The sequence below is a fragment of the Durio zibethinus genome, chromosome 11 (genome assembly GCF_047325235.1).
Source record: "Durio zibethinus cultivar Kanyao isolate XHJ-2024 chromosome 11, ASM4732523v1, whole genome shotgun sequence".
Taxonomy (NCBI): domain Eukaryota; kingdom Viridiplantae; phylum Streptophyta; class Magnoliopsida; order Malvales; family Malvaceae; genus Durio; species Durio zibethinus.
The window spans coordinates 8,449,922-8,509,871 of NC_143172.1; the positions used below are offsets into that span (position 1 = coordinate 8,449,922).

Sequence of the window (59,950 nt, forward strand, 5' to 3'; positions counted from 1 at the left end):
TTAGGAAAACATAATATTTTAGAAATTATAAATTTTTTATCATTTAAAGAAACACGAATATTTTTAGCTTTTAAGCTAACAATGGTTTCCTTACCATCAATACCAACTATTATAATAGGATGCTTCATGGGTTGCCATTTGGTTAAGGCAAAGCATTAGGTCGACAACTAAAGATTGTTGCTTTTGTGTCAATCAAAATATCTAAACTATATGGTTTATAGTTTTGAAAATAAAAATAACCTTGTACATAAGTATAATATCGAACCTTTTTGGTAAATAAAATTGTTTCAAGTGCAGATATATGAAAATTATTTATAAAATGAAACATTTTAATTTTTTCAGTTCTAGTGTTTCTAGAAGAAAAAGTGTGTGAATTTAACACAAAATTGATAGAATATTAATAGGATTGGTTATCACTTGTACTTGGCTGAGATTGATTATCTCCTATAAATATAGAAATTTTACCTGTATTATCGTTATGACGCATGCTGTTTGCTCATCATAGGGCTTCTATATGATTTGTACTATGAAATCTTTAAAAAAAAATTTGATAAGGAGTACAAAAAGATTGATTACTAGTTATATTCTCTATATCATCATCTTGTTGATGATCAAAAGCATTAGTAGGGGGTAAAACCAGGTTTGGATTAAAACTAGTTTATGCATGTGGATTTTTGAAGTAAAAATTTTTTCTTAATGAGAAAAATTCTAAACTTGGTACTTTCTATTTTTTAGAAGTATCAGAAATATCTTCTAGATACCATCCTTTTGGGATAGATGAGTCTTTTATTTTGACCAATTTTGGTTTGATTTCTGAATCAAAATTATTTAGTTCAAAATTTTCTATAATATTAGAATCTATCGGTTTGATATAAGTATTTGTAGTATTAGTAAATTCATAAACTGCTGACCAGTTGATTGAAACGTCATGCGAGTTGGACTTAAAATCAGAATTGGTTATTTTGACATGAAGACATAAACATTTTTCAATGTTTTCATCAAAAATAGAAATAAAATAATTTGATTTAACTTTAAATAAAACTACTCCTGCTACTAAATTGGACTGGATTTCACCAATTACAGCATTAACGGGATTTTGAAAATGGTTATCTAAAAAAATAACTATTATTGGAATATCTTTTGTAGATAAAAATAGTGGTTTAATGGTGATCAAAATCATACCTATATGGATGTATTTGACCTTTGGATATTTGAAAAGAAAATGGCTTATTTTCTTTTTAGTAAAAAGAAAAATTTCTACCGATCCTTGTTTAGAATCGTTGGCAATAGTATCACCAGATAGTTTTCCTATGTGGGGCTTATACCAAGGTTGAAATTTTTTAAATCAACTTGTTTTATAAATCTCATCTAGCTTGATGAGTTGTAATTCTTTGATTTTTTCTTTAGAAATAAAATGAGTTTTTCTCATAATATTTTTGAGTTTAACCATACCTTCGACTTTGATAGTTGTTGTACCTATAGAAGATGTGACTAAAACATTATCTTAGTTAGATTCCATATTCAACATAAAAATAAAATCATATTCATCTTCAGAAGAACTATAATCAGTTTCAAAAAAAATTTCATAATAAATTTTTTCGTCGGATAATTTATTTGTAAAAAAAATTTGAAGAAAATTTTCATCAAGTTTTTTGATCATTTTCTTAGCACTTTTTCCTTTGTTGGGGCAACTGTTTGCATAGTGACCTTCTTGATCACAAAGAAAACATTTATAATTTTGTTTAGAAGATTTTTTCTTCTTTTTAAAAACAAATTTACCTTTTTTAGGCTTAAAAGTTGAAGTGGGTTTCCATTTTTTTTGAAGATATTTTTGTTTTTTCTTAAAATGATTTTTCTTTGAAAAAGACTGTTTATTGCAGCCAAATTCAAATTCATTTTCCAAAATCTTTGTACATTGTTTATACGAAAGTTTAGACTTTACCTACTTGGCAGTTTTTTGCTTTAGGCAGTATTTTGTGATCTGAGTCTGAACATAGTGTATTATATATCCAAGAGTATCATAGAATTTGATACTGAGATTTACAGCATGAACTGTTTTGAGTTTTAATTTTAAATAAATAAGATAATTTTGTGAATATAATTCATCCCATAGTGAGGGAAGTTTGAGAAAATATTATTGTAACCAAAACTTTGAATGTTTTTCATCCAATTTTTGATATTCAGAAAGATATTTTTTAGAGAAATCATCAAGGTTCCGAATATCACATAATTTTAAATTTGATAAAATAAATTAAGCTTCTTATGTGGGATCCAAAGATTCTATACTTTCACAAAACTCATTTTTTAAGATTTGGGTTAAATCTTTCAGTAATTGAAAAATACTTCCTATGACTAACAACGTTAATTTTTGCTGTTCTTCGAAGGTTGTAGTTTCTCATTTTTTGAGAAATTGTAGGACATTACATTTTCATGTGCCATAAAAATAGTTAAGGGATCGTTCTTTGTTCCATTGTTTTTTATAATCTGTGACAACAATAGACATAGATTGTGCTAAATCATCTATGGTTTTTTCATAGCCTTTGAGAAAGACTTAGGTTAGATCTAAGTAAGTACCATATTGTGAAACCGTTCATTTGTTTAACGAATCGATGACAGGGGTTTCGATCTTAACCTGACTTGTTTGGTCAGATTTAGAAGTTTGTTTTATCTCATCCTTGTTTAGGTGAGAATATTTTTCTTTCAGATGAGGTAAATGTTAATCCATAATATCTGGGTTTAACAGATCTGAAAATCTTAAAGTATCATCAATATATGGGTTAGATATTTCAAATGCTTTTTTTTCCTCGATCCTCTATTTGAAGAATAAGAATTTGACTTGGTTCTGGATCTGTTTAATCTTCAAAACTATTAGTGTCATCTGATGAAATTAGTTCATCCTCTATTACTAGGTTAGTAGCAAGAATTTTAAAATTATCAGCTACTAAATCATTATTTGCTTCTTCACTACTAACATTGGTTGTATCATAGTTAAGCATATAATGATAATTATATTTAATAAAGATTCTTTTATGTTCTTCATAAATGGTTTTTATTGCTCGAAGATAATCAATCCGTTGTTGCGAATTTTTTATTTTTTTCATTTTATACTTAAAATTTTCAATTATATATTTATAAGAGTCGAAATTAATTTTTTTTGTTTTTTCTTTGCTAAAAAAGATAAAAGTTTTTCATCATTCATCATAACATTATCGTAACAAAGAGGTCCAAAGTCTATAGATGTATCTGGAGGAACTTATCTTTGATTCATCTTTTTTGTAAGTAAATCTACTTTATCTTCTATAGTATTCATTTTTATAAAAAGTTTATAAAAGAAATAAGAAGTTAAATCTATTAAACCATTTACAGTTCTACTTATGTTAATATTACTAAATTCATACTTATGATCTATATGTAAATCATGATTATAAGACTTATCTTTACAAATACATGTATTTTTTTCATAAGTTTTTATGTTTATGGTGCTTAAAATCGATGTACTATTCTGATCTAGTTATCAATGCCAGCCAACAAAAGTAATTCAAGCCAACAAACGTCAGTAAATAACCTCAGATATGCACGTATGAGCTTTTAAACATAGGCTTAAGAAGAAGATGCAAGTAAAAGGAAAAAAAATCTTACAAGATGAGCCACAAGTAGATCTTTATTACTAATCTATAATACAAGCTTAGCAAACCTTTGTACAAGCTTAGAGCTTTGATACCATTTACAAGATGGTGCAAAAAAGATCTATGTATAAAGGTTTATACAAACGAACTTATCTTAATTTATAATTAGAGGATGATAGATAGAAGAGAAAAAGATAGAGATAAAGGTAAGTAAGAGAAAATAAAATTTGAAAAAAATGCCTCCCCTAGCTTTGTTACAATGAGGCTTTAAATAAAAAAATTTTAACCTATGAACAGTAGCTCTGTACAATTTTTGTTACAGTGTACAGTGAAATTTTATCTATAGTACTTGCTACAGTGACTTACTATAGTATTTTCAATAGCATGTCTCTTTTTTTTTTTGCTATAGTGATATTTTATCTGTCTGCTACAGTGACTACTACAGTTGACTGCTATAGTTTGTTCTGTCTGCTAGCGTGGGTGCCAAATGAACTTTGTTGTTTTATGTCGGTAGTTTATCCTGGCTTATTCTTGTTTAGAATATGCACATATATTATCCTTCCATAAGATTGTTTAAATTATGAAATTTTTCGTCCTGTGCATTAAGAGACTGGGGTGATAGAAGAGATCCATAATGTGATTTATTTCATATTTGTCATCCTTCTTGATATTGGTATAGTAATTCTGTGGGATGATCTAGATCTTTCATTTTAGATAACTTTTTCAGTAGCTAGATTATTTTTGGTTCATTTTGAATGTCTAGATCTTCATGTGGTTTAAGAAATCTGAGGATAAAAATATGTCTGTCATCTGTCTAATAAGCTATTTTAGGGTAGTCTGGCTTTGTGGCTAAATGAAGAAAAAATTTTGCTTTTTTCATAAGGTCAATTACTGTTTGAATTTGAATATTTAGCGATGGTTTTGTTTAAATTACCTGAAAAGTTGATATGGTCGGTTGGTGGATCAAGTATAGTGAGGGTTGAAGGAAATATCCATCGGATATTTTATCAAGTTTCCATATTTGATAAGGTTGGTAAAATCTTTCTTTTTGAAATGTACCTAAAAAATTGTATAGAGTAAAATGGATGTAATAAAAATGTTTTGACCATTTTATACACCCGTAAAAATGATGCTTAATAAAAGCAAAAAAATCTTTTAAATGATGAAAAGAAAAGTTTTGTATAGTAATTTGTCCGACTAAACCAAGTTCAATGATTTTTACATTAAATGTTTTGTGATCAAGTCGAAAATTAATTTTTGATATAAATTCACCAAGTGTAGTATTATAAATATAAGTAGAAGTATAATAATCAAAAAAAATTTCTATTAACAGTTTTTCTGTTAATTGTAAAATAGTAAAATTAATTTGCTAGAATAATTCCTTGGTTAGGAATATCATAGCTTTTTCGAAAAAAGGATTCTTTTAAGCTTGTTTAGCTTAGAGGAATTATAACTTTCTTTTTTTAAGTATTCACATAAACTCAAGAAATTGTTTTTCTCTTGAATACTATACTAATTTTTTTCAAAAGCAAAAAAATCAATATTTTACTGTTTTAGCATATTAGTTGATAGAAGGCTTTGGAAAGCTATTTCTTTAAAATTTTGAAATTCTTTAGCCTGGTTGACTAAGAATTCAGCTAATTTAGTCATCCCTTTTTTGAAGTTGGATTTGTTTTCTGAGAGATGGGATTTCCAAACATTGTTTAACAAATTGTAGACTTGTGATTCAAGTCTAGGGTTATAAAAATCTTTGATCTCTGGGTTAGAAAGTTTTGTTTTTTCAAGCAGTTGTTCTATTGATGAAACTATTTGAGAATAACTCATAGGTATCCATTCATTTGGGTCTTAAGCAAACTGAGAGAATTCTGATTGAATTGTCATAAAATGAGGTCTATAAAGTGGTTGTTGGTAGAGATATAATCTTTGATTAAGATTATTGTAAAAACTAAATCCTGGTTTAAGATTTGTGAGGAAAACATAGGGTTTTGAAGAAAAAAAAGAAGAGAATTTTTTACCTATTTTCTTCTTGATGGTTCTTCATTCTCTTGTGTCATGGATAGATTATTTTTCTCAATCCATTAGGTCGGCTCAGATAGTCTGCAAGGAGGTTTTTATCTTCGTTGATGAACTCTACCTGAAAATGATATTGACAAAGAAAATTATACCACCTAATTCTTCTAAGATTTTCAGAGAATTTTCTATTTTTGAAAAAATCTCTTACTACTTGGTTATCTGTTCTGATAACAAAGATCTCAAGGGCTAAATAGATGTAAAATCGTTGTACACCATTTTTTATGGCTAACAGTTCTTTTTTTAAGATAATATAATTTATTTCATTTTGTTTAAATTTATCGAAATTATAGCCACAAATCAATTCATCCTTTTGATGAAGATTTTTTATTTTAAGGACACATCCTCAATGTTCATCACTGGCATCTATCTCTAAAATTAATAAGTCACCTTGTTTAGGTAAATAAACTTTAAAAATAAAGGTTAGCTCTAATTTTATCTGTTTGGCAATATCAGAGTCAGTTGTTATCCAGACAAAATTACTATCTTTTCGTAATTTACGTAAAAGATAATTTTTTTTAAGAAAAATTTTTGAAAAATTATCTACTATAATTAAGTATACCTAACAGCTGTTGTAGCTGTTTAACATTATCTAGTTGTTCTGGAAACTCCTTGATCTTCGAGATAATATGATCATGCAATGTTAGTCCATTTGCAAATAAGTTGAGACCAAGAAATTCTATTTCAGTTTTTTCGAGTTCAACCTTTTTGGAACTCAAAATAATACCATGTAAAATAAATTCTTGAGCAATAATATTCAGGTGTTTCTTGTGCTCATCTAAAATATTAGAAAATACTAAAATATCATCAATATAAACATAACAAAATTGTTTATGTTTGTTGAAAATACTGTCCATCCAACAATGAAATATTTGAGGGGCATTGCATAGACCAAAAGGCATAATAGTCCATTGGTAATGGCTTGTTGATGCACTAAAAATAGTTAAGGGTTTGGAAGTATCATTCAGCATTATTTGCCAAAATCTAGATTTACAATAAAACTTAGAAAAATATTTAGCATTTTTAGCTAAATTTATCAAAACATCTTTTCGAGGAATAAAATAGCCATCAAAAACAAGATTTTGATTTAATTTCTTATAATTGATAACCATTCGAAGTTTACCTCATTTAATCTCAGAATGGTTTCTTACCAAAAATGCTGGATTGGTAGTTGGTTTTATCAGACCTTTGTCGAGCAATTCTAAAATTTGAATTTTGAATTCATCTATATCCTATTTGGTATAGATCATGGGTTTAATGGTGATTAAAATCATACTTATATGAATGTATTTGACCTTTGGATATTTGGAAAGAAAAATGGCTTATTTTCTTTTTAGTAAAAAAATGAATTTCTATCGATCCTTGTTTAGAATCATTGGCAATAGTATCACCAAATAGTTTTCTATGTGACGCTTAAATCAAGGTTGGAATTTTTTAAAATAACTTGTTTTGTAAATCTCATCTAGCTTGATGAGTTGTAATTCTTTGATTTTTTCTTTAGAAATAAAATGAGTTTTTCTCATAATATTTTTAAGTTTAACCATACCTTCGCCTTCGGTAGTTGTTGTACCTATAGAAGATGTGATTGAAACATTATCTTGGTTAGATTCAATATTCGACATAAAAATAAAATCAGATTTATCTTCAGAAGAACTACAATCAATTTCGAAAAAAACTTCATAATAAATTTCTTCGTCAAATAATTCATTTGCAAAAGAAATTTAAAGAAAATTTTCATCAAATTTTTTGATCATTTTCTTGGCACTTTTCCCTTTGTTAGGGCAACTGTTTGCATAGTGACCTTCTTGATCACAAAGAAAACATTTACAATTTTGTTTATAAGATTTTTTCTTCTTTTTAACAACAAATTTACCTTTTTTAGGCTTAAAAGTTGGAGTGAGTTTCCATTTTTTCCAAAGATATTTTCGTTTTTTCTTAAAACGATTTTTCTTTGAAAAAGACTATTTATTGCAGCCAAATTCAAATTCATTTTCGAAAATTTTTGTACATTGTTTATACGAAAGTTTGGACTTTACCTGCTTGGTAGCTTTTTGCTTTAGGCAGTATTCTGTGATCTGAGTCTAAACATAGTGTATTCTACATCCAAGAGTATCATAGAGTTCAATACTGGGATTTGCAATATGAACTGTTTTAAGTTTTAATTTTAAATAAATAAGATAATCTTGTGAACATAATTCATCTTATGGTGAAGGAAGTTTGAAAAAATATTGTTGTAACCAAAACTTTGAATGTTTTTCATCTAATTTTTGATATTCAAAAAGATATTTTTTAGAGAAATTATCAAGGTTCTGAATATCACATAATTTTAACTTTGATAAAATAAATTAAGATTCTTGTGTGGGATCCAGAGATTATGTACTTTCACAAAACTCATTTTTTAATATTTGGGTTAAATCTTTTAGTAATTGAGGAATATTTCATGCTGCTAACAACGTTGATTTCTGCTATTCTCCGAGGGTTATAGTTTTCCATTTTTTAAGAAATTTTAGGACATCACCTTTTCATGTTCCACAAAAGTAATTATGGAATCATTCTTTGTTCCATTGTTCTTTATAACCTGTGACAACAATAGACATGGATTGTGCCCAATCCTCTATGTTTTTTCATAGTCTTTGAAAAGGACTTTGGTTAGATCTAAATAAGTACCACATTGTGAAACCGTTCGTTTGTTTAACGAATCGATGACAGGGGTTTCGATCTTAACTTGACTTGTTTGGCCAAATTCAGAAGTTTGTTTTATCCATCCTTGTTTAGGTGAGAATATTTTTCTTTCAAATGAGGTAAATGTTAATCCATAATATCTGGGTTTAGCAAATCTGAAATCTTAAAATATCATCAATATCTGGATTAGATATTTCAGATGCTTTTTTTCCTCTATCCTCTATTTGAGGAATAGGAATTTGACTTGGTTCTGAATTTATTTGATCTTTAGAAATATCAGTGTTATCTGATGTAATTTCATCTGACGAAACTGGTTCATCCTTTACTACTGTGTTAGTAGTAAGAATTTTAAAATTATCAGCTACTAAATCATTATTTGCTTCTTCACTACTAACACTGATTGTGTCATAGTTAAGCATATAATTATAATTGTACTTAATAAAGATTCCTTTATGTTCTTTATAAAGGGTTTCTATTGCTTGAAGATAATCAATCCGTTGCGAATTTTTTATTTTTTTCATTTTATACTTAAAATTTTCAATTATATATTTATAAAAGTTGAAATCAAGTTTTTTTTGTTTCTCCTTTGATAAAGAAGATGAAGCTTTTTCATCATTCATCATAACATTACCATAATAAAGATGTCCAAAGTCTGTAAATGTATCTGGGGAACATGTCTTTGGTCCATCTTTTCTACAAGCAAATCTACTTTATCTTCTATAATATCCATTTTTATAAAAAGTTTATAAAAAAAAAAAAAAGGTTAAATATATTAAACTATTTACAGTTCTACTTATGCTAATATTACTATATTTGTACTTAAGATCTATATGTAAATCATAATTATAAAACTTATCTTTACAAATACATGTATTTTCTTAATAAGTTTTCATATTTATGATGCTTAAAACCAATGTGTTGTTTTGATCTAGTTATCAACGCCAGCCAACAAAGGCAACTCAAGCCAACAAATATCATATTTCCACCCAAAAAATCAGACAATTTTCCTCCGAATCTTTGTCCTTTTTTGTAAAATTTAAAAAAACCTCTATAGAAGTAAAAAATATATATTTGCGTTATTTAATTTTATGTTGAGGTTGTTATATGTTGGGAGATATTCTTAAATTTTTAATAAACTTTGTAATGTGAATAATATAATTTTAGGGTCAGATTAAAATATGTTTATGTTATAAGCATTGTTTAAAAATAAATTAAATATTATTTAAAATTTTATATTTATTATATTATTTTTACTAAAATCAAAATAAAAACAATACATTAATTACATATTTTCTTTCAAAAATCACTTACATAAATGCAATTAGATACCGGATAATATTTCCCACAATATTAAACCTCCTACCTATTTATTAATTTTCACGAGTCATAGTTTTGGAATATTTAAGATAATATAATGAAGAAAAAAAATTAAATTTTAATGATTGTGTCATACATTTGTAAGTTATTGCCAAATCAACCCAAATATATATATATAGGTTAGAATTTTGAGATACAAATGAGTCAGAAGTGTAAGCTATGATCTTTAAAATGTTTCAGCTTTTTAACCTGTATGAACTTTAGTAGCAACGATACTTTTGACAAAAGTTACCATACTCTATACAGAACAGCCATAGGTGAGAGAAATTTAATCACCTCGGAGGGAGCTGCGCACCCTTGGGTGTATTGGAGGCATATTGTGAGTAATAATCCCTGATCGTGACCGGCATTGTCAAAGCACTTCTGCAACTTCTTTTTCTCCTCGTACAACTTCTTGACAGCTCTCTCACGGTTTTCACTTGTTCTCTCCATTTATTTCAAGATTGTGCTTAGCTCCAACTGCTTTGCCTTAATTTGTTCCGAGATTTCCTTGCTTCTTGGAGAGACATGCATTTGAACTGGAAAATATATTTCCAGATTCCTATAAGCCAACTCTATACATTAGATCATTGTTCTAGTTGACTTTAACAATAATTCACATAACCATACAAATTTTGCATATCAATCCTTGGACATGAAGCACATAAGAAACACACTCTTCAAAGTCTTTCTCATAAATTTGTTTAGACAACCAATTTAAATCCCAACACATTTCTGGCTCCTCACCATTGTTTTTATACATGTATGCATACACATGCAAAAGCGTGTCTGCACACATGCACATATATATAGAGAGAGTATTAAATACCTGTATCCAAGAGATGAAACACCATTTTTTCTTAGAATCCCTCCATCCAGAGACAAAGCACCATGTTTTAAACAAGCAGGAGCATTTTCGATATGTTCCCTTGTTTCATACAAGTGAAGCTTGCTAAAAAGTCTGTAGAATAGAGTTTGCCGCAGACCACAGCCAGAGGCAGTCATGTAATCTATATGAGGATGGTCTAGGTTAACCATATTAACCGCATAACCAATAAAACCAGGAGGGTGGTTTCCATTTGGTAACCTAGGATCTGGTAAGACTAGCTTCCTTTGAGGGTCACTGATGTCAACCTCTCCGATGTAAGGCCTGCATGATTCACCGTTAAACATCATTGACCACAAAGTTTTCAATTTCCAAAGACCCAGTCTTCAATGTCTATAAGAATAGTTGTAACAATCACCATTAACATTTCCAAACCAATAACTATTATGCAATACCGTACATCCTCAAGGCAAACAACATGAAATCTGCCACTTATGGATTTACCAAGTACAGTAGCTTCTGCATGAAGACCAAACTTGGAATCAACTTCTCCATCACGCTCATACTGCTCAAAAGCACATGCAGCTGCATAGGATTTGAGCACAACAGCAAGCATTTGATCTTCACCCAAGTACTCAGCTAAAATCCTGAAATCAACAAAGAGTTAAAAGTTACAGAAAGATTTTACAATATTCCATTTTGCTGCACTTTAAAAACAAGACAAAGACAACCTGCTAAGCTTAATGGTGCAAACTGTTCCAAGTAGGGCTACCACACCTACTACATCTTCCAGGACATGCATCCCTGGTCCTTGAGTGAGACTGCAGAGAATAGCAGCCGCAGAATCATCTCTTCCCTCAATCAGTTTCATCATTTCTTCTTTTGCGGACAAATAGTCCAGATTGTTCAATAAATTAGGTTCCAGAGAAGCTGCAAAAAGTTGATGACAAACAACTTCTTACATTAACTACCTGATCTTTTCATCTTTTCTAACATAAACAGCTTACAAGTAGAAAAGCACAACAAAACAATAAGTTAAAGCTCCAAACTCAAACGTTTTTTTGCATAATCGGTGGCCTAATACCAAAATTTATTATCACTACAAGATCAAAAACATCTGCGGGGCATATGGTACATCATGGAAATTCTCAAGAACTGAAAGTTGTTCTGGTACTGAGATTTTAAATTGATGATTCTCTAACATAACTTTTCTTCTTCTTTTTTTCTATTGGATACCTTGAACCATGAAGAGAATTAAAAAAAACATTTTAAAACATTCTATTATGTTAACCTATACATTTGATTTGATGAGGAAGTTTCACAGAAAAATGCAAATGTAAATTAAAACAGCGTTAACTGAAAGACAAAATGATAGGAAAAAGAAACTAATTTGGTATATCATCCAACAAGCATTACATTGTAGTAAACAATCATTTTCATTATAAAGATGATTGGTTTCAGAAACGAGAACAAAAAAAAAAAAAAACTAAAACTTGCTAGAAAAACAACCTTGCAACCCAGACATACAGCTCTCGCCATTTTTCTTCTGACAATCAAGATTGTTCAGTTGATTTTCACATCTGGCAATGCGCCCACCATATTTGCACAATTCACTTTCTAGTTCCTGCATCAGAAGCAGTCCACTTTAGCAATTAAAGTGCACTTACATCGAGAAAAAATGCATATGTGGGGACAGGATGCCTTACCATTTCGTATGTCACTAGGGACAGTAGATTTCCTACACTGTCATTATTGACAGATGGTGAGTTCTGCAAGAATAAGACCTTTCCATCTGAAGAGGGGGCCTCAATCTCATTGGACTCAACTTTTGGAGCACGCACAATGAAATCAGCAAATTTGATGTGGAACTGGTACTCACAAAGTAGACACACAAGATTTGTCTAACCTTGACATTGCAATATACCTCAGTGTAACGAGAATGACAAGCTTTGAAACAAAGGGGCCCTTCAATTTGGGGAAGGGGAAAAGAAATGATGTAGCAGAAGCCACGCCTGAATGCATAGCATACAGAATCATCTATTTTAAATGATTATGACTTAACTGTTAGCTTATGTTATTTGCCACACCTTTCATCAGCGTGAAATGTTTTATCAATAGCCCCTTTGGAGTCTACAACTTCAAAACCTAAATTTTTCAGTGTAGAACCAGCAATGCAGTGCTCAGGTACCTGAGAACAAAAAATAGTAACAGAATTTGAGGAATATGAGAGATGATGAAAAACAGTAGCAAATAGTTACTGACCCTTGAAGATATTCTTAGCTCCCATTCCTCAGTTTGAAATGTTTGCTTGAAAGTTACTTCATCATTATGTAAAACAGAGAGAGATGCTGCAGGTGCAAGGGATGCAAGAAAAAAAACTAAAAAGACTAAGATTTATAATTCACTGATTTATACTTATGTTCCAATGTTGTGGTTAGTTTTTGAGTATGAATTTAAGAAGCATCTTTGTCAATCCCCAAAGACATGCAGATGCATAATAGTCACCTTCTGCAAAATTTCTACAATGACACCATGCGCATTCTCCTCATATAATGGAAAGCAATTGCAACTTTAGATGTTAGTACAAAGTTTGCCACAAGTATAAATTGTAAAAGAGAGAATAAAATAAACTGCTTCTCCAAAAGAAAAAGAATACAAATAATCAGCTACTTTCATATTAACCTTTTTCTTTTATAAGTATGATCACACACACACACACACACACATAGAGCCGTATAAATAAATAAGAGCCCAAAGTTATGTAGTCAATCCTTAAATTTTAACCATGTGAAAAATACACAGAGATAAAATATACTATCATTATTTGGTGAATATGAGGAAATCACTATCAACAGCAGTCTGGAAAAACTAACAGAAAATACCAATAATAATAGAATCCCTGAAATTAACAACAAATGATTTAGTTGTGAATATAGAAAGGAAATTTATATCAAAATTTTCTCATTTCTTTAAAAGACCACTTCACCAAGAAAGACCAGTTAACTGAAGCCTGAAGGTATATGCCTGATTTTCCATAACCTGCAGTTACTTTCAATAGGCCCCCAAGGTCAATGCATCCATGGTCATCCACCTATATTTTTGGAAAACTGCTATCAGGCCATGCACATTATGTGCTGAACACAATCACCTCAGATCTCAAAAAGTGAAGCATTAAACTTGACTGACAGTTTTCTGCATCATGCTCAGAGTGTCAACTGAAAAATAAGAACAATGACATTCTCTTCCACGTAATACCAAGGCACATAAGTCTAAACCTTTTGACTACAACATCAAACTTAGAAAAACACCAAATTATATATTGCATCATTCAGTTCAGCAACCAAGTTGATAAATTGAACATAAAAGAAGATAACAGTATAGGTCAATTTTGAAGTATTGAAACACAGAATCCTGGAGCATTGCCACCCAACCTTCTTTGCTATTCCCACATTATTCATATTAGAAAATTCATTAAAACTCTTAAACATGCAGCATAAATTAGTGTGACATTTTTTTCTCCATAGAGTGCATACTCAGAGCAGTTTAAAGAACCTAACCTTATAAACTAGTGTGACATTTTTGTCTCCATAGAGTGCAGACTCAGAGCAGTTTAAAGAACCTAACCTTATACTTTGAGCCTATCTGACCTTGGATGCTAAAACCATCCAAGTGGAATTGAATTTTCAAGCCTTCTACAACATGATTGCCATATGCATCAAACATCTGATGGAAATACATTACCATGTTAGCAATGTGAAGATCACATGTCCAATCTACAATTTCAGATTACAATCTTACACCCTATGTGTTACTATTTCAATTCACAATGGCTTTACCAGTTACTTGAATTATTAAGAGCCTCCATGAACTAGATACTCAAGATATCAAATATTACTGTGGGAAAACACTTATTTACAGCTGGTTGTAATCTTATAATCTGTATATTTATGTTTGTATCTCTAGAATTAAGTATTTGCATCCCTAAAATTAGGATAGACAATCCCTTAATTATAGGATTAGTTTTTTAGGAAGATTTAGTTTCCTAGTTTAACCCCTAGTTAGTTGTATATAAATATAAGATTCTTGTATAATTCTCAATAAGCAGTTTTTCAATATACATTCAGTTTTCACACTGATTTATTTCTTAGTTTTTCCACATGGTATCAGAGCTTTAGGCTCTTCTTGGGAAGCAAAATTTTCAACCTTCATTGCTGACTTCTATTTTAGGCCTTCATTGCCGAATCCTGTTTAGGCCTTCATTGCCGAACCCTTTCAAAGAAAGATATCACTACCACCCAATTTGAGGAAATGTCAACTTGAAAAATCACTGGAGTACTACAGATGTCTTAGAAACAAGGAGAGTTCGACAGGGAAGAGATTGAAAAACTGAAAAACTTATTGAAAATTCTTGAAAAGCCTACTGTGGTATGTTCTTTGGGTAAGGCTTCTAGTTCAGGTAAAGCTTCCGGTTCTCATGGATTAAATGTCTTGGCTAAGCCTATTACGAGTTCTTGGGTCATTGACTCAGGAGCCACAAACCATATACACATTCCTCACAAAAGTTTACTACATATAACTTGTGTCCTAGTAATAAGAAAATTGTTGTTGCAGATGGTTCACTTACTACAGTGGCAGGATTAGGAGATGTTCAAGTTAATCCCTCGTTTGTTCTCAAAAATGTTCTTCATGTTCCTGGATTGTCTACTAATCTGATATCTATACAAAAACTTACCAGAAATATGAATTGCAAAGTAACTTTTTATCCCTCTTATTGTGAATTTCAGGACCAGAGTTCGGGGAAGATGATTGGACTTGCTAAGGAGAAAGATGGACTATACTATCTTGAGACATCAAATAACACAAGTAACATCAATAATAGTTTACCTTTGTCATTTCTTTCTGAAAAATCTTCCAATAAAGACAAAATCTGGCTTTATCATTTTCGTCTTGGACATCCCTCTTTTGGAACTTTGAGAAACAAGTTTCCTTCTTTGTTCAAAGGATTAAATGTCGAAGATTTTCATTGTGATATTTGCAAACTTGCAAAGCATGGATGTGTGTCTTTTCCAATCAGTAACAAAAGAAGTTCTACTCCTTTTTACTTGATTCATAGTGACATTTGGGGTCTCTCTACAATTCCTAATATTTCTGGTGCGAGATAGTTTGTTTCATTCATAGATGATTGTACCAGGGTCTCTTGGGTTTTTTTACTTCAATCCAAATTAGATGTGAATAGTGTATTTTTAAGCTTTCAAAATATGATCCAAAATCAATTTGGAGTGAGAATCAAGAGATTTAGGTCTGATAATGCAAGAGACTACTTCAACTAGACTCTCTCCACCTATTTCAAAAAAGAGGGGATTGTCCATGAGTCATCTTATGTTAATACTCTACAACAGAATGGAGTGGCAGAGAGGAAAAATAGCCATTTACCACCCACAACCCGAGCCTTTCTTTTTCAAGCAAATGTACCTAAATCTTACTGGGGTAAGCTGTTCTCACTGCCACACACATTATAAATAGGTTACCTTCAAGAGTTTTGGGATTTAAAACTCCTATGAAACTACTCTCACAATTTTATCCCAAACTCAATACCACAAACAATCTCACACCTAGGATATTTGGTTGTACATCATTTGTTCATGTTCATAGTCATAACAGGGGAAAGTTGGATCCAAAAGCGATTAAGTGTATTTTTGTGGGGTATTCTTCAACTCAAAAAGGATATAAGTGCTATCATCCCCCTACCAAAAAATTCTATGTGTCTGCAGATGTCACTTTTGAAGAAAATAAAATAATTTTTACTCAACATTATCTTCAGGGGGACACTTCATTCATGAAAGATAAGGATAAAGACTTATTTTTGCTTGATTTGCCCCTTTCTTCAATATTTACACCCATTAATTCTTCTGAGTCGAAACCTATTTCTGCTGAGCCCAAGTCAAACACTGAATTTGAGTCTGAACCCATTTCAAATACGGAAGATGTGACAAAGGATAATATTGTTCTTGTTCTATGAAGGAATTACAGGTGTACTCAAAAAAGAAAGTTCCAGATCCTGAACCAGTGCTAGTCCAAGAACCTGATTCTAACTCTGGAAATGAGGTAACTACAGTTTTTGACGCTGTTTCTCAAAATGAGCATGAATCTCCTAAAACTATAATTAGTGATTATGATCTGCCTATTGCCATTAGGAAAAGAACCAGAGAATGTACCAAGCATCCACTATACCCAGTCTCTAATTTTGTGTTATTTGAAAAATTCTCACCATCCCACAAAAATTTTCTTGTGAGCCTAAACACTATTTTTGTTCCAACTACATTATCCGAGGCATTTTCCAGTGAGAAATGGAGGCAAGCCATGAAAATAGAAATGGAGGCCTTAGTGAAAAATCAGACATGGGAACTGGTAGAATTGCCTAAAGGAAAAAATCTAGTAGGGTGTAAATGGGTTTTCACTGTAAAATACAAGGCGGATGGTACTGTTGAAAGGTATAAAGCTAGGTTAGTGGCTAAGGGCTACACTTAAACCTATGGTGTGGATTACCAAGAAACCTTTGCTCCCGTTGCCAAGATGAATACAGTTAGGATTTTTTATCATTGGCTGCAAATTACAATTGGCAGCTTAAACAATTTGATGTAAGGAATGCTTTTCTACATGGTGATTTGGAAGAAGAAATATATATGAAGGTTCCACCGGGATTTGGAGGTCATCTAGAAGCAAACAAAGTATGCAGGCTGAAAAAAGCTTTATATGGCCTTAAACAGTCTCCTAGAGCTTGGTTCAGGAGATTTGCCAAAGTGATGCTAGCAATGGGATATAAACAGAGTCAAGGAGATCACACATTGTTTATCAAGCACTCTGATTCAGGGAGAGTCACAGTTCTATTAGTGTATGTTGATGATATAATTGTAACTGGAGATGATGAAAAAGAGAGAGAATCTCTAAAACAGTGTTTGGCTAGAGAATTTGAGATAAAAGAGCTAGGGAGATTGAAGTACTTCCTAGGAATTGAAGTAGCTCACTCACGGCATGGTATTTTCATCTCACAACAGAAATATGTTATGGATCTTCTGAAGGAAACTGGGAAGCTTGCATGTAAACCTGCAAATACCCCTATAGATCCTAATCATAAAATTGGAGAAGCTAATGAAGATGCTGCTGTAAATAGAGAGATGTACCAAAGATTAGTTGGAAGACTCATTTATCTCTCACATACTATACCTGATATAGCATATGCGGTGAGTGTGGTAAGTCAATTTATGCATAGTCCTAAAGAAGTGCACCTACAGGCTATCTACCGTATATTGCACTATTTGAAGGCCAATCTTGGGAGAGGTATCTTATTCAAAAGAAATTCGGGGTTAGTTTTAGAAGCATATACAGATGCTGATTATGCAGGTTTAGTAACTGATAGAAGATCCACCTCAGGCTACTGCACTTTCTTAGGTGGTAATCTTGTGACTTGGAGGAGTAAAAAACAGAATGTGATGGCAAGATCAAGTGCTGAAGCAGAGTTCAGAGCAATGGCTCAAGGAATTTGTGAACTACTATGGTTAAAGATTATCCTAGAAGACTTGAAGATCAAGTGAGATGGACCAATGAGACTCTACTGTGATAACAAGTCTGCAATAAGCATTGCACACAATCCTATGCAACATGACAAAACAAAACACATTGAAGTAGATCGGCATTTCATAAAGGAGAAACTAGACAGTGGGTTGATTTGTACACCTTATGTATCAACCAAGGGTCAACTTGCAGATGTGTTGACTAAAGGTCTCAGCAGTGCAACATTTCAAGAAATTATTTCCAAGCTGGGAATGGAAAACACCTATTCACCAGCTTGAGGTGAAGTGTGGGAAAACACTTATTTACAGCCAGTTGTAATCTTGTAATCTGTATATTTATATTTGTATCTCTAGAATTAAGTATTTGTATCCCTAAAATTAGGATAAACAATCCCTCAATTATAGGATTAATCTTTTAGGAAGATTTAGTTTCCTAGTTTAACCCCTAGTTTGTTGTATATAAACCTAAGATTTTTGTATAATTCTCAATAAGCAGTTTTTCAATATACATTCAGTTTCTACACTGATTTATTTCTTAGTTTTTCCACAATTACAACTTGCTATCCAATATATAACCTTTACGACAAAAGGTACTCAAAGTTGAGATAGATGAAAGTCAATTTCACATTTTAGAAATATATATTATTATTATTATTATTATTATTATTATTATTATTATTATTATTATTATCTGAAAATTAATGAAATCTAGTGCAAAACATAAAACATTGACAAATGATTTTACAAATGGATAGTATTTTTTGTGACCAGTCTTATTCCACATTGACTCAAGTATGGTATAATTGTGGTTGCTTATGTACGAATATTTGATATTTCTGTACACAGAGTAAGAGAGACATGTTCTTTCAAATGGAATGTTAAAATGAGAAAGAAAATCCTGTAACATTCAACAAAATTTCATACTTCCTAGTATCATTAAAATAAGAAAACTCTATGTTATGTAAAAGATCCCCCTGTTCATTATATCTTTCAGTTCAGTAGATCATAAATTCAATGGAGACATCTACTTGAGCAGTTGAAGCCAGCTCTGTATTAATTACCATATGATGGCAGGCAGATTATAAGTAGTGAAACATTTTGGATGCCTTAAGAAAAGTGAAAGTTTTTGCACTTCAAACTCAAAAATATTGTGGAAAGCAATGATATATTTTGAATTTTAGGTTTGTCCAAACTGTATATTATTTACAAAATTATTTTGAACATTATTATAATTAATTAAAAACAATCCAGGCAAACACAGAGAGACAATAACAGAAAAAGGCATAAGAAAACATGGCAAATGAAAGGAGGGTCTCCCTCTATTATAGAACCAAAAAATTTATCAAAACATGAATTTAATCATTGTTAAGGCAAAGCTAGGGCACTAAAATGATAAGAAAGTAGCACCTCTAGCACAAACTGCTCAATTATAAAACCTGGAAGTAATTGATTTCCAAGAAGTTGTGAACAGGCTTTGAAATGATGTAAAGCTCCAGGGGTAACTGATATGTGCACAAAAAAAATCATTGCATTATAAAACAAATGATTGAATTTATTTCAGTACTAATGCTTTTACATGCAGACTGATTAATATAGAGTAGAATACCTTGACATTCAACAGAAACTGACACTGACTCATCTTGGAAATATATCAGCAAGGTGGCCGCATAATGTGGCAGGATTTAGTCTAACTCATTAGTTTCAATCATGACATCCTGCAGCATTAGGAAAAACCAAGAAAGAGAACAAATGCACAGAAAATTACTTGCACATTTCTAGGCATATAAATGTAATGTCTTTCAAAGGGCAAAAAGATTCATGAAGGAAACATACCTTAATATTAAGGACCAACTTACCAGAAGAAAGAAATGGCTTCATCTTCGCCACATCAACTAGAAAATCTTCATTCATAATAAGCTAGATCTTGAAGTTAATAATGGAGGTAAATGGCATCCAATTGTCATATATGTCATAGCATGCAATAGAGAAGAGTGGAAAACATGAACTGACCCTGTCAAATGACAATTGAGTGAAAGAGGTATAAATTATATTCTGAATATAGTTTCTGCTATGAAAAACTATAACTATTAACTAACAACAATAATGTAGATCCCATTTCAAACTTCTATTATATTTTCAATAGTTATATTCTTAAGTGGTACCACACCACAGTGTAGTTCTAGAAAGAATATTTGTGGATATATAATTAAAGTTGATTTGGTAGAGAGATCTTAAACATCCAATATCCAGAAATCATATCCTCAAGTTCCCTTACTTTAAATTATAAGATGGAAGCTTTTCATCACCCAGAAGCTGCCACTTTCCAACCTTTTTTGAAGGCAGTACCCAAAGTGTTTGATTGTAATTCTGGCAACCAGAATGTTCCTAATTAATGTGGAGCTTCCATTAGATTGCATGGTCAGAAGAAACTTCAAAACAGATAAGATTATATAACTCAAACTAGGAAAAAGATAAAAGAAAAAAAGTCTCTGAATCACTCACAATGTGGAACGAAAACGTCTAAGCACCTGCTTCTTGAAACAAGTGAGGGAGATTGTAACCAAGAGAGAATATATATAAGCCATAAAACCCTTTACAGGATGAAGGTGTAATGCGGAGTGAGAAAATATGTTTATCTTGATGGTTCTTTCTTCCTCTAAATTTGACATCCATTGACATCTCTATATTAATCTTCACAATGTCCTTCTGGTTCAAGTCATTTGAAGCACTAGAAAAACCAAAACAACTTGGACGAAGAACAGCCACAATGTCCTTTGGAGGGGCTTGTCCAGCATGTACTGTGACATCAGTTGGCAATGCCTAAGACAAGAAACCAGTAATATCAAAATCAGGCATATTGAAGATGCTTGTACTAAGAGAACAGGAAGGAGAAAAATAACAAATTGTTTTGCAAAGAAAATGTCGGAAGATGTACGTGTGTATGCATGCATTTCACACATGCAATTTGATTTTGACATTCGTAATCTTTAAGGCTAACCATTCTGTTGTGAAAATGCCAAAAATCATTGGGGCAGCAGATAAAACAAAGTATTAGGTAGCTATCACAGTCAATTATCAACTGACCCCATCAACCTCCAACTCTTGACACTGTTTCACATTCAGCAAGTCAATTCTTGAGGGAGTCTTCCAACATTGTTTCTTAAGATGATACTCCCAATCAGAATCATCAATGGCTATGCACTGCAAATGACTCAGAATTCAGCATGTTACTCACCCAAATGAAGCAGTTGAAAAAAGGTATCTGAGCATATAAGAACTTATAGTAAAAGCTAACCTTTCCAGCATCAATCACATTAACTGGAAGAGATAATGACTTTTGAATATTTAAACTCGCATTACCACTATTTACAGAAAGGATACAGCCATTTTCTACATCTAGTGGCCTTCCACACTAGAGCTGGACATATATCATAAGTAAACAATGAGGTATTAGATCAAAAAACCTACAAGAAATTTAGGAAGAAAAATAGCAACAAGGTTACCTGCGTATAATCCTAGCTTCTCCTATACAAAACACATAAATGAAAGCATTAAACAATCAAAAGAATATTTAAATGTACAAAATTCAATAATGAAGTAGAAGACAATGGTAGATTGGACTTTTTCACTGTTTAATATATTGCTTACCACCAGAGTCTCCCTGAAATCCTTCAATCAAAAAATATTCTATTGTTGCATAAACATTGTTCTTATGACACCCTGCACATGCACCCTTGAGAACTTTGATTCTCTGGCCACTTTTCCATAACCCTCCCTTTCTCGTCAGAATTTGATGAACCCTATAACTGCAACTTGAAAAGAGGCAACAGTGCAAGTAAATGAGATCAGCTATGGAATGGAAAGAAAAATATTAACAAACAAAAACAAGAGCTAACCTGATTTAACATATTCTATTAAACTGTCTAAACCAAACTTATGAGGTTGCAAGAAAACATAAAAAATCAATCAAACATGCATTTTACATCAAACTACTAAAAAGACAATGCATACCGTCAGATGAGATTCGTAGTGCCTTCTTGTTCAAAGGACTGACAACAAGAATTGGCTGATCCTCACCAGACTCGATTTCTTCATCATAACTGTCATGCATTTGAAGAAGCCAATGCTGGTACTCCCTTTCCAGTTGCAAAAATGTTAATTGTTAGCCGGATCTATAAATTTCAACATCAACATCTACAGATTCAAGATTATTGGATTAACAAAGATCATAGACCGAGTGGCATCGAGCAAAACCAAAAACAAAGTTCACCTTTTTCTTTCTCCTGAGGCCTATAGCTGAAGTTCTTTAGAGCAATGGAAAAAGGATTATGGTGCGCCAAATCAGTCTGGAAAAATACACAACAAAATTATATTTTTAATTATACTAGTTTAATCCATCATCTGATAATTACTTTGGCTTCTTTAAGCAATCTTTTGCAATAATTATAATAATGTTGGTTTGACCATATGTTTGCAAGTGTATATAGTAAGTATGAGTGCCCTTTTTGCCTTTGAGCAGAGAATATAGGAACTTCTTGCTGCAACTAGCTCAGTTTTCCTTACTAGTTGAATAAGTACAAAGCCAGCTGACAGGGGGTGAAAAAATTTTTAACACAAACTTTGACCTTGTACAAGAAAAAGTGCCTTGGACAAAAAAGAACAGAAAAAGTTCTCAAGACAACAATGGAATCATACAGTTGATATAACACATTTTCCTTTATTGCTGTAACTGATTCAGAACAGCGCCACCAACTACTGGAATTAGTAATTTCACCACATAACAAACTGCACCATACATACACACACATGTGCACACATAAGAACCACAATTCCCATATAGATAAAGCAGGAAGCGAAGGAAACACATCCAGAAATCAAGATACTGTCTCAAACAACTTAAAAAGCAAGCCACCTGATAACTTCCAATAAAACAGTAGATATTGACATAACAGCAAGCCACGACAAATACAGAAATATGCTAGTGAAGAAAAAAGTAGGAGACTCAAAGTTGTTAACCTTTGATGGCATTGGATTGAACATCAGTCTCTGCAACAAAAAGGTTCTTGCTTGAAAAAGAAACATTGGAAGTATGCATATAAAGCAACTTTCGCATAAATTTAATCCACTCTACCAATGAAGCATTTAACTCTCAAGCAACATCTTTTCAACAACTGGGACTTATCTCCCTTTCTCTGCCTCAAATCCATAAAAGAAAGCAATGCCAATAGTGAAAAAGATACATCATATATTAGTTATTGGAGTTCTGAGTCAAGCAGCACACCACAAAGAAGCACTAATGTATATGAAATTATACAATTAACAGATGCACAACCAAATGGTGAAAGAAAAGGTAAAGGGTAAAATAAAAATAGCACATAGTTTTAGACATGCACAAGGGGAAATAGAAAAAGCTGACTGATGATTTGAAACATAAATTAGTATCTCCTGGGGAATTACCAAATTCTTTAAAATGATGGCACCAAAAGTACCAAATATGATAGACAAAAACCACTTTACATTCACAAGTTTGATATGAAACTAACCCAACGAGCAACTGGAAGTAGACGACCAAGACGACAAATTGAGACACAACAACAATTCTCAAAGTTTTCTCTAACTCCACATCCTTCAGTATCCAACTTCTCCAAAATCCTCTCAATATTCTCTTTCCCCTGTAGAATATGATTTAAAATACTTCCACAGAGCCTAACTACTAAAAGGAATTTCCCCATATAAATACCTGATGAATGGGAAAATAAATACACTTGAGGCGAGCATTTGCTTGTTGAGAAGCCTTCAAACAAGGTAAACATAAAACCTCAGCAACTTAACATCAGGAAAACGTGGCTCTTCCATCAACATCAAGTTTGCTAATTGATTAAAGCAGTAAAATAGCAAGACATGATGACTACCCAAAGCATTGGTTGCAAGTTTCTCCTTTTTAAGGGAAAAGTGAAGCAGTACAGTAAATTCAGGACCAGTGCAAGAAAGCAAGTTGGTGATTGCAGTTTCACCGCCTTGAATTTCAGTTAAATCAACACCATTTACCTAAACAGCAATAACTTCCTTCAATATTCCCAAAATATTTTAACACAAGGTCAGCAATAACTCAACAATTAGGAGAAACTGGAAAATGCGTGTCAAAATTAACATCTAGGAGATTACTGTAAAATGACTAAACCTGGAACTCAACAGGTATAGTAGTCCTGCGAACCTCGGACAACTCATCACGCTGCAGGCCAACAAAGTGAAGTATGAGAGGCAAATTAGAATTTAGTATGATTATAAAGTTGAAATTGAAAAAGTCACCAATAAAAAGAAGTCTACAATAGATGAAAGTGCAATTCAATTAAACACTTAGGAGTTGAAAGCTAGACTCCAACATAAACAATAATGTAAAAACACATAAATACATGTGCACAAAACAGCCAATCTGGCAGATAAGGCTATCTGTAATTGTCAAAAATGCCAAACAAATAAAAGATGATGCCCATTTTTAATTTCAATAAAACCAAGAATTCAGTAAAAGAAACTTATAACTGAATCATTGAGACATCATTGCACCATTCCGACTTCTGAACCAAAAAACTGAATCAGTAGACTGGATTTATTAGCCATGCCATCTGTGTAATTCTATGTTATTCACAAAGTAACAACCAGTTAAAATCCCCATATAAATTCCAAGGGTAATTGTGGAAAACTGGTTCTTAACCAAATTTACTTGGGTGTCATTCATTTACTATTTTGGTTGTTTCCTAAATAAAAGGATTTGTTTCATTGATCAAATTCCTACTTGGTAGTTTTCATTTATTGTTAGAGGACTTTTAGGTTATTTGTTATTATCTCTAGGATATCATGGGATTTGCCAAATTTGATATTTTAGCTATATATATATATATACACACTCTTATACTCTAGAAAGTTTCTTAAGAATTTATAAATAAAATTCTCATGAATTTTTTCATGGTATCAGAGCATTCATCATAAATCATCAAAATCTATAAATATATATATAGATATATATATATATATATTTTATCTTTCTATCTATGCCATGGCCAGCAACACAAGTGTGTCCGAATCCCCGATTTTGTTTATCACTGGTCACAAACTCAATGAACAAAACTTCATCCAATGGTCTCAATCAGCGATGCTATTTGGCTGTGGAAAAAGTAAAGAGGATTATCTCACGAGAATGGTTATTTCACCCAACGAGGATGACCTAAAGTACTACACTTGGAAGTTGGAGAATAGCATGGTAATGTCGTGGTTGATTAATTCTATGACCAATGAGATTGGTGAGAATTTCATGTATTACAAAACTGCCAATGAGATTTGGGATGTTGCGAAAGAAACTTACTCCAATGTAGATAATACGTCTGCAATATTCGAGATCAAAAGCACTTTACATGACCTGCAGCAAGGAGACTCCTCCATCATGGAATATTTTAATTCCTTAACTCATTATTGGAAGCAATTAGATATCTTTGAAGAAATAGCAAGGAAGTGCTCGACGATAGCCAACAATATAGGAAAATAATGGAGAAGGACCAAGTTTATAAGTTTCTATTTGGTCTAAACAAGAGCCTTGATGATGTTTGTGGAAGAATTCTTAGCATCAAGCCATTATACAGCATCCGAGAAGTAGGAAAATGATGATAGAAACATCATGCAATCCACAAGAGATAGAAAATTCAACAGTTGCTGCACGAGGACCAAAATCCTACCAAGGTGGTGAAAATCGACAGAAGAAAGGTAACAAACCTTGGTGTGACCAGTATCAGAAAGCAGGACACACACGGGAAAATTGTTGGCAAATCCATGCGAAACCTGCTAACTACAAACCACATTTTACTCAGAATCGAGTCATGGAAATTCTACCACCACCAAGACAACTCCAACACCCTTGGAATCAAGCCTGTTTAGTAAAGAGCAATTGAAACTCGTTGATTGTAACCCTCCAATCTCATATTGGAATAATGTATGGATATGATACGATATATATGTAGAGATCTAAACCCAAACTTGTGAGGCACCTTTTGTGGGACAAAACCGTGAGACCTTTGGGTCAAAGTGATCAATACCTCACGGTTGGTTGCGAATCACCACAAATGGTATTAGAGTGATCACCAGTTAGCAAAAACCAAGTGTTACATCGTGGGAATCACTAAGTGCTACACAGTGAGGCCGGAAGAGTCATTAAGTGCTACACAATAAGGAGCCACCTCTAAGACCCCAACATCTTGTGTGATCTTGGTCTTGTGATTGAACTTCGCTTGACAGGGACGTCAAGCTTTAAAGGTGGAGAGATTGTAACACCTACAATCCCACATTGGAAGAATGTATGGATATAGTATGATATATATATATAATATATATAGATCTAAACCCAGACCTGTAAGGCACTTTTTGTGGACAAAACCATGAGACTTTCAGGTCAAAGCAGATAATACCTCGCAAGTTGGGTACAGGTCACCACAAGAAAATTGTTTAGAAATCTGTTCAAAACACTTGGTCAGTTGTAAACACAACATCTGTTGCACAAAAAGGTAACTCTCTCTATGCTCTCCTTGTGCAAAATGGAAAATCATGATCTTGGATTGTTGATTCAAGTGCATCAGACCACATGAATGATGATGCATCGGTGTTCCATGAATACGGCCCATTTTTTTAAAACCTCACAGTTCGAATAGCAGATGGGTCACTCTTCTGGGTAGTCAAGATAGGTTCAGTCATTATTTCAAAAGACATTACTGTTCTTCATGTCCCTAATTTAGATTGCAACCTTTTGTCTATTAGTAAAATTTCTAAAGATCTTAAATGTATTACTAAATTTCTTTCTAACAAGACTAAATTTCAAGGCTTAGATTCAAGGAAGAAGATTGGTAATGCTAAGATGTTTGCCGAACTCTATCTCCTTAGAGATGAAGAATCTATGAGACAATCATGGAAGAGTGCTTATTCGGTTTCATCTTCTAGTAAGAATAAAAAAAATACAATCATGTTATGACACTATCATTTAGGACATCCAAATTTCTTGTACCTTAACAAATTATTCCCTGATTTATTCAATAAAGGTTTCGAGTCTTATCAATGTGAAATTTGTCAGTTTTCCAAACACACTCGCAATTCATATCCAAGTCAACCATACAAATCAATCATCGTTTTTCTATGATCCACAGTGATGTTTGGGGATCATCGAGAGTTAACAATATTACAAGCTTTAGGTGGTTTGTTACCTTCATTAATAATCACACCAGAGTTGCATAGCTATTCCTCATGAAAGACAAGTCAGAGGTTAGTTCAATATTTCAAAATTTCAACAAGATGGTGCAAATTCAATTTCAAGCAAAAATTCAGGTGTTCAGAACAGATAATGGGTGAGAATACTATCACTCAGTTCTTGGATCTTTCTTGTTATATCAAGAAATTATTTATCAAAGCTCATTAACTAAAACTCCTTAACAAAACGGAGTTGCTGAGTGGAAGAATAGACACCTGATGGTAGTTGCAAGATTTTGCAAGATCTATTATGCTAGCCTTTCATGTCCCAAAACATTTCTAGGGAGAGACAATCCTGATAGCAACCTTTCTTATCAATATGATACCTTCTCGAGTACTAAAATTCTAAACCTCCTACCAAACACTTCTCAAAACCTACCCTCATGTCTAAATCATTACCTCCATACCAGTCAAAGTGTTCGGATGCGCTACCTTTGTTCATATACACCAACAACAACACAATAAACTAGACCCTAGATCACTCAGGTGTATATTTCTTGGTTACTCACCTAACTAAAAAAGCTACAAATATTACTCACCAACTACAAAAAGTTTTACACTTCTATGAATGTCACCTTCTTTGAGAATTAGCCATTCTATCCCATAGCCGATATTCAAGGGGAGAGTTCTAAGGAATATCAACTTTGGGAGATTGAGCCATCATCTGATCCTTAATCTACTTGTCTTCCAATTCAAATTTCCATTCAAATAATTCTTCTTTTTCTTCTTCTAAGTCAACTATTCATCCTAAGTCTCCAAAATCTCTTAAAACCGTGCAAGAGACAAAAGCCAAGGAAAGGATTGTATATTCAAGGAGACTGTAATCCCAAAAAAAGATAAGGACCTGTATATCTCCGAAACAAAATCAAGATTCTAAACCAAATCTAAGGACTTTTGAAATTCAAACAGGTAACACAATTACTGAACCTATCTCTGATGATTTTCCTAGTGATCTTGATTAGCCCACTGCTCTAAGAAAAGGTGTAAGATCATGCACTCAACAGCCTATTAGTAACTTTGTTTCCTATGAAGGGTTTTTTCATACTTACCGAGTACTGGTTACATTATTAATTGATGTTTATATACTGAATACCATCCAAGAAACACTCGAACAACCAAAGTGGTAGGCTGCGGTAATGAAAGAAATGCAAGCACTAGAAAAGAATGGCACATAGAAAATTACTAATCTTCATGGAAGAAAGAGTTCAGTGGGATGTAAGTGGATTTTTACTATCAAACACAAAAAAAGACAAAAGTGCGAATAGATTCAAAGCTCGCCTCATGGCTAAGGTGTTCAATCAATCTTACCAAATTGATTATAAGGAGATGTTTGCTCCTATAGCAAAACTGAATTCTGTCCGTGTGTTACTACCACTTGCTGCAAACCTAAATTGGCCTCTTCACCAACTCGATGTCAAAAAGACATAAATGCTCGAGTTTAAACCAATTGATACTCCGATGGACCCAAATGTCAATATGTGAATCGGAGATGGAAGTCTTTTTGCAGACCAAAACAAATACTAGAGACTTATGAGAGAATTAATTTATTTGATGCACACTAGACCTAACATTGGCTTATTTGTAAGTATGGTGAGCAAATTTATGAACAAATCATACAAAGACACATATGGAGGAAGTATATCGGATCCTTCAATACTTGAAAAAAAATTCGAGCAAAAGGTTGCACTTCAGAAAAGCACTAAATAGAGATGCGGAGATTTTCTCAAATGCAAATTGGGCTGGTTCTATGATAGACCGAAGGTCAACTAAAGGGTATTGTACATATGTTTGGGGCAACTTGGTTACTTGGAGGAGCAAGAAACAAGCAGTGGTAGCTCGAAGTAATGCTAAAGCTGAATTTAGAGCTATGTCTCACGAGATTTGTGAAGGAATTTGTCTTGAGAGAATGCTACAAGAAATGAAGAAGTCAGCTGAGAAATTTCATGATAATAAAGCAACTATTAACATTGCCAAGAACCCTGTTCATCATGATCAAACAAAACATGTAGAGATTGAGCGCTACTTCATCAAAAAAAAGATTGAAGAAGGCGTAGTCAAACTGGTCTACACTCCAACAGAACATTAGACAGCCGACATCCTCACTAAGGCTCTTCATCATGGCAATTTCAAGAATTTGAAGTCCAAGTTGGGTATGATTGATATCTACTACCCAACTTGAAGGGGAGTGTAGAAAACCGATTCCTAACTAAATTTGATTAGGTGTCATTCATTTAGTTTTTTGGTTGTTAGGATTTAGTTCATTGATCAAATCCCTACTTGGTATTTTTCATTTTTTATTAGAGGATTTTTAGGTGATTTGTTATTATCTCTAAGATATCATGGGATTTGCCAAATTTGATATTTTAGCTATATATACACTCTTGTACTCTAGAAAGTTTCTTAAGAATTCATAAATAAAATTTTCATAAATTTCTTCATTAATACTAAGATGCCATAATCATTATTAAGAGGGTATGATAACATTGAAATCTGAACTGCTGAATATATAGAGTTACAGTGTTTGACCAGTTACACAGGTTCAAGCAAGTTAATGCCACACATACAGTGAAATGGACAACAGTCCTAAATAACCATGGTGACTGGAATATCACAATAAGCACCAAATTTTTTATCCCAGCAAATGAAGAAATAGAAGATCATGAAAGAAAAAAAGAAAAAAAAAAAGAAGAAAACAAATTCACAACAGAGTACCATCATTACGCCCACAACCTGTAATATAATAAATGGGGAACATGGCAACAAGCATGCAGGATCTAGCCTCAAAAACTCCCCAGGGGTGCAGCAGAGTAAACCTTTGTAAAGCTCCCCAGGGGTGATTTCGCAATTTCATCGTCTGAAGGATCCTTAATGCTGCCATCAGTTTAAAGTAAAAAGATTTTGATAACATAATGCAACAAACTTATGAGAAATTTTCTATAGAAAATAAATCTAAAGCAAATTAGAAAAGGAAGTGAAAAGAATCAACTCGTTGGGAAGATTGACGCTAAGAGAACTTGCTTACCCTCCAAGTACATTCAGAACCAGAATTGCTGAGTTAAGCCTGTCGTGCAAGATGTAACATATAAACTTCCTTGGATTCTTTGGTCGTTGAAGAAACTATAGCACAGCTATACGAGAACAGGAAAAAATTAACCACAAAAATCCATTACATCAAGAGGACATAATTCAATCAGTAGAAAACAGAGGAAGGAGCATGAGCAATTTGTCAAAGAGGTCATACCTCCCTAGATGCATGGATGCAATAGGTCCTCCATATCCAAACATGCCAAAAAAGGGCTGCATTGTTACAAAAAAGAGTTTCTAACTAGCAAATCCAGTGATGATATAAAGATAAACGAAAGATTTCTGTCTTTCAGAGTACATAACAGGTTGATATAAATATCGAAAAGCTTCAAATCACCATATAATCCTTTTCACAAAGTCACCTCTATAGATAAATTTCCCAAGCAAACACCATTAATGATTCACTTACTGTTATGGAGCAAAAGCTACAACAACATATAACTGATTTTGATCAACACATAGATGGTAAAACCCAAGATAAAAAAGAAATCCAACCCACAATTAGTAAAATGGGTAAATGATGCCTCATCAAAGATTGAACAAAGGGGAGGGGGGGGGGGGCAACTAACTTTGCATTAGACATCTCTTATTTTTTTCAGGCATCATACAAGTTGTCAGTTGAAAATTTTACTAATTAAAAGCACAAAGATAAAAGGAAAACTCCAATTATGTGCATTTCAGACAGAGATACTAATGTGTATGACCAAAAAGATATAAACAAAAGAGTTTCACATAATTTTTTACCGCTAAGTATGGAGGTTTGCAGCCTATTGCACGTACTTTAGATAACCTGTTTAGAGAGGCACCCATCTTTCCCCTGAATAAATGAGCAGAACAAACTTAAATTCGTTAGCAAGACTCCAAAGAAAAACGATAATTAAGAAACAGAACCAGTAATTGAAATTTATGAGATGGGCATGTTAGAATCAACTTTCTTCCTAAATTTACATGACAATCACTGCTAAGAAATTATGCAACCATGCCACTACACTCTCAACATTATAAGAAGTCCATCTTTATAAAATGATAAAAATAAGATATGATTAAAAAATGGGACGAAAATTATGGAATCAGGTGCAAACTATTAATTTAGAGTTAAAATTGAGGATAGTTTTCTTTGAGTTCAGCAATTCCCTTTTCTTCTTTCTTTTCTCTCTTTAGACAATAGGAGATTATCTTAATCATCCCTAGAATATAAATATTAAAATTTTAGAAATTCCTTTTAGAAGTGTACAGCACATGTTTCTTTACAAAAAAGATCCCACTCATGCTTAAACTTTGAGCAAGTTGTACTGACATTTAAATTACGAATAAGTAAATTGCAGGCTGAGGCTTCCCGCATTCAAGTATTCTTCTTTTTTTCATGAGGTCGAGGAACAAAACATCTAAAAGCTGCTCACAAACTCTAGCATATGAATACGTTACTTATTATAGGATAACTTCTGTCTTAGCCAACTACAGAAGAAAAGTAACCCAACCCAATAAGTTAAAACAAAAAACATAATTATAAATAAGCAAAAAGAATTTATATAACATACCACTTCACAATAGAGTTTTCATCACTGTTGTCCATTTCAGGCCCAGTGTCAAAAACTGAGATTCTATCCTCAAGAACATTCACACTACAAAAAAAAAAAAAGATGGCCATCTAAAGTATGATGTAAACATTATTTGATGAGGAGTGAGGACATATATTTATAAAGGAAGATTGAATTTGTTACATGCAGAAAAGCAACACATGTATGCACGCACATTCCAAAAACACATAAAAAGGCCGCAGCAAAATGCCTTTATAAGATAATTGTGATGGTAGAGTGTAAGAGATTTCAGAGAAACACACACAGGTCACTAGAAAGATCCAACATAATATAAAAAAGAAAAAAAAATTAATATTTGAACAAGACAGATTTCGAACAAGTTCTTAGCCACAAAATATGTCAACATAATTGTTGGATATAGAAAAAATTTGTTAGTCATAACAACTTTTATAGTGAGAATAAATCATACTTCTAAAGCAGGTGTCATTCCTCATGATCAATAATCTCAGTCAGTCACATGTGCAATCAAATAACGCATTTTCATTACACCTCCAATTCACTATTTGAATGTAATTTCTATTCCATAATAGAACAAAGTCCAGCCAAAAACAAAATAAAGCCACACAATAAAAGTATGTAGCAGAATAATAGCATAATGACATAAATTATCAATTTTACAAGTAGATTCAAACCTTATCAATCTCCTATTTTTGTCTCCGTTTGACCATACTGCTTGCAAGGAATTGTCCTGTTAAACAAGTAGAAGAGCATAAGGGCCTAAAGAAAACAACAATTTAAGGGTAAAACAAAATTCACAATCTCTGTAGTTTGATCAAACTTACAATCAAATCAGCAAGAGCAGTTTCAAAAGTGTATTCTTCTGGTAACTCCCTTAACAAATCTGTATCTGGTGTCAAATCCCACATATTCTGCAAACCAACAAAACTCATCCAAAAAAAATTATATTTATGGTCTCTCTGAGTTTTACAAGGAAACAGGACAGGTTAATTTGCAACTAATAATCATTAATCAATAAATAAAACAAACCAATGCACACTAGAGAATAGGACACAATACCTCAAAAGTATTGGAAATTTCTCCAGAACCATCCTGATTATTAAAAAAAAAAAAAACAAATAAGTAAGGAAAAACACATGTTTTTGTTCTGTCATGTTGACATTTTTCTACAGCAAACCAAACAGGTAATAAAGACATATACAACTTTGCGACTAAATTTACTTACATGAAGGCGTAGAAAGTGACACTAATGAGGTTGAAAATGCCGCAAGTTGATTCGGCTCCTGGTTTTCCTGTCGTTTGCATCCTCAAGATATAACTTTTCACTCTTCCAATTTATCATTCTTTTCCGTCTAAACTACTCTGATTGGCGTCTAAGGACGTTATACTCGTCCTTGATCAAGCCTATGAAACATTGAAACGTGATTTCTGGCTCATTGTCTTTCATAGTTAGCCCATTGGGTAACAAGACTTTGAAACGGTAAGTTTTGTAGGAATCATGATCTTCGTTGTCAAACACAAACGGTGTCTTCAAGCCTCTAGATTCCATGGCTTTCAAGCTAGTTCACGTTTGTTCAGGAGAGAATTGATGTGAAAGGAAAATGAGAGAAACTTGTTTAAATTCTCGTACTGGGTACGCATTGAGAATAGTGGACTGTAACTGTATAGCCAGCTATGAACTGTCCCTTCTCGTTTCCCTGTTTGACACGTAAACACGAAAGGAAAACGAACGGACTTGGATGGATGGGCAACTGGACCATTACAGGAAATATTTTAATTTTGTTGTGGGTCGAACGTACAAATCAGCTAAGAGATATGAGCAGTCCGCATGGACCGTCTTTTTACCCATGGCCATCAAAAGGAGTGATTGGGCTTCGTCTGAGACTTGAAAAGTTACTAGCTTCATCAAGTCTCTTTGCTCGGTACCACGACAGCCCACAAGCTCACACCATTTTGGGTTGAAGCTTGAGCCTTTGTTTTTGGGCTTGCCTGATCAAAACTTTGTTTTGCTTTTTCTTTTTTTTTTTTAACAAAAACAATAATATATTTTTAATAATTTCTAAAGTTCTGATTTGTGGATTTAGTCTGAATTTGATGCCAAATAAGGTATAATTCATGAACACTTGCTAACTAATTTCAATGGACTAGATTTCTTAAAGTAAAATAAAGAAAATATTTCATTTTATATATAAAAAATAGTAATATTTACATTGAACATGTAATACTAATGGAGGAAGATAAAAAAATAAAATAATATTTGTTACACCAAACGTTAATGAAATGTGAAGAAATGTTTTAGTCTCATGATTGGGGTTAGTAGTTGGGATTTCTTATCGAAAGTTGGTTGACCACATTTCTTGATTTTCATTAGTCTTTTGCTTCTCTCTCAAACTCAAGTCCGTGGGTTAGATAAAACATGTTGCTTTCAATCCACACTTAAAACTGATAACATTTCATCAACTGCTAAAGTGATAAACGTTTCCAAATCGATGTCTATGTTTCATCTCAAAAGTCATCGTGAAAATCTTTCTCCATAAATAAAAAGGTGTGAAAAGGGGTCAAGCCAATCATAGAATGAGAAACGTAAAAAATTACACTTACCCTTGTACAATTCTCATAAAACCCTTTTCTTTTTTTTTTTCTTTTTTTTTCTTTTTTTTTACTATATAGTGGAAATTTTCGGGGTGAGTCCTTTTTATGAAATAGGAATTTTCATGATATCTTTGGCATTATAGTTAAATCAAAGTTTATAGAACTAGATCTTATCATATTTTTCTACCATCATAGGCTATTTACCAAAGGCCAACACCTCTATTGGTAAAATATTAAAATTTTAATTTTAATAATTAAGATTCAATCACTAATAATCATAAACAAAAAAAAAATCTAAAATTGAATAAAAACATTGATTTTGATTTGTGTTCAAATCAATTAAAAAATTTATTGGTAAGGCCTTAACAATATAAGTGGACTGAATACTAGTAAAACATTTCTTGATCGACTTCAAGATCAAGATTGAATACAATAATGCAAGAGTTTAAGGTATACATTGATACCCTTAAAATTAGAGTGGATACGATTTATCAATTGAATTATATTATTTATTTTCAAAATAATAAGAAATATCTTATATTAATAATTCAATAATTCAAAATATACTTGAAAATTAGAATTGAATAAAAGCAATTATCTATTAAAACAATAATATCCTAAACTTAAAATAAATATAATATTTATATTCAATTCAAATCGCATTAATTTTACGAGTCTAAACGACTAATCAAATCCGTAAACATTTGTATAATCAAGAGGTAATAAGTGGTCCATATTTTTTTGCTTGGTACTTGTAAAAGTTGACATAAGGGCAGGAGAAGAGATGATAGGACCCCATTGTAGATAATTAATAAAACGCAGGGATAACATAAATTTGAAAGGAGCTTGCCACCCAACTCAATTTTCCTTTAAGGGGAGGGTACACAACTAAGACCGGACTCCTTCCAAATTGCAAACCCTTTTGGCTTCGATAAGTAAGTAGTATTTTATTTTCCTTTTAATGCAAGCAATTGGACCATCTAACAGAGTTAAGCACTTTGATTTTTCCCCAACTATACTTATTTAGAGGGTAGGATCCCACAAGCCAGGGTGATAAGTGACAACAAGAATTCACAGCTCATCAAGCAATAAAGTTCTTATTTACGTGATTGTGGTGGATCCACATTTTCCCTTTTGTTTAGGGTTCCTTGTGCTAGACATTGACATTTACCAGTACTTGTAATTTTGCATTTACTTAACACCCCAACTCCCTAAAACAAAGAAGCATTAAAAGCAAAAAAATGCAAAATTTTACCCTTTTTTTTATACAAAGAAAGCTAAGGTTATAAATAAAATTTAAATCATAATTGAGTAAACATCATCTTTTGAAGATTATAAACAAATTAATTGAATTAAGTATAAGATTCAAAATTTGCCACTTTTATTTTATATATATATATATATATTTCACCATGTTATTTTAACATTATGACATGCGAATTAACAATTGAAACAATAAATGATCAATAAAAGTTAAAAAAATAGCAATAAATTTTTTGTTTGTTCTTATGAATTTAACCGTAGCAATTATATGTACATGACAAGTATACTATATTAAGATTTTTTTGTTTTTCCATTTTGTGGTTTGTTTACATTAATACAGACGTAGTACCAGAACACCGGGAGGCCTTAAAAATTAGAGTCTGATTTGCTTGTACTTTGGAGGTTGCAATTCCATCCAACTCAAAAGTTTACCCGAGGATAAAATATTAAAGCACCACCGCTGCTTCATGATTGGGGTAGGTGACCCGGGGTTCCACTTCCTGCTCCAGGGAAATGAGGTCGTCCAATGGTCTGGCGACCGTGAAAGCTGCATAAAATTATTATTATTGTTATTAATTAAGAAACAATGTCAACCTAACTAAAACATCTATATTGAAAAAGGAGATTATTTTGTTCATTCTAATTCATAATTTTAAGTATCATATCAATTGTAATTTTTAAATATCAATTTTAATATTATATTAATTAATTCAAGGATTAATCGATAAAAATATATATTTTAAATAACATATGAAGGTAAAAAAAAGCAAATGTGTAAAATTCTAAAAGGTATAATTCATCTTATCATTTTTATTATTTTATTTTAATACTTTTAAAAGTTTTATTATTAATGAAATAAATCAAAATTAACTTCAAGAGACGTGAGTTTAGTAATATTGAAATTGATTTCAATATTAAAGATTTTAAATTTGAATTTGAAATCAAATTTAAAAAAAATCAAAATTAACCTTTTTAAATTTGATAATTCTAATAGCTACTTAATAATTAATGCAAAAACAATTTATATTATTGGAACTTTTTCTTTTTCCATTTAAATCTTTTTGTTATTAATTAATAACAACAAAACCACATAAAATAAAGGGAAGATTCTAAGACTTTCCAAAAAAAAAAAAAAACCAAATCTTACTTTGAGGGGTGCAAAAGAAAAAGTTCATAAATAGAGAATTAATCCTTTGTTTCGTATACATCAAAATTTACAGTTTCAAGACTCAAGAATAAAAAAGAAAAGAGAAAAAGGCCATTGATTAAGGGACCAATCCCTCATGGACTTCATGTGATCTTGGCTTCATGCTCACAAATTTGCAATTAAAAAAAAAAAGTCACAAGCTGCTTTTTTTTAAAAAAAAATTTATGTAAAATTTATGATTTTTTTTTTGTTAAAAATGATTAAATAAAAATTAATTTTTGAAATTAAATAAAAAGTATTATTAAAAATTCATAGATTAAAAATTTTATTACATAGATAAATGTACAAAATTTAAAAAATTCTAATAAATTTTGATATATTTTTATATAAATATTTTTATTAAAAATTTTGATAAAATTTTTACTGTTAAATAAATAATAATCAAATTTGAATTATATAAACTTATACTAATTAGATATCATATGCTTAATAATATTTTTTAAGTTAACAATAATAAAATTTGAATTAAAATGATATATTATTTGAAAGTTCAAGATATAAATTATATATTTTATTTTAAAAATATTATGTATTTTTTAAAAATTTAAATATCAAAAGTGTAATTAATTTTAATATTAATATATGCAGACAAAAAGAAAGAACTGTACATATGTTCAAAGTAACTTTTGAAAGTACAAGATTAAATATAATTTATTAGATAAAATTTTTGTTTTTTTATTATAATGATTTTATATAAATTTTAATAAAAAATTTAAATTGATTGAGTTCAATAATTATATCAATAATATATAAGGCTTGTAATGTAATTACGTGGCAAGAGTTATGATGACGTGGCAGAATATGATTGCGCCCAACCTCAACTGTAACAGTAATATGTTCTACGAGGAGGTAGACGGCCCGTGAATTTGATAAATCCAATCGGCCGATCGCGCGGGTTGCTTCATTTACTTCTTTCTCTCTCAAAAATACTCTCTGCTCTCCTCTTTCCACATCACCTATTTTCTCATTTTTCGGTTCTCTTCTCTCTTTTCCACAGCTCTGTCATCGGGAAAGAAAAGCTGATACATGGAAAATGATAGAGAGAAAACATGACAAGAATTCAAGCCAACTGATAACATCTCAGCAAGCTGTTCTTGTCTCAGGTTTGATCTTTTTTTTTTTTTTTGGAAATAAATCTTCATTTCTTGTTGTTTTCCCGTTTCTGGGTAATCTTCACTTTTCATTCTGGGAACCATGTTCCTCTGCTATGCATTCTCTGTTTTCATTGACATGAAACTGGAAAGGGGACATGACATCATATGACTGTGGATTCGGTTTCTAGTTTCTTTCTTTTATACGCTTCCATGTTTTTCATTCTTCTTGAGTTTAAACTTTGTCATGGATGCATATTAGTTGAAAAGATAGTCCTTCAAATCTGATATACTACTAAATGTATGTCTCTGTTTTACACTTGTTGAAGCTCTTGTTTTGAGCGGAGATGGGAAGGAAAGGGAGTGGATGGTTCTCGACGGTGAAGAAAGTGTTCAAATCATCTTCTAAGGACTTGCCTGTGAAAAAGGTAACTAATTTTTATTGATTTTTGGATTTTTCCCCGTTTGTTCACTGATATGATTGCCATATTTTTAAGCAATTAATCTAAGGTATTATGTCGGCAGCCCTAAAAAAGAAAAAAACCAAGCATCTACGTCCAAAACATTTTGGATTCTACTTGTATTTCTTTGGTTTCTTATTTTTTATGTCCGCACTTAATTAGCTATATAAGTCAAAGGCAGGTATTAAAATTTTAACTCCAAATCTATTGCATGTAAACTTTTATAAATGATTGATTTAAAATATAATAACTTATTTTTAAGTTTATTTGGAAAATGAAAAAATTGTAGAGATCTCTAATTAATAACTTTTGCAAAGAAAAAAAATTACAAATGAGACAGATTTTTAAAGGTTATAAATTTATAAAACCAGCCACAACAAAGTATGATTTAAATTTTGATATATGGAATGAAAATGACAAATTTTGCTTTCAATATTTAATTTTCAATTCAACTAAATTAACATGGTGAAAGGAAATTATCCAAAATGAAAATGGTCGAGGAGGATTGCTTTTCTTTCTTATAGTGCTTCTTTAGAATGGAGGAGGCCTGATATTATAGAACGGGTCCTATATTATTGTACTTGGTGGAATAAATATGACCTTCCTTTTCACTGTTCTAAGGAACATGAACACAGGCAAGGCGCACTGGTCCCCTATCAACATGACTACCTTGACACATTATTTTCATGCCACCTAGGCTATCACATCATTCAACTTGATCGTCATGTGCTTGAAATGTTAAATCTCCATCATTCCATAGCAATAATAATCTGTTCTAAAATTTTTCTGTTTTGCTAGCCAGTAAGAAACAAAAAAACTCATTGTATTAATTGTGGAAATTTTATTTTATGTTCAGTGGTTAACATTATACAAGCAAATGTTAATGAAATGTTTGCACTGAGCAATTATACCGTGTGATTTTCAGAAAGATAATAAGGTGGAGAAATGGCCAAATGAGGCCCCTGAAGTAGTGTCATTTGAACATTTTCCGGCTGAGAGTTCACCGGACATTACAAATGATGAGAGTGCAACGTCAACTCCTCTGAATGAAGATAGGAACCATGCCATTGCTGTGGCCGTGGCAACTGCTGCTGCTGCAGAAGCTGCTGTTGCAGCAGCTCAAGCTGCTGCTAAAGTTGTTCGATTGGCTGGTTATGGGCGACACACTAAGGAAGAAAGAGCTGCAACCCTCATTCAGTCGTATTATAGAGGCTACCTGGTAAAACCTCTCCCAATCTGTCACCATCTATATGTATCTCTCAGAAACAGGTAAACTCGGGAAAGACTTGGGAGGATCACATGTGGCGCATTGAATGCAGTTAATGTCAATTATGGTTTTTAGCTTCATAGTTTAAAGGAATTAGTTTTTAAGGCACAACCGCGTAGTTCCAACAATTGTAATCCTATTAAGTAAAACCACTGAACAATATAATTAATCAAGTGTTACCAATAGTGAAGAGAACTAAAATGTGCGCAAACAAGAAAATTTAGTGCCCCAATTAAGTTGCAGGAGGGAAAAGGGATATTCTTCTATTAGGTTGTCTAAATATTGCAGATGGTTTCGTTTCAATTTTGAGTTATGATTTTGTAGGCTCGGAGAGCTTTGCGTGCTTTGAAGGGACTGGTGAGGTTGCAGGCACTAGTGAGAGGCTATAATGTGCGCAAACAGGCACAAATGACAATGCGGTGCATGCAAGCATTAGTACGGGTGCAGGCAAGAGTTCGAGCTCGTAGGCTGCAGCTAACTCATGAGAAGCTTGAGAAGAGAGTGGAGGAATACGAGGAAGAAAAAAGAGGAATCGAAGAACTGGAACGAAAGCCAAAGAGTCCGTTGAAGAAATATGACAGTTGGGATGGTGGGCAGCAAAGCTCGGAGAAAGTCAAGGAAAGTGCTTCAAAGAAGCATGATGCTGTTATGAGAAGAGAACGAGCCCTTGCTTATGCCTATAGCTATCAGGTTGGTTAGTTAATTATAAGCATTTGAGAAATACTTTGTTCAGTGAAAAAATATTAGATTTTTGTGTGTGTGTGTTTCCCCTGAATTGGTGATTAACATTGTCATAATTCACTTCTTGCAGCAGCAGCAGCAACAGCAACAGCAACTGCAACAGCAACAGCCGCGGCAGCATCAACAACTTCTCATGCAGCCACATCCCAATGGCAATGATGTTGGACTCTACCTTAACGAGCGTGAGAAGGCACAATGGGGTTGGAATTGGCTTGAGCGTTGGATGTCATCGCAACCATATCACGCCCGTCAATTAGGCATTCAAGAGGGTTCTTACATGACACTACCCACCACCACTGCAACTACCACCACTACTGATGACTTGTCTGAGAAGACCGTTGAAATGGACGTTGTGACACCAATGGATTCAGGCCCCTACTCAACTCAGCAGCAGCCGCAATTAGACTTCAATAATGTCCCCAGCTATATGGCCCCAACCCAATCTGCCAAGGCCAAGGTGCGAAGTCAAGGCCCAGTCAAGCAGCAAAGTGGACCATATGTACCCCAATGGAACCCATCAACAAAGAAAGCCTCGGGTTGCGATTCCTCAAGTTCAGGTGGGGGAACAACAATCTACCAGGCCCCGAGGAGCCCTGGCCCAAAGAATAATGGTGCCCGTGTACCATCCAGACGTCTCGGAGGCAGTAGCCCAGATGCCGGTGGTGGAGAGGATTGGAGGTTGCCTATTGGCAGTCATGGCTGGTGAAATGGTTTTGGTTGATTGAGTTTGATAAGTGCCACTATTAGTGTGATATGAACTTTTCTTATATGTTAATATGTTGCTATTTATTGCTTTTTCATTCATGCTAGTGATGTCATAAAACAGCCAACTCTTGAGGCTACGTTTGTTCATCTCTATATTATTAACTATTCTTCTTTAACTGATGGATCAATGCTATTGCCACCTTGTTGATAAGGGATTATTACTATTATTAAGGATCAATTTTATATTTCCAAGAACCAGTTTTTACTTAGAATGATTTGGGAATCTAATCAAGTTATCTCTTGAAATCACAAAACTTAATCAAGAGTTATATCCTCAAATGATTTCCAGAGGACTCAGCGTAGTCCTGACGTTGTGGTCGAAATACGAAATCAAACCGGGTCGTAAAACAGGTAGTCTAAGGCAGAGTTCACGTGACAGAGCATGGATCTTCTCAGGAAAGAAAAATGAGTACAAGAGCTAACCTTGATTCTGTTTGCTTTCTATCATTGGCCTTTCCAACTGTCACTTCTACAAATGCAACTTCAGGATTGTCCAACTAAAAATGACGTGGCAAAATCACCTAACTTTAGCAAAATCTTCAGCCGTGTGGAGCTCCACAGGGCATCTAATTTTTCGGCTTTCGCACTTTTACTGGATCTCCCCCTCTTGAAATCCAAGGAAAAAGAGAAGAAAAACGGTAAAACTCTTGTCGCCCTGTCTCTCTCTTTCTGTGTACAAATGAAGCAAAGGAAAGGAGATACAAGTGTGATTTTGTTTTTTTTTTCTATTATTATTTTTTTGTCTTTATTACCTGAGTCACAGGTGTCTCTATTTTCTTGGATCTCCCCTTTTTGCTCTTTGCTCTTTCGGTCCTTCTTATTTCACGATCCCTTTCGTACTCCTCACGACTATTCTCCTCTGTTTCTGTCAAAACTCCCTGTTTTCCTATGGAGTCTCTGAAACTAACTCGTTTGCTATCATGCAACTTATCTACCAATATAGTATCTCTATCTCGTACAGGTTGCAGTTATTGGCCGAGTAGGCAACTGGGGTTTGGTTATTTGTTGAGAAGAAGTTTTCAAAATGGGAACTTGACGGTTGTAAGATCGAAGAAAACTGGAAATGCAGGCGGGTTCGGCGGTTTAACCGACGGCTCTAATTCCAATGCTGTTCAAGATGAAGAAGAAGAAGAAGAAGAACAGCATGGTGTTATGCTGTGCATAGACAGGGATGTCTCTGGCTCTGTTATCGGCTTGCAATTGATTCCTCAATCTGGTATTTTCACTTCTCTGAATTTTTGGGACATATTTCTTCTGTTGTTTGTTTGTTTGATTTTTTTGTAACAAAAACAGAAATACACTACTCTTTGTAACAACCAAATACCGTACAAGATTTCTTTTTTATTATTTTAATAAAAAAAATACTAACTTTTAACTGTTGTCAATTAATTATAATGTTTTGATCTTTTGCCGATTATGAATGCTTCTTTTTGTCCAGATGGTTATTTTTCTCTCTTTCAATGATTAGTTAAACAATTTAGAACTTTCCACTTTTTCTTTTTTAAAAAGAAATAGAAAGATAAATTGAGTTATTCTATGTTTGATATTCTCCATCTTTTGTCTACATGAAGCTTTTTTTTTTTTTTTTTAAATCTGGTGTTCCTTTCATTTATTAATATTTTTTAAAAAATGAGATCTAGAAGCAGAATTAGAGATCAGCAGATGAGCAACAGATTTACAAGAGCTTTGCAGCTCGAAGTCACTTTAACCGTTGATTTTTTGTGGCTGGCAATGAAAGATTGTAAAATCAATCACATGCTCTGACCCAATGGTGGGACCAAGCAAGTACAAGGGTGTTAACTGAACTGGGTATCTCCCTTTCATCGGGCAAAGTGTACTTGTAGATTTGCGTGCATGTTTTGGTTCTAACTCCTCGGGATCCCAGCCATCTATGGAATAGAAATTGACCACTTTGTCTATATATATATAGATTATTCCTATTCGGTGATTGAATTTTCTGTAGTGAATTAATATTTGTGCCAAATCAGAGAGACATGGTGATTTTTTTATTGATGATTCTTGAACTTCTTGCTGGTCAAGATTCATATTATAAAAGCATAGGCTTTGGCTGAATTTGCATTCTATTGTTATTGACTATTCATGGTGGATTCTTCACCATCTTTTTCTTATTCCATCCATTATCCAGATCACCGTGCACGTGACGCAAGAACTTTCACCAATGAAGGTTATGAAATTAAACATAGGCTATTATTTGAGCCCTGCGTGTTGTCCATATGATCATGAAACCTTGCCCTGTGACTGTGACAGTGTTTGAACAAAAGATTAATTGGGACCTAAATTCTACTCACCCATGTAGGGGCCGTCATATGAAAACTTCTGACTATTTGGAAACTCCTATAACAATATAAGTATACTACTTTTTTCAATTGTCATTGCCAAAGTTTTTCTTTTGATTTTATTTTATTTTCTAGATAATCCATCCAGTCTGTTTTGCCTTCTTTTTTCCCTTTTCTTTTCATATTACTGGAACAATATCTAAGGTATCTATTTATTTCTAGATTTTTTTTATTGTTCCATATTTTACCTTAACTCTTAAACCTTACCACTTCTCCTGACCCACTTAAGTTTGATTTTCTTTGCTGGTATCTTTAGCAGTATTTTGTTCATAAAGATTAAATGGCCATCTGTGGGCTAACTGCAGTATATCAACTTGAATCATAGGTGACCATGAAGTCATTGACTCTGAGGAAGACGTGGCTACTGATACCAAAGAAAAAGATCAGGACATCGAAGAAGAAAAACTAGAAACGAGAGTAACCTACAACATTGTTTTTGTTACTGCTGAAGCTGCACCTTATTCAAAGACGGGTGGATTAGGAGATGTTTGTGGTTCTTTGCCCATAGCACTAGCTGGCCGTGGACACCGAGTCATGGTTGTCTCCCCTAGATACCTGAATGGTACGCCTGCAGACAAAAATTTTGCCGCTGCAATTGATTTAGATCGGCGCATCAAGCTACATTGCTTTGGAGGGGAGCAAGAGATTGCATTCTTCCATGAGTATAGGGAGGGTGTTGATTGGGTAAGAATTTCTGTTGCTAATCTAAAACTCCTCTCATGAATTTGTTCTTTAAGTGAGATTGTTTATTAAGGAATCGTGAGGGAAATTAGCTATAAGTTCGTAATTTTCATTCATCTATTTGTCAAGTTGATAGAGTGGGAGAAAATTTTAATCATGTTAAGTGGTTTCCCTCCATTATAAGGTATTTGTGGAACATCCTTCTTACCATAGACCTGGAAATCCATACGGTGATAGTCATGGTGCTTTTGGTGATAGCCAGGTATACTTCTCTTAGTCCTGGTTGTTATTTGGTTCAACGTGAAGTTGCTTATTACTTCTCTATACATTAAATGACAGTCTTTTCTCTTATTTGGCTTTACAGTTTCGGTTTACTTTACTTTGCCATGCAGCATGTGAAGCTCCATTAGTGCTTCCATTGGGAGGGTATACCTATGGAGAGAAGTGTCTCTTCCTTGTCAATGATTGGCATGCTGGTCTAGTGACTGTGTAAGATGTTGCCTGCTAATCATTGCATTTGTTTGCCTGTTTTTTATTGGTTCGACTTTATATCTCATTATTTGCAAGAATCAGAAACATTGTCTAATTACCAACTACTTAGTTTGCTACTTCATTCTTATATCACTTTATCTTTGTATACTTTTCTTAGCATCCTTGTGTGTGTGCTAATATAACTTTCAGCTAGCAATTTAGAATTTCCTTTCTGCCTTTCCTTGAACTGGAATTTAAAGGGAAAGAAAATTGATGCTTCAAGAATGGGAAAACTCTGATTGAATACAAATGCAGACACAAGTTGTTGGCCAGTAGAACATCTGCATAATGATTCTTGTATGCGCAGAGCATACGTTGTAGCTTTATCAAAGGGAGATGTTATCATCTTTACTCTGCTCATGCTGATCAACTTCCCTTATGTGATATCTTTGATAGCTTCTTTTTGTTTCTTTAATATGACGATGTTTTAATTTGGAGGCAAACTTTTATTATAGAAACTTAATTCAACATTTGTACTACACTCAATTTATAAAGTTTGCAACTTTTCTGGGACTGCTGGTTTTACATGTTACATTTTTCAGGCTTTTGGCTTCCAAATACCATCCATTTGGAGTTTATAAGGATGCTCGGAGCATCCTTGTAATTCATAACCTTGCTCATCAGGTAGATGCTTTTCTCATGGTTATTCCTTTTGCTTTGTTCTTGATTCTCTCATTTTCTTGTACACCAAGACTGATATTAAAAACTTTCCCTTTCGGTTTCCTGAAGTTGTAAGACTGGTGAAACTAAACTCTTATGAATCAAGTGCATTTCTGCAATACTAATTTTAAATATATTGTCTTCTATCTGTAAGGGAGTGGAACCAGCAGCAAGCTATAAGAATTTGGGATTGCCATCAGACTGGTATGGGGCATTGGAATGGGTGTTTCCTACATGGGCAAGGACACATGCTCTTGACACAGGAGAAGCTGTCAATATTCTAAAGGGTGCAATTGTGACAGCTGATCGAATACTTACGGTTAGCAAGGTGATTTATTTTACATGTGATGCTATTTTATGGTACATTTACATCTAGTCATTTCTTTGGATATGTAATCTTGGTAATTTTTTGAATTTTCAAAATGTTACTTTTAAATGCTATAATTAAAAACTTTGTATTTGATGGTCTCAATTATATATTATGTAAATCTAACTGAAAAGTCACAGAATGTCTGCACTACTTTTATTGCAATGAGTTGCAATTGAAAAGTAAAACTGTCCTTTACTTAATAACTTTGAACTATTGCGTCCAGTCTTAGTAATTTTAGAAGATGGCCTTAGTCTACTATATTTGTTAATTGTAGGGCTATGCATGGGAAATAACAACTGTTGAAGGCGGATATGGTTTAAATGAGCTATTAAGCAGTCGAAGGAGTGTTCTGAATGGTATGTATTCTCTACTTTGTAAGGATGTCGCCCTTATGTCATCTGGCACAATTCTAAAATGCTTCAAGGTTAACGCACATGCAAATATAGTGAAGGTTAAGTTTCATGCCCAAGTTTCTCTGAGACATCCCACTTTTGATGGGAACAACATAAAGTGTGATCTTTATCTGGGTTTTAGCTCAGTCCATAAGCTTCACACTGGACGAGAACTGACCACTATAAGGAAAATTGCATGCATTGATCATGTGGGGGGAGTTTGGATGTTCTCCAGTCATGTTTATAGTCTCTGAAGAAATTAGATATTTTGTAACTGGATACTTCCTAAGCATTCAATGATGATCAGGAATTGCGAATGGAATTGATGTTGCTGAATGGGATCCCTCTTCAGATGAGCATATTGCTTTTCATTATTCTGCTGATGATCTCTCTGGAAAGGTGGTTTATCTCTTGTTTCTAGAATCAGCCCTTCATAGTTTAAAAAGTTATTGTTCTGAATTCTTGTCCCAATCAATTGTAAACTTAAGGTTCAATGCAAGACTGCTCTTCAACAGGAACTAGGTCTTCCAATTAGGCCTGAATGTCCCTTGGTAAGATTTTACTTTCTGTTGGAGCAGACTTGGTAGTGAAAAACTATGCTTTCCTTCATTTCTCACTAAGTTGGGATTTACAGATTGGATTTATTGGGAGACTGGACTACCAGAAAGGCATTGATCTGATCCGCTGGGCAACTCCTGAACTTATGGAAGATGATGTGCAATTTGTAAGTTTTCCATTTACTTAATAACCTTAATATGTTCGAGGTAGAATTACTCTTAATTTGTATCATGTATTCAAGGAAGTGTTCCTTTTGATTAATAGCATGGTGACTGTTTGGTAGAAGACTATTTTCAACTTTGTAGAGTCAAAGTAACATTCAAACTCATGGAAGGTAAAAGTAGATTTACCCTTGTTGAGGACCAGGACTCATTTGGACATTTTAAGTTGGTCCTTAATGCAATTTTACTGTATAATATCATTCTTCTTCAAGTTGATTTCAAGAAATGAGAGATTTATTTAAGAGTAAAGGGGACAATATCTCTTCTTAGAAATAATCTGAACATTGAGTGCAAATCTAGTAGTTGCTGGGGCTTTGGTGGGTGCGTTACAGATAGGCATATGTCCTTTAACAAGCATTAGTCTGGGTGCGATCTCATGGCCTCTCTATGCCTCTTGTTTTCTAGTTATTCTTTTCGTAACTAACAGGAAAAGTAAGCTTCCAAAATTTCTTTAGGTAATGCTTGGCTCTGGGGAACCCCTGTATGAAGACTGGATGAGATCAGCAGAGACAACTTACAGAGACAAATTTCGGGGTTGGGTCGGATTTAATGTTCCAATTTCTCATAGGATCACTGCAGGGTAATTGGAAACTTCTTTTTGTTGTTAACATGTTACTAGAGATACCAATAACACACTGTTGTTCTGTTATGAGCAGCTGTGACATACTGTTGATGCCCTCAAGATTTGAGCCCTGTGGATTAAATCAATTGTATGCAATGAGATATGCAACTGTACCAGTAGTTCATGCCACAGGAGGACTTAGAGTGAGTTAAAACATAATTATCTACAGTCATTTGCATTTATCTGATTTATGTGCATTACATGCCTCTAAACTTATTCTTCTTCAGGACACGGTAGAGAATTTCAATCCGTATGCTGAAGGAGGTAGTGGTGAAGGCACAGGGTATGCAGTCCCTACCTTTCTTTTTCATTGACTTACTATAGGGTATGGAAAGGTTAAATTCTTTGTGCAGATGATTATTTTGTAGACAATCTTTTATGGAGTTGAAAATTTTGTAGTAATCAAATGTTCTTTAATTAAAATAGAAAAATAAATCTCTATTTAAGATTTCATGTGGATCAAACATTCGTTAACATCATCTACTAGGTTTTGTTAAAGAATGCTACTGGATTGATTTCTGAAGAACTTTAGTATTTATAGAAGGATGTGAATATTACACAAAACCAAGACCTTATAATGAGACAATGACAAATAAAGAAGAGCTTGTCACGTGCATCAATGTTTGTGCGGCCTTTTTCTCCGTTGGAAAATTTTGTATGAAGAATCTGCCTGAAGATAATATAGTATTAGAGATTCCGTTTATGCTTGCTAGAAAAAGGATGGTTCTTTTTTTTTTCTAGAAGAAGGTACATCAATTTCAATGTGTTTTGTTCACAGTTAGTTTCTGTTACAATGGTTGTGAAATGTGATTACAGGTGGACTTTTTCTCCCCTCACAAGAGACAGTATACTGAAGGTAAGTTAATGCTACATCTATATAGGAGTTTTTCATTTTCTGCCAGTACTTGTGATTCCTGTTTAGATGAAAACACTGCTTTAAGCCTTTAACTCATTTTACCCTGTAATGGTGGGTCTGTCATTTAACAGTTGCTAATTACTCTGTCCAAAACCGGATCTTTTCTTCTGTGCTGCAAAATGATCCTTAGTATTTATTCTCTTTTTTTTTTCTTCTTACCCTTTGAATTCTCCCTTCTAAATGGACATAGTGCAATTTTCTCTTAAGAATAAGTTTGATATTACTGCAGGCATTAAGAACGGCTATAATGACCTACAGAGATCACAAGTCAACTTGGGAGGGATTGATGAAAAGATGTATGGAGAGAGACTTCACCTGGGAAAGTGCTGCCATTCAATATGAGCAGGTTTTTGAATGGGCCTGCATCGATCCACCTTACATTATGTGAGCCTAAAACAGAAGGCAGAAACACACCAATGGCAAGGAAAGAGAAACCCTCAAAAGACCAAAAGGCTTTTTCATACTCAAGATCTCTTAGGACTTGTTCATGGTTAATCAATCAGAGGGAAAATTACATGCCAGTATTGTGTGTTTTTTCTGTCCCACCTCCCCATCTGGCTATGTGCTTCCACAACTGTTGCATTGGTTATTATTTTTTTATAAGAGTATGATATAGTTTGGAAATGCGCATTTTTTATTAATTCTATATAGTACTACAAAATTACCATTGTAATATTTGTAAACAGAATAATAACGACACTACTGCCTTGTCAAATGTTACCCATACCAAGCAACGTTACTGCCAAGTACTGTGGTTAAAAGCTCATCCTCCAAATGCCATTGCCTTAAAGAGTTGAATCTCCAAACAATCCAGGGCCGAAAAGAATTATTGTCCGTGGCCATTTGCCAATTCAGGTCGACAGTAACATGCAGCTATAGAGGCTTGCTTAGAGTAAGTTTTTCTTCTTGTTTGTTGCAAGATGAGGACAATTAACATTAGCGTGTTATCATTCATAGAAAAGAGTGAAATTGAATTGAGTTTATGAAAAGGTATGTTTATTTAGGCATCCTTTTGGTTGAGTTGATGTTGAAATCAAAGTGCCAAGCCAACTAACGATGGATGTTGCTTTCTTTAGGAAAATATCAAATATGAGTAATATATATAATTAAAGTATAAGTATAAGGTCAAAATATTTAAGTTGGCATTCAAAATTACAAGCATTTGTTGGCATGAAAATGACTTAATTTTTGTAAAATTATGCTTTTCACTGTAATAACTTACTTTAATATTTTTTGGTATGATAATTTTTTTAAGTGAATCATTGATCTGCTTATAATTTTACAAAAATTCTAATATAAAAGATTTACAATACTACAACAATTACAAAATATATTAATTTATATCATTACAAACTATGATATAAAAATCAACAACTATCTCTAAAATGAATCGACTGCTGAGGGTGCCTTGGATCAAGAGCAATTGAGATTTGGGGCATGCTGGTAATTATATCTCTTCAGAACACTATTATTATTATACTGCAACTCTTCTATAGTATACAAAAGCCGACATTAGGTCATTTCCCGTAATTAGAATCCCCAAAGAAGGGTAATTTAATGAAATGACAGTCGTTATTGTGGTCTGTTACTTTCAATTTTATTTTGTTTGGTTTATTCCAATTTCGAACAATTGATTGCGTAATCGCCCTCCAAACCCTAGCAAAGCCATGATACAATCTGTAATCAGAGAAAACCAAAACTATAACTTTTTTTTATTCCTTTTTTAGTGAGAGAAACCCATAAAAAGGATTTTTTTTTTGGAGTGAGAAATTAAGAATTCAATCAAATCAAAATCAAAGCTCAGTTCGCCGTTTTAAAGAAGAACCCATCAAATGATTTCCAATCCAAATCTCATATTCTATGCCTGCATTGTAAAGGGACCCACAATTCTTGCTGAATTCTCTGCCAAAGAAACGGGTATCGAATCCTTAGCACAAAAATGCATCCAAAAAACCCCTCCTTTCCATTCAATGTTCTCTCAAACCGTTTCCAAAAGAACCTACACCTTCTTAATCGATGACCCTTTTGCCTATTTCCTCATTTTCCACGAGGATCTTGAGAAACCTGAGTCTTTTTGGTTCTTGAATCGCCTCAAATCTGCTTTCGAGGATTTTCTTCTCACTGGTTTAATTGTGGGCACAGATAATTTGACCCCTAATTGTCTCCAACCCCATTTCAATCCAATCTTTTCTGAGATATTGGCTTTAGATTTGGAGTTGGTTACATCCCCCAGGGAAGAGAGTCTAAACCCAAGTTTGGATTCTAACACAGGGAAGAGAACCGTCGTGGCTCCTCTATTAGAGATGCCAATTAAAGGGTTGAAAAAGAAGAGAAGATTGGGTGGTTTGGAGGTCCACGGTGCTGAGGCCAAGGATGCTGGTGCTGGGATTGGGATGGAGAATACGGTTGATGTAAGTGATGATTTTAGAGACTTCCCTGTTTCTATGCATAAAAGTGGCGCTGCTGGTTTATATGTGGGTGGTGGGGATAGGCAAAAGGCTAAGCAAACTTGGAGGAAACATGTTTGGGTGGTTTTGATATTGGATTTGCTTGTTTGTACTACTTTGTTTGGGATTTGGTTATGGGTTTGCAGAGGCTTTCAATGCCTTGATGGTTGAAAGTTTTTGTTTTTGCCTTTGGGGAAGTTGTTTTTCCTTTATATTGTATAATTTGGTGGTCAAAGTAATGAATTGAATGGCAAATTCTGTTGACAAGAGCGGCATCCAGCGGGAGCACAAAGACAGTGTAATGGGGATTGTAAAAATTTTAATGGTAAGTGTTTGAGTTTCTCTCAATTTTTTCAGTTCTGGCTTCAACTGGTAATTCTCTTGTGAGTTGTGTAACTCTTTTTGTTGATGATTTTCAGAAGAAGCTTTTTTCTTTTTTCAGTTATTGGTTTGCAAAATTACATGTAATTGCACCAAAAACTGTTTATACTCACAGCCTACAGATAAACCCTTTGCTTGATATTCTTGTCTCTTTAATTGATGAAGGATCAGGTTAATCTTTGTTGCGTTAATATAAAACTTTTTGAATGGATAGTTTCCATCTTTCTCTTCAGTATGATTAATCTTTTCTTCACTCTGCATTTCAATAAAAATATCATTGTACTTTTATTTTCATCATTGCTAATTCTCGGAAAAAATGGTTCATATTTTTCAAGAGAATTATGGGCCGCGGAAATGAAATGAAAATGCACGAGTCCTCTGGAAATGAACCGTTTTCGTTGTGTAGGTGTGGAAATGCCTAGAAGACTACTCTTTCTGGTCTTCAGGTACTGTATTCCACCTTGCCATCTTGGGGTCATCTTCACAATATAGATAAGAAACATAAAGTTCTTAAAAAAGAAGAGGTAATAGGATTTAGGGAGGCATGGTGAAGGAACAAACGCTGAGGTTGCTTTTGTCAATGGATTACTCAGCATGTATTTGGTAAACTTTTCCTTTTAGATTATCAATTTGTTTTCAAGGATTAAAAGTCTGCAGTTATCTTTCTTCACAATTTGTTTTTGAGAAACATAATTCTGGGCTCGTTACTGTCTGGAGTTGAATATGTTCTTCTATCAGTGCTCTAAATTTCTCCTGCTGTCAGTTGCAACAATTTTCTTTTGGCAACCATGCGGAGTTCATTCTTCAGGAAAAAGAAAAATGGCTAACATCTTGTATGTCTTTTGCTCAGAGAACTGATGATTTCAGTATCATGCATTAGCCATTAAGTTCTATGCACGTTATATGACTATCTATTCTCTTTATGATACCTGATTAACAAGATTGTTATATTTTTCTACATCAAAATGGACATGGTTGATGTCTTATGAAATTAACCATGTTTCTGCTTAATGCAAGCAGATAACAAGCCTCCATTAGCAGTTATGAGTCATCCTATGCATTACCCCATGAATTTTCCTTACATGAACAGACTAGTTTACTTAAAACGTGTAACCAAACTCCTTAAATTTAGCCTGGAATGTAGAAGATTAGAGTAAAATTTGTGGTGCCAATCATTTGGGTAGATGGTTCAAAGTTCGTAAGAGAACTGAACCAACAAAAAGTCGTGGATTCATTTTGTCTCTGTACATGAAATACTGTGACTATAGTGTGATGTGGACTAGCTGCCTGTAAGTTCACAGTGAGTCCGATTTATCATCCTATAATCTAAACATCGTCCAATCAACATCTTAAATTGTCGTACAATTTTGTAAGATTGTGCAACTCTTTTGCCTTGTCATGCTCTACGGCAAGAATCTTACTCCAGAGTAGCAATCAATTGATAGTAGACATGTCAACATTCCATTGTCATATAGCAGCTGTCACCCAGGACATTTTCTATACTTTGCAGGTATTCTATCTCATTTTTACGTGTCGCACGTTTTTCCCTTTAAAACAAAGATGGTGAGATTTTTATTTCAAGTCCACTCAAATAGAGAAAGTTCAGTTGGAGTTTGGACTTCACCAGGCTCAATTCAGCAATCAGCAGGCTTGCCAATCCCACCACAAATAAGTGGGCCAATTGCTGTTAAGCAATGCTGTACAAGGCAATTGGTAAATCTAATAAATAATGAAATGACTCCCATCACCTATTACATCTGTCACTGGCTGGCATAGTGGAATCTGAGAATAAAAGAGGGGGGAGGAAATAATTCGTGTGCCACCAAATTTGAAGGAGCCAGTTGTACTTAGCCGACCAAACTGATCAAACTTTGGTTTAGTAACAGATTTGCCTGGATCGACGCTTGGATCTGGCGTTGTGAATTGTGAATGTAGAATATTTTACGTACCCATAAAAACCAACTCGTTGAGTAGTAACTACTAACTAGAAAGAGAAGGCTTATTCTTGTAAATAGTCGAGTAATACCGTCAATCCTTCTGAGAATTCGAAGCAAAAAGGGTGAGTAAAGGCAAACTACACAAGCAACAAATTCAGCTTTCATTTCATTATCATTACTTGCCATTATGTACGAACGCCGTCCATGTTTTCAGCAGCACAGCCCATGGCAATTGATGCCTTGCCTTCCATCCAATTCCTATAATACACAGCACCTGGACATTTGGTTCAACTTAAATAAAACCCTAAAAGAATCCACTCAGTTGACAAAAAGTTGGTAACACCTACACAGAATCAAGTTTGTTCTAATCGATGCATGAATTTTATACATTGCTCAAAGCAGACTGACAAAATTTTGTAAGAACATTATCTATAAGAAGAATAATATATTCAGAAACGTTTCTAAAACCACCATTAATTAGGTCAGAAGTATGAGAACTACTAGTTAGCTTTCACCCACAGGGGGTAAGCTTTTTATTGCCAGCACCTCGAGGATTATCATCTTTCCAGTCATCCCATGCTCTTGCCTTCTCTTGGGCAGCATCATCGTCTTCATAATCTTCACTTGGTCCCAACTTTGGGCCGTCCTTATACCATGCCAAGTCGGCTTCTTCAAACACTTTTGCATTCCTCTCCTGCCATTTGTTCATCATTTCCATCTCCCTCAGACCAGTTTCCTCAATACTCATGGTTGGCATCCTACCACCAGATAATTTGATTAGCAATTGAAAAAAATATGTTTAAAAATCACAATGTTTTTATTTACGTATGATCAGAAGCACTATATGCCAATATCAAATATTAAAGTAGGCATAACATGGCAAGATGTTTAACAAAATAATTTGATGCCGGAATCTCTCCATCCCAGACAATAAAACAGAAAGTAAATAATAGTTTTCTGTAGAATCAGGACAGGGATTTACCAATAACCTGGTTGGAAAACCTGTGCTGCCATCCTTTCCCTCTCATTTGTTAGGCTTCCACCTACAAGGCTTTGTGGTCCAAATATCATTGGCTGGTGTTTGTGGTCATGTGCCTGTGAAATCTTTGCCCTTCCTTCTATAACATCTTGAGCAAATGTAGCACATGTGATAGGTAGTGCAGGTTTAGTACATCGTGCATGAGCTGCAGCATCACGATGCCATGCCTCTGCCTTTTTGGTGCCATCATCAAAGATAGCCTGAGAAAATTCCATTTCCCCTTCCTGAAATACAAGGAAAACAGACAAATGCCATCAATACAAATTCAAATAAGAAATTGGTTCATTAGGCATTGGCTTTCAAAATTTGAGCAAAAAAGGAAGTAATGAATTTGATGATTCCTTCATACAAAACCATTCTTCTTTATTTTCTGAAACTGAAAGGAAAAACTATTGATCTTTTTCAATATAAGTTGCCAACAGAAGCTGGCCATTACTGTGAATTCAAATCAATGAAAAGATTACATTGGATAGACTAATGTTTATCATTTAAACAACAACACCATGTTTCAGGAGATTTAATTAAATATTTCCAGCAATTTATAGAAGAATTTCCAATTTCCTCCAATGTCAATGGCCAGTTGGCATTGTAGCAAGCCTAGAGAATGAACGTACGAGAACTGTAATAGAGTAACAAAGTTCTCATACTTATCAGAAAAATAAAGTAAACAATCTCTTAAGTAGGGTGAACAGTGTCAATATTGGCATTGTACATTTATACATCCCCTTATAAGGCTTAACATCAAAAAATATTTACTCAAGTAATGCTTTACATGTCCTAAGTGGGGTGCATAGTGTCAATCTAAAAGTATTGCTATACTCAAAGCTTTAAATCTTCTTCTGGTGGATATTGTCAGCACTACTCAACAATTCACAAGGCAGAGAAGTAAAAATTTTCAGGGAAAAACACATAAAATGAATACAACAATTACGCTAGATTAATACCTTTAGTTGTTTGTCCTTTATAGCAGAAAGCATTTCTTCTTCGTTCTTTAGCATTTCAAGCCGATCAAAAGCCTACAAAGGAAGGAACAAGGCAGAAAGTGGTATCAAGATATCACTATCATAGAAAAGAACTTTAAAGCTTTTACATGGCAGGTTTTATTGAAATATAAGACTAACCTTACAAATAGCCAACGAGATAGTAGTAAGCCAAGCCTGCAAGAGGAGAAACTCATTATTTTAGAGAAACCAGAAACTTATGTGAAACCAAAGAAGCACAACTAATATCTTCAACAATAAGCATTAGGTATAACATTTCAGTTTGAATGCATAGTACATCTACTCTGACAATAAAATAACCAAATTAAATTTCAGTATCAGCTAAAAAGGACCATCATCATAATTCTAGGGAAAATAAAAGCCTAAGGCCAATATTTCCTTAGCTGCATACCAAGGCCACCAGGTCTAGTGTAGTTGTAATTCCCAATTGGGTCCTCGTCATATCCAGTAGATAGATATCATACCTCAGAATAAAGAAAAAACCAACACTTGTACACATCATATACAGAGTAAAAATTGAGTTACAAAACCTCCAGCTATAACAGAGAGAAGTATAACCTCAAACACAACATTTCAAACTGCTAGATATCACAGTCAGCAGAACAATCACAATTCTTGCAAGAAATTTCTTATGATAAAACCATGCAAGCACAAGAAACAATGAAAGAAACAATTCAACTTCAGGGAGAACCACATTATGTAATAGCACTAACTAAACCTCCATCACTCCCTGGGTTGATAAGCATAAGCACAATAAGTAAATCAACAACAACCAAATTCAAAAGAAACCTTCTTAAAGAATACCCTTAACTAAAAATTCCCTACATCCCGGTTTTATGTAATTGATTAAACAGTAGCTAAAGGTTCCTTGTATAAGTTCCATGTATTTGGAGATTTTCATATGATAACAGTATCAAATTCCGTATCTAACAGGGAAGTCCTAACAGTAATGTCATATCTAAAGAAGAGGTACTTTAAAAGTATTTCATGCAAAGGACTAACCTCCCGCTCCTCCTCACAGTCGTCATCCAGCACATCCTCCTCTCCAACCTCAACAGGAGTGGATAAGGCAGACGCTTTAGTTGAACGCCCACAGTGCTCCTTCTGCTCCTTTATTTCTGTCAGCTTAGCTTCTGCAGCTCTTTGGCGTCTAAACCTAGCAATCTGGATACATGTGTGTGCATGTGCAGACACACACACACACCACAACAGCATTTCCATTCAAATCAATGATCCATAATGCATCCAATGAGAACAAAATTCTTGCTGTTAGCAAGTGTATACATATCTACCTTCAAGGCTCGTCGATCCGCAAAAGCATTTGAAGCTCCTTGACCAGAAACTTCCAACTCTTCCTGTGGTACAAGTTCCATTGCCTCACAAAATGAAATGAATTCCTAGAAGAAATCACACTTTCTATAAGTTCCAATTGACATGCAACACAAGAAAAACGATAAAAGAAAAAATAAAACAGATTAAAAAGCAATAGTTATTAAACATCATTATCAAATGTTATCTCTAATGCTAAACTTCCATAAGGAGCTTTCAACCACAGTTCAGTTCATGGTGTGAACTAAATATACCTACAATTTTGCCTGCGAAGACTTGAGAATATGTATCCTGTCATCCTGTGCAAGTTTTTCGGTCAGCTCTGCATGATAAAATGGCACCTGTAATGTAAAACAACAGTTAGAACGTGCCAGCTTCAAAGTATTTGATAAATTACAGCCACGACTGCTGTTTATCAAAATATTACAAAAATGAATAACTCCCAAGTCCAACTTATTTAAGGAAAAAAGAAGTAATTACAGAAATATTATAAATGAGTTAGAAATCAAAATTTCAAACAAAACTTAATGTATGGAGTACTATAATTTATCCAACAAAACAGAAACGAAATAAACATATTGCTGATCACCAGAAGGTACTTGAGATTGGTGGTGCTGATGTCATCTTTGGTCTCATTGGATGAGAAAAACCCTAGTTTGCTTATCACGTCCTCGCACTTCCCCAGCGCCTCGCATCCTTTCTTCACCAGATCCTGCGGACCCATGAAATTCACATTTATCAGATCAGAAAGCGATGACGGGACATTAAATCAAGCATGAGAAGTAGCCGTACCCGATCAGCACCGAACTCCATGGCCGTCAGATGGATCTTACGAGCTTGTTCGAAGAGAGATGGCAACGGCATATTCTCCATTTTGCATTCACCCATGGGTGAGACTATTAAAAACCCTAGAATTTACACCAGTTCAACTTCGGCAAAAAGAAGCAGCAAAATTAGAAATCTTGAATTTAATGACGGAAGATGATTTTAAATTTACAGAAATATTGAGGGTAAGGTTGAAATTTTAATTTTTTAATGAATTAAAAAAAAAAAAAAAAAAAAAGCTGGCTTATAGTGGAACTTGAAGGACAGGTTAACAGAGGAAACTGAATTTTCACCCAAAAAACAAAGAACCAAGAAAAGACATTTTATAGGATGTATAAAATTATAAATGATAATGGATCGATTTGATTTGATTTGATTTTTTTTTAATTTAATCGAAATTTTAATTAAATTTTTATATAATGTCAATTTTATTAGTTTTGATTAATTTTTTAAATTTAAATTTTTTATTTTTTATATATTATTTAAATATATTTAGAGATAAAATAATTTTATTATTTTATAAAAATTTAAAATATATATAAATTAATAAAAATATATAATTCAATTTTATTTTTTAAAATTTTCATTTCTTGATCTGATATTTAATTTGAATCTAAATGTACATTTAAATCATATTTTATATATAAAATTATAATAAGATAATATAAAATTATATTATAAATAGAATTAGACTAACTAATATCATTTTATTTTTTTATTTGATGAACAAAAATTAAAATAAAATTATTTATTTGTTAGTTAAAACTATTAATTTTTTAATTTATATAATTTAAATTATTAATGTAATTTTTAAAAATAAATAAGATATATAAATTTAATTCTATAAATTAAAAATAATACTGTTTTATTTTAAAAATATTAAACTATCCTATGTCTAGAGGATAATAATTTTTTATAATTTAATTTTTTATTAAATATAAATTAAATAAAATATAAAATTATTATTATTTTATTTTATCCATAATCCTTTATATAAAATATAACTTTAATATTCAAATTTAATTCAAACTAAATAAAAAATAATTTAAATCAAATCAAATATTACAATTTCAATTCTCTCAAAAAAAAAATTTTTTTCACTACTAATTTTTATACGAATGACGTCACTGCATGTCTATGAGGGTCTCCCCCAAAATTCGGTTCACCTAGATAAAATGGATTTGAAAAATCTTGACCGTGGTTTTTTTTTTCCGAAATCAAATATGTTTTAAATTAAGAAAATGCTTTTTCATCTTATACTCTTGCTATTATTATTTGTCACTTTTGATGGGATAATAATTTATTAATTTAAATATTAGTATTTATAAATAATTATATATAATATTATATTCTAACTTATATAGAAATTTGACAAAATTTACTTGCATTGACATTTTTGTAAATTATTTCTCTTTTCAACATATAAGAATTTTTTAAAAATTTTTTATAATGATATTTAAAATATTTCTTAATTTTAAGTTATTTATCAAAAATATATATTTAAAAATATGTAATTATCCAAAATTTTTAAATTTAATTGAAATACCCATTCAATTATTTTTAAATTGCTAACAACAAAATCTAATCTAATATATATATATATATATATATATATATATATATTACATTACAACATACAAGGTTACATGATCAAAATTGTTTATGTGGATGCCTAGGTGGATAATCTCTTTTAATGACACATAGGATAATATTTATATTATTTTATTTATCAAATAAATTTTTTTAATAAATTATTTAAATTGAATATTTTGGATAATTATTTAAATTGAAATCAAAATCTATCTAAAATTGAAATTTTTGCATAAGATTTGAATTCAAATATATTAATTTATAATTTATTTTTTATTTTTAAATTTAATAACAGTTTCAAGTCTATATACTTAATAAATTTTTATTTTCTATCAAATAATTCTATTACTAAATTATTTAAATTTAATATTTTTAGATAAATATTTAAATTTAAATCAAAATCTATCAAAAATTAAAAATTATTTATTAGATTATTTTAAATTTAATACTTTTATATAAGTTAATGAATTATTACTATAAAGCATATATGTTTAAAGTAATAAAAGCTTATATTTTTATCTGAAAATATGAGACATTTGAATATTAATAAAAAAATTATATAAAAATATGTTTTTGCTTTGAAAACAAATATAATGTTTTATTTATGTTCTAATTCAATATTTTTATTTTATATATTTTGTTAATTTATTTGT

General features: G+C 32.9%; 4 protein-coding genes and 1 pseudogene across 9 annotated transcripts; 3 read left to right on the top strand and 2 right to left on the bottom strand.

Moving 5' to 3' along the window:
• Positions 1-9,840: 9,840 nt before the first annotated feature.
• Positions 9,841-33,881, bottom strand: LOC111289381 (structural maintenance of chromosomes flexible hinge domain-containing protein GMI1-like; annotated as a pseudogene). The gene is made up of 36 exons (XR_016346305.1): positions 33,279-33,881; positions 33,113-33,145; positions 32,878-32,964; positions 32,728-32,783; positions 32,036-32,119; positions 31,242-31,314; positions 30,655-30,710; positions 30,438-30,541; positions 30,144-30,297; positions 24,313-24,363; positions 24,033-24,179; positions 23,872-23,925; positions 23,676-23,803; positions 23,148-23,354; positions 22,402-22,477; positions 22,139-22,325; positions 21,780-21,937; positions 21,635-21,656; positions 21,427-21,535; positions 21,216-21,332; positions 20,634-20,951; positions 20,407-20,516; positions 19,965-20,142; positions 19,738-19,846; positions 19,539-19,633; positions 14,185-14,283; positions 13,585-13,651; positions 12,823-12,908; positions 12,648-12,748; positions 12,267-12,572; positions 12,070-12,184; positions 11,292-11,490; positions 11,140-11,207; positions 11,016-11,076; positions 10,564-10,884; positions 9,841-10,296 (listed from the first exon to the last, which is right to left on the bottom strand). The product of XR_016346305.1 is annotated as a structural maintenance of chromosomes flexible hinge domain-containing protein GMI1-like (transcript).
• Positions 33,882-37,977: 4,096 nt separating this feature from the next.
• Positions 37,978-41,604, top strand: LOC111291346 (protein IQ-DOMAIN 21-like). 2 transcript variants are annotated; one of them, XM_022883022.2, is made up of 5 exons: positions 37,978-38,218; positions 38,536-38,634; positions 39,593-39,886; positions 40,259-40,624; positions 40,746-41,604. In XM_022883022.2, the coding sequence occupies exons 2-5, from the start codon at positions 38,554-38,556 to the stop codon at positions 41,379-41,381; spliced, it is 1,377 nt and encodes a 458-aa protein (XP_022738757.2). In that variant the 5' UTR covers positions 37,978-38,218; positions 38,536-38,553; the 3' UTR covers positions 41,382-41,604. The 2 variants fall into 2 exon arrangements, with proteins under 2 accessions (XP_022738757.2, XP_022738758.2); XM_022883023.2 differs by having other exon boundaries at positions 38,014-38,218; positions 40,749-41,556.
• A 596-nt stretch (positions 41,605-42,200) lies between these two features.
• On the top strand, positions 42,201-49,770 carry LOC111291363 (soluble starch synthase 1, chloroplastic/amyloplastic-like). Its single transcript, XM_022883040.2, has 15 exons — positions 42,201-42,656; positions 44,123-44,481; positions 44,663-44,740; positions 44,843-44,967; positions 45,552-45,633; positions 45,824-45,997; positions 46,314-46,395; positions 46,739-46,830; positions 46,920-46,982; positions 47,066-47,155; positions 47,666-47,790; positions 47,867-47,975; positions 48,060-48,115; positions 48,649-48,688; positions 48,978-49,770. The coding sequence occupies exons 1-15, from the start codon at positions 42,329-42,331 to the stop codon at positions 49,134-49,136; spliced, it is 1,962 nt and encodes a 653-aa protein (XP_022738775.1). The 5' UTR covers positions 42,201-42,328; the 3' UTR covers positions 49,137-49,770.
• A 608-nt stretch (positions 49,771-50,378) lies between these two features.
• LOC111289782 (SNARE-like superfamily protein) lies at positions 50,379-51,748 on the top strand. Its single transcript, XM_022881096.2, has one exon. The coding sequence runs from the start codon at positions 50,581-50,583 to the stop codon at positions 51,364-51,366; it is 786 nt and encodes a 261-aa protein (XP_022736831.2). The 5' UTR covers positions 50,379-50,580; the 3' UTR covers positions 51,367-51,748.
• Positions 51,749-53,651: 1,903 nt separating this feature from the next.
• LOC111289781 (PP2A regulatory subunit TAP46-like) lies at positions 53,652-58,002 on the bottom strand. 4 transcript variants are annotated; one of them, XM_089767954.1, is made up of 9 exons: positions 57,675-58,002; positions 57,472-57,594; positions 57,141-57,223; positions 56,846-56,950; positions 56,556-56,717; positions 55,674-55,709; positions 55,497-55,568; positions 54,496-54,776; positions 53,652-54,271 (listed from the first exon to the last, which is right to left on the bottom strand). In XM_089767954.1, exons 4-9 carry the CDS (start codon positions 56,924-56,926, stop codon positions 54,025-54,027), a joined length of 879 nt encoding a protein of 292 aa, XP_089624080.1. In that variant the 5' UTR covers positions 56,927-56,950; positions 57,141-57,223; positions 57,472-57,594; positions 57,675-58,002; the 3' UTR covers positions 53,652-54,024. The 4 variants fall into 4 exon arrangements, with proteins under 4 accessions (XP_089624080.1, XP_022736830.2, XP_089624082.1 ...); XM_022881095.2 differs by having other exon boundaries at positions 57,137-57,223; XM_089767956.1 differs by having other exon boundaries at positions 57,482-57,594; positions 57,675-57,813.
• Between the last annotated feature and the right edge of the window lie 1,948 nt (positions 58,003-59,950).

Coding starts and splice junctions, on each gene's coding strand:
- LOC111291346 (XM_022883022.2), top strand. CDS start 38,554: ATGGGAAGGAAAGGGAGTGGATGGTTCTCGACGGTGAAGAAAGTGTTC. Junction 39,887..40,258: donor CGTATTATAGAGGCTACCTG/GTAAAACCTCTC, acceptor ATGATTTTGTAG/GCTCGGAGAGCTTTGCGTGC. Junction 40,625..40,745: donor CTTATGCCTATAGCTATCAG/GTTGGTTAGTTA, acceptor CACTTCTTGCAG/CAGCAGCAGCAACAGCAACA.
- LOC111291363 (XM_022883040.2), top strand. CDS start 42,329: ATGGAGTCTCTGAAACTAACTCGTTTGCTATCATGCAACTTATCTACC. Junction 45,634..45,823: donor TTCATAACCTTGCTCATCAG/GTAGATGCTTTT, acceptor TCTATCTGTAAG/GGAGTGGAACCAGCAGCAAG. Junction 47,976..48,059: donor ATGCCACAGGAGGACTTAGA/GTGAGTTAAAAC, acceptor ATTCTTCTTCAG/GACACGGTAGAGAATTTCAA.
- LOC111289782 (XM_022881096.2), top strand. CDS start 50,581: ATGATTTCCAATCCAAATCTCATATTCTATGCCTGCATTGTAAAGGGA.
- LOC111289781 (XM_089767954.1), bottom strand. CDS start 56,926: ATGGAACTTGTACCACAGGAAGAGTTGGAAGTTTCTGGTCAAGGAGCT. Junction 55,569..55,673: donor TCTCGTTGGCTATTTGTAAG/GTTAGTCTTATA, acceptor CTTCCTTTGTAG/GCTTTTGATCGGCTTGAAAT. Junction 54,272..54,495: donor GTTTTCCAACCAGGTTATTG/GTAAATCCCTGT, acceptor ATCTGGTGGTAG/GATGCCAACCATGAGTATTG.